This window comes from Oculina patagonica, chromosome 5 (genome assembly GCF_052425735.1).
Source record: "Oculina patagonica isolate OP01 chromosome 5, crgOcupat, whole genome shotgun sequence".
Classification (NCBI taxonomy): Eukaryota; Metazoa; Cnidaria; class Anthozoa; order Scleractinia; family Oculinidae; genus Oculina; species Oculina patagonica.
This window is the reverse complement of record NC_135762.1, coordinates 5,822,897-5,893,206: the sequence shown is the minus strand read 5'-3', so window position 1 is coordinate 5,893,206 and position 70,310 is coordinate 5,822,897. Positions and strand designations below refer to the sequence as shown.

The following is a 70,310-nucleotide window of genomic DNA, read 5'->3' as shown; positions in this document are numbered from 1 at the left end:
CGGTCGACGAATACACGTTGAACATCCGAGCCACCGATCAGGCGTTTACAGAATCCGAGCGTTTATCGAGTACCATAACAGTTTTCATCATTGTGGACGATGTCAATGACAATAAGCCAGCGTTTGTCTCGCCGAACTACACGTTTGTAATGGAGGATGAACCATTTGGTTACCCTGTCATCACCATCACCGCCATTGATCAGGACTTGGGCCGCAACGGTCGAGTTAAGTACAGGATCGTGCAAGGTGGCAGTAGAAATAGCTTCGGGAAGTTCTCTCTTGAGGCGGACACTGGTCTACTAAGGTTGCAGAGCGCGTTGGATTACGAGACCACACCCAAGTATGTTTTGAACATTTCTGCTACAGATGAAGGGTCCCCGCCTCAGTCCTCGTACCAGCTGTTGACTATATACCTGGTCGATGTGAACGACAACGCGCCGCAATTTCGCCCGAGTCTTTTCTTTGGCAACGTGAGCGAAAACGAACCCGTGGGTACCCCTGTGATGAAGATAAGCGCCAATGACAGCGACAGCGGGTCAAACGGAGCTCTGACTTACAGCATCCCGAGAGGAAAGGTGATTCCCAAATTTGCCATCAACAGTAGCAGTGGCGTGATCTACACGAATTCGACGCTTGACCGCGAGGAAAAAGACAAGTACCAGCTAACTGTATATGCCACGGACAACGCGTTCCCCTTTCGCGTGGGCACATGCGCGGTGACGATTAGAGTTCTGGACAAGAATGATCACGCGCCAATTTTCAAGTCTGCTCGCTTGAATTTGACTGTCTTTGAAGACCAAGCTCCCTCCGTGTTTCACACTTTAACAGCTCAAGATTCGGACATCGGTGAAAATGGCCGCGTGCGCTACGTTCTGAAGAGCGGCAACGAAGACAACAGGTTTTCAATCGGAGAGTTCTCGGGCGCGCTCTCGACCACGACCCGGCTCAACAGAGAAGAAAAAGCTCGCTATGATTTAGAAATAGAAGCAAGCGACGTCACATCTCCGTTTTATACTACCACTGCCTACGTGACTGTATTTGTTGGCGACGTAAATGACAATTCGCCGAAGTTCACGGAAGATCGTTACGAAGTAGACATCCGGGAACTCACAAAAATTGACTCTGTAATTCTCACCGTAACAGCAACTGACGACGACTCAGGGACGAACGGAGATGTCGTGTATTCCTTGAGCAATGACACGTTTGGCGTCTTCCGTATCGATTCTAAAACAGGAGCGATCTACACATTGCAGGGATTCAACTACCCGGTTCACAAAGTCTTCACCTTCCTGTGTCACGCAACCGACAGAGGCGTGTCCCCAAGGCGGGCATCTGTTGCAGTGCAAGTGTCAATCATCGACGAAAACAACCACGCCCCCGAGTTTGAGAAGATACCTTACTATAAACAGATCTCTTCTGTCACGCCAGATGCAGTGCTAGTAACAGTTAGCGCCACGGATGAGGATTCTTCATCGATAACTCAAATGACATACCGGTTTGTCAACGGAACCTCGCCGCAGTACTTTCACTTGGAAAGTAACACAGGGCAATTACGAGTCAAACAAGGCGTTACTAACATACCAAACGGAGCATACATTTTACACATTCTTGCTGATGATGGCGGTAACCTCACCGGAAGAGGAATCGTGGAGATTGTCGTTGGTTCCGTCACGGTCAATCCGCCACAGTTCGTGAACAGCACACCAGTGTTCGTTACCCTTCCCGAGAATAGCCCGAAGAATCACGAAGTGACCCGAGTGCTGGCAAGTGCTTCGCTGGCAAGTGCTTCGATAGTTTACAGCATAGTGGATGGCAACAGTGGTAACGCTTTCTATATCAATCCTCAAAGCGGTGTCGTGACAGTGTTGAACCAAGCGCAGCTCGATTATGAGAGATTGCGTTACTTCCGCATCCATATTATTGCGTCACTTCGAAGCGGCTCGTCACGAAATGATTACTTGACTTTGTACGTGAACTTGACTGATGTGAATGACAACAAACCAGTGTTTTATCCCGCGAATATTTCCGTTCAACTCACAGAAGACAATGCGTTGCTGTCCAGCAGTTTTTCACCAAGAACTGTCGCCACACTAACAACAACAGACAAAGATTCTCGAGATAACAACAAAATCACTTACGAGATCATTGCTGGAAACGTGAACAAAAAGTTCTCCATTAATCAACAGTCTGGTGTAATTACCACACAGGGCCTCATTGATCGTGAAAATCAGACATTTTACGATCTGGTTGTCAAGGCAACTGATGGTGGAAGCCCGCCGAAATCCAGTTTAAGTCACGTGTTTGTCAATATTATTGACGTCAATGACAACATCCCAGCATTCTCCGGGCCCTATTCCGTGGACGTTGATGAAGACCTGAAGGTTGGCTCTGTCGTGAAGCGTGTTACTGCCACTGACAATGACAAAAATCCAAATCTGGTGTACTCCTTCAGTAATGGCCAAAATAACCAAGACGTATTTCACATTGAGCGGTTGACTGGTGACGTTACCCTGGTGGTATCTCTTGACTACGAGCGGATAAAATCGTACGTACTAAACATAACTTGTAGCGACGGGACATATCAGTCAGAAACTACGCTATCCGTGAATGTTAAAGATGTCAACGATAATGCTCCTAAATTCTTGGAGAGCTCCTACCAGGCGACTTTGTCCGAAGCAACGGATGCTGGGACTTCAATCCTACGAGTCAGCGCCGAAGACGCGGACAGTGGCACTAACGGGCAACTCACTTACAAGTTCGTCACTTCCGTCGACGAATTCAGGATAAACGCCACTTCCGGTGTGATCTACACGGCGAAAAAGATCGAAACTGGAGTGCGAGAATCGCTTCTCTTCGTGGTCGTGTCGGCTACAGATCATGGCATTCCCCACTCAACACGCTTTTGTCACGGTGCAGATCAGAATCAACCGGAAACCACAGTTCAGTAAGCCTGCGTACTCGGCTAGCATTCCCGAAGACACAAAACCCGGTACGTCGGTGCTGACGGTTTCGGCCGTTGATGACTCCGGCATGAACGTGGCCAAGATTAGCTACGAGCTCAAATTTGGCGATCCCCAATCGCTCTTTCAGAATCGGGCGGCGCAGTGGTGTCATTGAAGTGAATAAGCGTGGCTTGGACTATGAAACGGAAAGTAATTATTTACTCGGGGTTGAAGCGCGCGATGACAGTACGAACAAGAGTGTTGTGGTTGAAGTGAACATCACCATTACTGACGTCAACGATAATCCACCGGTTTTCGATCCCACGATTTACATCGAAGAAGTCAACGAAGATGTACCGATTGGCACGACGCTTCTCCGAGTGAACGCTTCGGATAAAGACTCGGGAGCGAACGGACGCGTCGTGTTCTCAATCCTCACTGGGAACGATAAACAGTCTTTTGCGATCGGCAGTACGAGTGGTGAAATATGGACAGTCAAGAATTTGGACCACGAGAGCATAAAGGAACATAAACTGTCGGTACAAGCTAGGGATGAAGGTAAGAATCCTGTCGATTTTTATTTTAAAGTACCAATAATTTTATTGATCGGGTGAAAGAAGTCTTGCACACTCCGTACCACAGGACTTAATAGGCTTCTTTCAATATATTAAAATTCAGCTTGGTAGCGAAGCCTAGGGGACACAAATAAAAGAGATTTACAAGCATGTTTATTCATTTTTTTTTGGTTGTGTCCTCTAGGCCTCGCTACAAAGCTGAATTCTAATATATCAAAAGAAGCCTATTGATCAACTTAAACCGTGTTCATTTAATTCATTTTCCACACATTTGTTTTCCAAGTCCACAAGTAATTGTGGACACAAACATAGAGAAAACTGAAAGCAACTCCGAGAAACAGAGACTCCAGAAACAAATAACCGGTTTGTTGATGGGTGATGGAGGGAAGGGGAGGGGGAGGGCGTGTACATCGAACCTTGGCATCCATTGGAATTGTGCAAGACAAAATTGTGCGATATATAATCAGATTACATTCCAAAATCCTCTCATCTCCCTATCCCCACCCCTAACCAAATTAGCCTGCAAACGCAGACGGATTATTTCGCAGTAAACCGCCCCGCCCCCTTCCCACAGTTAATAAATAATCTTAAGAAAAGAAAGTGCGGGCAGTCACGTAACCATAGAGCAATTAGGTTAGGTGACTTTGTTTAGCAACCATGTAGTTACGAAAAACGGCGATTTCGTTCATTTCTCACACACGGGATTTCGCTTAAATTAGTACTTTTTTTGCCCGACTATCTCCTGCTGGCTTTTTAGGTGCTAGAATTTTTTTGTGCGACCATTTTAAATTGTCGACAAACAGTTTGAGGAAAGAAGCTTTTGTTTTGCAACAAAGTATATAGTGCGTCGCACTACAGAATGAAAGCAATCTGCTTGGAGTAAGACAAGTTAAAATCTGTTTATGTTACTTTTTTCAGGTCTCAAACCAAAGACTAGTCTTGCATCTGTGAGAATCAAAGTAGGCGACGTGAATGACAACATACCAGAATTCCACATCCCTCATCCCGAAGACGTGGCAGTGGAAGAAAACTCTCCCGTGGGAACATCTTTCTACGAGGTAACCGCCATAGACCGTGACTCTGGGAACAATGGAGCGGTCAAGTACAGCATCACCGGGGGGAGTGGCTGGGGCCTCTTTGTCATCAATAGTTTCAGCGGAATGCTCAGTACCAATGCTACATTTGACTACGAAGCTCGCTCGCGTTACTTGCTGGAAATCAAAGCTGAAGATGCGGGAAGCCCGCGTTTGGAAAACAAGATAAACCTGACAGTTTACATCAAGAGCGTGGACGAAAGTCAGCCCAAGTTTGAGAAGGATAGTTACAAGTTTGACATCCCTGGTAACGCGGAAATCGGTTACGTTGTCGGCCAGGTCGTTGCTACGGACGAAGATGGCGGCGAAGATGGAGTCGTGCGTTACTCATTTGAGTTCAGCAGTTCGGATGTGTTTGCAATCAATGCAACGTCCGGGATCATTTTCGTGAACAAGTCGCTAGAGGAAGTCAACAGCGCCGCGCGCAGACGAAGAAGTATTGAGTTAACCGAAGAAGAATCGATTAGGACACGGAGAGTTAGAAGAGAAGTAACCACTGTTACGCTACGTATACGAGCCGATAGCGGTAAAGCAAAGTCAAACGTTGGGCTGGCCTGGGTAGAAGTAGGAATAGATTTTGCCTGCGCTGGATGTTCGGACCACCGGAAGTAGAGATGACAGCGAGTGATGAAGGAATATCCGGAAGTACTTTGTCTATAATAATTGGCTTGGCAGTCCTGGCTGGGGTGATTTTAATCGCTTTTGTCATCGTTATGGCCGCCATTTATGTGCGAAAGAAGAAGAAAAGGAATCGACAACATCCACGCTTGCGTTACGATGGCTCATTTGATGAGATCACTGTACACCCACATGCTCCGAATGGAAATATCAACCATGTGGATTCATCTCTTGAAAACGTCTCCACTCCGCGCGGCTATTCTCAGGAGTGCTCCCCCCTGAATGGTCCGAGTGACTCGCCTGCCCGTGGAACCGAGTCTTCGGATACGCCGAACAGCGCGTCGAGTGGCCGAGGATCTTCCGAAGGCGTTGATTTCGACGATGCACATGCGCCGGTTATCGTTAATGGCGACATCGGAAGTCTGCATTCGGAGAATTACGTTAAAACTGTGGTGGGACCCGACTCGGGAATTCAACAGGATTCTGATCAAGTCTCCCAGCTTACTATCAGCGACGGAAGTAGCATGATGCAAGGAGAAGGCCTCGCGATCGATAAACATACGGACAAAATCGATAAGCTGCTCGCGCGGCTCGGAAGTCAAGAAAGTCTTCACGTGTTCGGCGAAGAAGGCGGCGGAGAAGCCGACGGCGGAGTTGACGTCAGTAATTTGTTATACGCGAAGCTTTCCGAAGTTGACGCCGACGAAGATGAATCGATTATTGACGGCATGAGACCGTATGTCGAAGAAGGACACGACCATCCTTCGTACGGCGGCTCGTTGAGTTCGATCGTGGGCAGTCGCGAGGAACTAACCGGAAGTTATAACTGGGATTATTTGCTGGACTGGGGCCCGCAGTTCCAGCCGCTAGCGGATGTGTTTTTAGAAATTGGTAAAATGAAAGACGACGCACCTCCGAAGAAAAATTTGAGCCTGAGCTTGCCTTCCAGTCGGGACTCCAGGAACGCGCCTGCGGGAATGGTAACAACAGACATGCTCTCCTCAGTCTCCTCACTTCCTCGCTCACCCATAAGTCCTCCGTCAACTCGCTACACTTCCCCGGCATTTTCACCGAACTTTACTCCGGCTATTACGCCGTTAGTGACTCGTTCTCCGTCGGTTTCTCCTTTAGACACGGGGGCATCATCCCCGGTATTTTCGCCCCCTACGGGGGCAACGCCCAAGTCGGGCTCGCGGCCGTCTTCAATGCATGTGATGCAGCTACGGAGGGACTCACATGACGGCTCGAACTCAGACTTGACTCATTCGCCGTCAATATCAGACAATGAATCCAATTTAGAAATCGATGTATAGCGAATTTTATCTTCTTAGATACCGTATTTTAATTGTATACCGTACGGAATTTTTTGCGCAGATATTGATCTTTATTTTCGCGGCGATAACAGATTACAAATATATCTTGGTTTTATTGGAGACTTTAAGAATTGAGCTTCACAATGATTTTAAAAGCTCTTTTAGAACGTTTTTTTTTTTTAAATACAAGAATATCGTTTTGTTTTAGCTTTCATGCAGTCGTGAATTTGAGTAGTTTTTTGTTGTGTGAAGGTTTTCTCTTAACAAAGCGATTCTTATTGTATTATATATATCACCCAGAGTATTTTCTATTTTTGTAAATAAGCGACAAAATCTTACGGCTCAGTTTTACAGTTTTCAGAATGTATATAATTAATGAACGAGTCAGAGTATTGGCCTTAACGCGAGAAATGTACTGATTCGTGCTTCAGAAATGATATTTTATCATGAGCTTGTATAATAACAAGGTTTTAACCTGAATAATAGAACAGTTTTGTATGAAAAGTTGTACAGTTTTAGTCCATTTCTTATTATGGGGAGATAGAAGTACAGTTGAATTTGCTATCTCGAACTCTCAAGGGAAATGAAAAATTGTTTGAGAAAGTGGGCAGTTCGAGGCAGCTGATAGTAAATGACTGAAAAAGCATATCTGAAGGAAATGGATTTGAGTTCGGGAGAGCGAAGAGTTTAAGATAAGCGAGGTTCAGCTGTATCGGTTGAAGACTAACTAGTAGTAGACTAGGTGGGTGGGTACGGGGCGGGGGGGGGGAGGGGTGCAGGGTAGGCAGGTAAAGATTAGCTCTTTGTTATTCAAACAAAGGTGGGTTTTCGACCGCGCCTTTCTAGTCCCATCTTTATTCTGGAAAAAGGGAGGAGGCTCGAGTCCCTCGGAACACTCTCGATTCTGGGTGGAGGGACTAAAACCCTTCAACCGCGCGTAAAACAACAGTTACCGAAGGGTGTACAATGATGTTGCTAAGGAGCGCGCGCATCCCTCTCGCGAGAAGTCCGCAAAAAGGATTTCTTTGATGGACACCGAATACTTACCCTACCACAGAGGTGGTTCTTGTCCAGTTCTGGTCCTCTCTCTGTCACGCAACGCTACGTTGTCACGCAACATAACGAAGCGTTGCGTGATACTAAGGTGATCCTCAAAGTTTTGTCGGAAAGATTTCCGCACAGCACCATACATTAATTATGCATGCAACTATTCCATACATAAACTATACACAAACAGCGATCATGAAAAGAACGAGTCAGTCAGAAAATTGTATGCGTGGGCTATGTATGAGGCTGTTCAGAAATCTTGCCGTTTTGTATGCATGAACTGTCGGAAGGAGGGGCAATCGGGTGCGATTGTTAGGGGGTTTGCTTTTTGTCTATCCATCTCATAATTGCGCTAAATGCTCCCTTCCTCCCCGTTCGCGTTTATTCTACACCCCCTTCTCTAACTCTCTCTGCTTCTCTCACACAGGCTAGTCACAATAAGACATTTCCGAGTTACCGTTTGCCTCTGTTTCAAAACAAATCTACTAAGTGCGACACCATTCAAATGAAAATGAGTTTCACCTTCAGGTCCATTTTCATGCAATTCAAACTCATTTTCATTTTGAGTGGTTTCACACGTATACTCGTTTTGAAACAGAGGCAAACATAACTCGGAAATGGCCGATTGCAGTGGAAACTCCCGTAAGCAGACACCCTTGAGACCTCAAGGAGTCCATTTAGCGGAAGTGTCCACTTATGGGAGGTTTAAAATGTAGTGTTTATATGTGGTTGGCCATGATTAAGGGATGAAGGTGTTCGCCTAAGAGAGGTGTCCCATAGCAGAGAAAAAAAACCTGGACCGGTTGATTCGAATTCACCCTAACGGAAATTTTCCGGAAAAAAGGAAATGCGTTCTGGGGTATTACCTTTTGTCACTTTTACCGGAACGACAGGGATTTCCTGTAACATTTGTTCTCATTGCGAAATAAACACAGCATTACTACAGTACAACAGTATTAACGACAGCCGGAAATACGTCTGCTTTCGGAGGCTATGTCCCTAAAGGCTACCGTGCCCTTTATACTATTGTTCTCGCGACCAATCATGTGACACACCGAGGCGCGAGGTGCTGTTGGACCCCATGCCCAGGTAAACGTGCAAGGTTTCACCCAACCCTCCTGACATTCGGTAAAATTATCAAAAGGTACAGCTCATTCATGTTCTGTTCTGTCCTGTAGCATAATACAGCATTTGCCGGAAAATCATAATCGGAAACAAGCCATCCCGTACTGTCCCGTGCCTTATCCCATATCCCGCGCCCGGGAACCGAGAGTCGCGCGCGCACGCGACTGTTTAGCCTGGTTACCAAGCTACCTGTTTTTGCCGCCATATTTGATTTGTGCAGAGAAGGTTAGAATGTTCTTTTCCATCAAAATGGGCTTTCTTTAGCATGGTTAATAGTGATCTTCGAGTTCCTTTGATTCTCGTGTTCCTCATGTACCGAGGTAAGAAGGTAATTTAGCCGTCAGTCTCTTAAAAATCTTTGTAGCTTCGAACTGTTCTGTAACTCGCGTACTCGAGGGTTTATAATAGTCTTCAACTAGCCTGGGTGCTAGAGGGTTTTTGTCTGATTTTATTGCGGCGAAGTCACTTAAGTGCGATGTCGAAAGAAAAATTGAACCTCTGGCGCCCAGGGCAGCCCTCAACTCCGTTATATATCGATTCAATACTAAAAAGTGTAAAGTTATTGTTTATCAACAAGAATTTGGAAAGATTTACCAGTAGTACTTTGTGTCAATTTTTGAAACAGAGAACTGTATAAAGTTTTTGTTGTATACAATGCATTTAACAAATCGACCACATTTTTTCATGGTCTACACTCTTATAGACCATAGAAATGACGTCAGAAAATGTTCAAAACTCAAGTGTGGTTTCACTGCAAAGTTTTGGACATTTTATGGCGTCATTTCTATGGTCTATAAGAGTTTATATAATAACCTGAATTCTACGCGCATTTTGATTGGTTCTTACTTATGATCTATTAGAGTACAGACACATAGATGACGTCACGCGGTAGTGTGACTCGCGCGGGTGATCAGAGTTCATAGTCCAAATCAGAGTTGTCGGCAAAGTTTTTCAAACTTGCGGGGCCACAACAAGCAAAAGTTCAGCTTAATTACAATCTTCGGGGAAACAATACGCCAAGCATTAAGGGCGAAACAGGCGAAGAAGACAGTGAATTATCGGAAATTGTCCGAAATCTGTACGATTGATCGTGTTGTACAGTTGGACGACGCAACGGAAACAAACGAATTGCGGTTGAACGCTTCGGTTAATGCTTACAGATTGAACAACTTTCCAAATCGGAATGAGGTTAGTTTTTTCATTGACTTTCAATTGACCATTTTTCTGTTTATTCGTGTTAACGAAAGCTTAATAGTGAAATCAAAACAACTTAGCTCATCGGTACGGCGGCATTGCTCACACTGAAGTGTGCTGAAGTCTTGTGTTATTATATAAAACAAATAGATTTCATTTTGCCGTGGGTCTGTTCAGTTATAGATCACAGAAGACGTCAAAATGTGGTATGAACATCAGTGACCCACTCGCCTTCGGCTCGTGGGCCACTTCTTTTGTTCATACCACATTTTGACGTCATCTGTGATCTATAACTGAACAGACGCACGTCAAAATGGAATCTATTTGTTAAGTAGACCATGGAAAAATGTAGTCGATTTGTTTTATACCATAGCAAACTCGAACAAGTATTTATCAAAAGCCATGCCTGATCGCGAAGAAACTTTGCCAGTGGGACGTAAAGATTCTGGTCCGACAAGTTAAAACGACAATGATACAAAAGAAGATGAATAACCATAACAATTTCAATTACCTTTTCCTCTCTTGTTGAGTGTATTCCTATGGCTTGAAGCTAGCAAGATTATTTTTCTTTCTGAAGATCTTGTTAGCGCTCGTTCACTGAGCATCGACAGTCCGCTGCTAGTTCGCTAGCACCGTTCTTCTCACTTAGGCCAAAAATTCAAAAGCCTGATCAGTTTTTTTCTACAGATCACCTAAGTAGAAGTCCAATCCTCAATTCCGAAAACAAATGTGTACTTGATTCAAACAAAACGTGATGAAATTCGCTTTCATTCATGGAGACCAAACTTACACATCTTTAAGCCTGCGCATGTGCGTGGAAGGCGAGATCTGGTCAAATCCGATTTGTACTCCAATCGACTATAACTTTGAACCAATCCGCGTGCGAGAATTATCCTGGTTATGGTATAAAGTACAATGTAAGCGTGGATATCAGTATAATAAAAGGTTCCATGAAAAAAATCCATAAACCGTACAATATCACTTCTGGGGGATTACTAATACTATGATATCACTTCCCTAGTTGGTTGTATAAAGTTGACATTTTATTGAAGAAAGAATATGCAGAAAGAAAAGCTTTATTGTGTTGGTAATTTTTGGTTGGTGCTATAAATGAAAGAAGTTTTAACTATGCATGTGTTAATCTTTACATTTAGAATGGATGGCTTATTTCCTCGTGTAGCAGAAGAGAAAACCTATCCATCCCCCCCTGATCAAAATCTTTTCACTCCTCCACACTCTGGCAGAGATGCAGCCACTGAGATTTCTAGTTCTGAGAGGCGGCAATACAACAAGGCTTTGAAAGCCATGTACGAGATAGTTCGCATGGGTACCAAACGGCTAGAGCAGTCAGTAGCCGAGGATGATGATGTTATTCCTGAGACTCTCACTGAAACATCTGAAACTGAAGGCGAAATTGATGGTTTGTATTCAGTAAAAAGTAATGAACCCATTTAGATGGCTGACATATTGGAAGAAAATGTCCAAGGCTGAAAGATTGTACCAAGAAAAGGAACATTTGGCAGAGAAGTGAAGCTTTGAGGGTAAAAGTGAAATTTTGGGGATCTTTCAGGGGTCTGTCCATTTCATGAGTTCGAGTTCGAGTTAGAATTTCGAGTTAAAATATTGAGTTCAAGTTGCTTGCTGTAAGTTCCACTCCTATTTGCTTGCAGTTAGTTCCACTCCTATTTGCTTGCGGTTAGCTTTCATGGTGATAAGGGCGACACTATGCGTGACCAACTGGGAAAATGTTCCCCATCTCGAACTCAAAATTTCTAACTCGAACTCGAATCTCTCTCGCTCGTCTCTCTCGAACTCATAATTCGATACACTCATCTTTCAGCTAAGGGCATTATCCTCCCATATCAGTACCTGCAAGCCAGAGGTGATACAAGCTGTATAAGCTACTCTGCAAAATCCGAGGGTAGACAAAGTGATGATGATGATAAAAATAAAATTAATAAGTAACTCACTGTCTTTTCAAACATTGCTCAAACATTGCGAAACATGCGTGGTCATTGACCATCGCATAGACTTTGAAAACTCTAGTGTTGTTGACAAAGGCTCTTTTCGTAATAGAAAAACTTTGGAAGCTTGGCACACCTCTGCTACTAAGCATGCTGACAATAACTCTAAGCCAATCCAAGCCAATATTGTATTCTTTTTAAAAATAGCCTCTTACGGTAATTAGCACATTTTTACCTCGCTTTTGTTTTTTATCATTTTCTTTTTATCACACCTTTCTTGTATATATTTTATTCATTTTGTATTCAATTTTTTATCCGTCGAAGGCTGTAGAGCGACAGCCGAAAGCTCATTGTTTTTAATATTTTTAGCCAGTGAACGTTGTTTTTATTTGTCTGTCCTGGCTGCGCTTCAATCTTTAATCACTGTCTTTCCTTTTAAACCAACAGATAATGAAGATCACACTTCTCGTCACATGATGCCTTCAAGTTCTCATTCACGACAAAGAATAACTTCAAAATCATATGAACAAGAGGTGAGTTTTACAGTTACATGTTTAGGCAAGCAGCTTTTTTTTGGCAGGAGATTATCAGGGCTTTTTCCTCGTAAATGATGTGTTCACTGCATGGCCAAATCTTTGGCTGTGTCTATTCAAAAGCGTGGCTTGTGTGCTTTCCTGCATTCATCGTCATACTTAAACAAGTTTTAACTTGGCAATAAAAGGACAATGTAATTAAAAATATCATTATATAATTTTGGGCTGAGATTTTCTAGTAAGTAAATTAGAAGATAAATTCCATTTCACTAAGGTTCCATTTGCCTTAATTGGGCTTGTCATATTGGAATGATTTTAAAATATTTTTATACAATGATTAATTTGTACAACTTCTTTGCATTTTGACCCACCCTGATGGCTTGTCAAACAACTGGACACAACTGGAGGTATAATTTCCATCAATATCATACACTTAATATTATTGTATAATAAGATACATGTATGACTGTGCTGTATATTTATGCTCCACTCACCTCAATTATCATGGTACAATGTAGCTACAGTCAAAGCTCTCTTATCGGACACTCTCGTAAGCAGACAGCTCTACTTACGGCCACCTTGTTTGAAACCCCGTTTTAACTCCCATACAAACTCTGTATTTTTACATTCTCGTAAGCGGACATTCCCGTAAGCGGCCGCGGACACTTTCAGAGATTACGACTTAGACTTTTTCTTTGTTCTTAAGCTTCCGTAAGCGGACACTCCAAAGAAAATCCTATTAACAACCTCTGCATCTTGTGTTTATCAATTAACTTCACATCGCCGTTCGACACAGTGATTTTAAAGTAATTACAGTGCCATATTTCAGTGCTTGTTTTGTCGTCATCCACGTCCGTCCGGTTATTGTTAGCATGGCAAGCTCCCTTAAGCGGCCATTTATCCCCTACAACTCTAGTGGCCGCTTACGAGAACCATTCTCATAAGCGGCCAGCTCCAGTTACGGACACTTTTTTCGTGTCCTGAGGGTGTCCGCTTACGAGAGTTTCGACTGTATTGTATTTACTCAAATAAGCGCCGCCCCCGAATAAGCGCCTCCCTCGAATAAGTGCCGCATTTAAGACCAAAAAGTTAATAAGCGCCGCAGTCCCAATGCGGTGCTTATTCAAAGAATTCTGTTTAACTAACAACAGCACTACAAAGCAACTCATATATAATAAACAAACTTGGACATTTTTTTCCATCAAAAGCGATGTTTTGCAGTTCAAAGTGATTGTTTTACTGCTAGCTCTTATTCGAGTAAATACAATATACATAAAGGTGGAGCAAATTTTTGTAAAAGTAAATTGTATACAAAGTACCAGATAATAGATCCATACCCACCCCATGAAAGGTCATTGAAAATTCGAGGGGGAGGGGAATCTCAAAAGCCAAAATAATATTCTAAAAGAAAGTATGAAGCTAAAATGGGATCTCCAGAGGGGTGTGGGAGAGGGGGTTAAAACCAAAACACCTTTCATGGTGAGGGTATGGGTATTTTCTGAAATGTTCAACACATTTCAATAGGGAGACCCATGTAAATTCTGTTAAGGGCTCGAGACTAACTATTTTGCTAACTAGCCAAGTGGCTAGTTCAGCTTTGATTTTACTAGCCAAAACTTATTTTCTACTAGCCACAATTTTTAAGCATAGTTCTTCTTTTAGGGGGGGGGGGGGGGGTGAAAAAAGTGCGATAATGTTTAAACCTTGAGCCGTAAGATGTTCCTTAAATCTTCATGTTTTTTTTCTTATAAAATTGGGCTTTGTTCTTCACTATAAAAATTGTACATGTACATGAATTTTTTTCAACTAGATTGTTGAAAGCTTCACATTCTATAATGTCAACAGTTTACTTGTTAGTTATATTCTCTGAGAGGCGATTTTAATAAATGTGGTTTCTTGCCACTAATGCCTGATTTTTTTCACTAGCCATTTTGGCTAGTGAAAGGCCAAAACCTACTAGCCAGTTGGCTACCGTTAGTCTCGAGCCCTGTCTGTTGCAGCAAAAATATTGATGACTGTATAAATTATGTTTTTAAGGTGCAGCATCACTTAGAAGCCGATAATGTGAAAAGAGTTCACAGAGAATTGAACAAAATAAGTATCATGCTGCAGGTTAGTAGTAACAAGTACTGGTACATGTGTACTTTTAAAAGCATGATTTTGTATTATGGCCAGATCAAACCAGAAGGAAAGTCAACATAAGTTGACAAGATAAAATTGTTGTTGTTGTTGACAAAATAAAATGGTTATGGTGCCGGTTGTTGTTACAAGAGTTCAATCCCTCACATAGGTGTACGGGCACCTTCGGACCTGGGGGGGCGGAGACCTTATTGCCCGAAAAAAAAATGGCATGGATTCAAAGCCGAATAAACAGGCATATGAAATGGACAGCAAAATGTGTGTTGAAATAGTTGTGTACAAACCTTGCCTGCTTGTTTCTTAAAGTTAATCTTGTGGTGTTGCCGGAAGGTGTCAATGCACTGCATCCTTTTTCTTTGGAAATATTTTTTTTATTCTCTTTAGTTTAGCAAAAATAAAAGTATTTTTGGGGGGCAATTTACATTGTTTTCCCCCACTTGCAAGTTATATAAAAACGTGTGAAACATTCACGGATGAATTGGTTGAAACATTTTGTTGAAAGTTTTGAGCTGGCCCTTGTAATCGTATTGCAGCTTTGTTTCAAGGTCTTAAACTGGTTCGACTGCGGGCAAACGTTCAACCTACAGAAAGGCTAGAACTGAGTCAGACTCGGGGGTCAGGAAGAATTTGCGAGAAAAATCGAATATTATTATTTTTTAATAGTAATTTGCGAGAGGAAGCGAAAGCAGATAAATGACAAATTTGGACTTTCGAACCACAAAGTTTGGTATATTTCCAATACTTTGTCTGTTAACATGCATAATTTGTTTTAATTGTAATGTTGAGATTTTTCTGCTTATCTTTTATTTTTTCTCTGGCTTGTTGCTCGAATTCTTAGCATTTTCCCGAGAAATTTTGGCACTGGGGAGGCTGCAGCCCCCCTCGCCCCCCTGCCTTGTACGCCTATGATCCCTCACTCTTAATTGACAAGCATCCTGTCCCTGTCAGATGGGAGCCCTCTCCCTCAAGGCTCTTGTCGAACTCATAGAGTACATTAATGTGTTCTTCAACTCTTGTTGATTTTCATCTTGTGTAATCAGGTAATTACATGTACATGTAATCCTTAGAATACTAACAGAGTTGTGTCAGATATTTATTCATATATCTAAGGAGCTATGTTCTTAATTACTGAGAATGTTAGTTTTGCTTACCGGTAAATTGGTCTTTTATTTCTTTGTATAAAAGTTTTATCGTAAATGGTTTGAACCTGGGAGTATGAGTTGTTTTTATAGTGTGATTGTCTGGGTGACAGTAGTTCTGTGAAGAACTGTTGTTGGTGACTGATGTTTTGACAACCTGAGCAGAAGTCAGATGACTTCCACTTAGGTTGTCGAAATGTCAGTCACCAACAACAGTTCTTTGCAGAACTACTGTCACAGGCCAGACAATCACACTATACGAACTATAAGTTTTACTAGGCAAGCATTTGGATGGAACACCATTTTGTGATTTTTTTTTTTAGAAAGAAAGTGAAGCTCTCCATATGCGTGAAGTTCAGCTACGTGAGAGGGAGAGGGCTTTACGAGATGCAGAGAAACTCAGCCATACAACAGACATCATCATAGACAAGGTGGTAACACAAGAAGTAGAGAATCGCTGCCAAGCTGTTGTTGAGGTGAAATCCCTTGACTGTGCTTTAAAAGTATCAAATATTTGACTATTATATGCCTATGCCTATGTTTGCTCTCAGTATTTTGTGCCTTGATTCTTTTCAGAGCATACATACATGTATGCTATCAATAAAACACCTCAGTCTATGAACTGACACTGATTTTTGGCCAGCCCAGGGAGCAATAATCCAAGTAAAGCCTATCACTGTTCATTTCCTGTTCCACCAAGTATTCCTCCAGGTCACTATTCCCTAAGTCTTGTGCCTCATGGATTTATCTGCAAGCCTTGTCTTATTTAGTGTGTTCCTTGCTTTTCACCCCTTTACCAGCATATCTGTTGGCACTTGATAAGCTCCCTTCTGCAGCTGGTCTTTGTTCCTCTCTCTACTCTGTGTCCCACCAGCGTACTACATTTTATTTTTCGGAGACAATCTTTCATTCTTAGAACAACCCTCCAAGTTTATTTCCTTGCTTATTTATTTATTTATTTATTTATTTATTTATTTATTTGGCCACTAATTGCTCAAGTTTGGTCGCCAGTGAAAAATTTTAGTTGCTAAATTAAGCTCATGCTTTCTGTCCTTCTTCTCAATTTTAGTCACCAGGCTGGCGACTTCGGTTCCAATTTAGTCGCCAGCTCCAAAATTTTTGACACCATGGCAACTAAAATGGTCTTAACTTGGAGGGTTGTTAGAACGGTGATATTATTGCCTTTGAAAAATTGTTTCATTTTGTTGAATCTGATTTGGTGTTTCACAGTGAAATATGATCCTTTAATCCGACTAATAATAAATTTCTATCATGATCATTTAATATATTTAATTGCCTCAAATAAGTGCCCATTCCCAGTCAAAGACTGTCCTTCTTGATTATAAAACACTAGTGCCCTTCATGACCATTACTTCTAAATCCACTGGTAGGGGAAGGAGCTCTGCATGACGAGTGGTGACAGTCATTCCAACTTCTTTATTATTTTAACAACCTCTAGGAATATGAACACAAAATTACAGAACTCGAAGAAATCATCCACAAGAAAACGAAAGAGCTCAGAAGGATGAGAGAATCATTTGATACAATAAAAGCTGCAAATGATTCACTGAAGAAACAGGTAACTAATATAATATTCTTGATCTCTATCTTACCAGAGTGGTTAATTTATTACTTATTGCTTATTGGAGTGGAAGACCAATACAGCAGCATCTTGATTTCTTGAACCTCTGGATAAATGAAAATTGCTTCAAAGAAGCTGAGGCTGATAACACTTACCTTGACCTCGATTATTCCGGATATCACAAAAACCGAAACTAATAATTGTTTTATTATACATTGCCTTTTTTGGTAAAGAAAATAATTCCAAACGATTTCAACCTGTTTCAACACTTGTGCTAATTCCTACTTGTCGTCCTGCTTTTTCCTAAAAGTATTTTGTGGAATAGTTCCTTCCCAATTTTTGTCAATTATTTTGTGTTTTCCGAGACTTTATGGTTCAATAATTTTTCAACTTAGGTCTTGAAAATTATTGCTCGGTTGAAAAGGCCACTCAACGAACTATGAATTTCCTTCGTCGCCAGATGCCTGCCCATTGCGTTGGAAATCATGCATTGCACGCGCAACCTACAGATTAGTAAATAATCTGCTAGCAGATTATTCACTAATCTGTAGGTTGCGCAGATTTCCAGAATTAGCGGTAGGCTCTAAGCCAATAAGAAGACAGCTAACGACTACAATGTATAATAATACAGAGAAGTACTGTCCAAGGGAAAAAAACTGGTTCGAGAAATTGGGAGTTTTGAGAAACCAAGGGTTCAAGCAATCAGGATTCTCCTGTATTCTGTATTCAAGAAAAGAACCAAACTCTATTGATTTTGTTTTAATTCTTCTCTCACGATCATAGATCAGTGACCTAGAGCAGCAAAACAGAAAGCTGGAGACGCAAGCTCTGAGTGTACAACACAGACTTGCTAATCTACAGGTTGGTAACAGTCAGGCCCTAGCATGGAAATGATTTTTTTTATAAGAGAAATAACATGACAAAAGTTGGGAGCCCGTTGTTCTCTAGCCTGCGAATACAGCCGCCTCTCGTTGTTCTCGCAACTACGTTTCGCATGTAGTAACAGGAGCGATGAGAGGCAGCTGTATTCGCAGGCTAGAGAACAACGGAAGATGTGAGAATACCTTGAATTGAGGTAATTCAAAGCATGCTAGAACGTTTTTGTTTTTAATTCATACCAACCAGAGAAAGAATGAGTTTTTGCAGAGGGGTTCCAAGCCAGAAGATAAACAGATTGAAATGCAAAGAAACAACAAGCTCACTTCACATGGCAAAGAAGGTGATTGCATGCATTCAGCTTGTGTTAACAAATGTTTGGTGATTGAAATTACCCACCTGCCCTTTTTACATGGTCCTCTTTTAAAACTGCATCCTTCCTTTTGAATTCCCCCATCTCCCATCCCCAAGTCAATATCACTTTATAATTGTGCCACTTTGCATTAAATTTTGCACGTATTCACACCTGGAGTCCAAAGGCAAAATGTCTTACAGGCCCACAATAATTTATTAGTAGTAGATAAAATATGAGCGGGAGATCTGTATGGGCGTTTACAATGGCGAGCCGATAGGCGAGCCATTGTAAACGCCCATACAGATCGGACGCGAACATTTTATTCTACTTGTGAAATGAAAACAATAAATTGAATGCGAAGTATTGTTATGCAAATCAGTAGACATCTGTATCAAAAGTTAATGAATACTAATTAGCTGAGCAGGAGTTTGTATCAAAAGTTAATGCTATTGTTTGATTTGTATTGGGGTTTACAGTTGTGTACATGTGGTCTGAATAGTGTGCTGGGATTGGTTTGCACCCTCATGAATAATTAATGAATTTTACAATCACTTATACTCTTCAGTCTGTTACAGGGTTGCTACAGTAAAAAGTCAGGGAAAAACAAAAAATTTTCATGGTCAGGGAAAAGTCAGGGAAAATTTTAGTTCTTGTCAAAGTCAGTGAAAAGTCAGGGAATTTTGGCTGAAACAAGAAAACCAAAGGGATTTGTTGGTGAATTTAAATGCCATGCGTTCAAAATCCCATGAAAAACGTAAAGAGATCGAAAATGAAGAGAAGACTATCAATGGTCAGCAAAAGAAGCTAAAGCAAATGCAAAAAAACGTTGGGCTTATTTGTTAATTCACCTAATTCAAGGCCAGTGAGAATTGCTTTAAGGTCAGTGAAAAGTCAGGGAACTGATTTGGGTTCTAAATAGAGTGGCAACCCTGGTATAAGTTGTTTCTTTGTCTTTACTTTACAAACACCCTTTAACTCCATTATAATTTATTATGTTATTTCGCTTTATTCAGAAGTGGCGACCAAGTCTGTCTCCTTTTCTCAAAACAAGGTACACTTAAACTGTTTAAAGTCCAGGGCCCGGTTGTTCAAAGCACGATAAGCTAATCCAGGATTAGCGCGAAATTTAATTTCAATTTTATTACAATTTGTTGAGGTTTTCTGTTAATATTTCTGCCCCCAGTTTTGACGTGGACCAATCTCAAACTTAACAAAACATTAGCTATGGAAAACGCTTAAAACAAGAGAAATTAAAGTATTGATCATCTTTTAATCCTGGGTTAGCGTTAATCGTCTTTTGAACAACCCGGCTCAGGTCGGTACATCTTAGGAAGGTCCCCCTGACTGTTTAGTAGTCACGGCTTTGTTGTTATGTGTGTCTTTCATCTTCATGGTGAAGTCTGTGTTCAAGCCTAGTGGCCCATCAGGCTGGAGCTTATCCCAATTTTTGTAGCATGAAGCGATTAGGAGTAGTTATACTCCTCCCTGGATGGGGTGCTAGTCCTCACAAGGTTACCCCCAGCATTAAATTTGCCAGTACCCATTTATACACCTGGGGGGAGAGAGGCACTATGAGGGTAAAGTGTTTTGCCCAAGTACACAACACAGTGACCCCGGCCAAGCCTCTAACCCAGACTGCTCAATCCGGAGTCCCGCACACCTGACATTAAGCCACTGCACCCCCAAATTTTGTCTTTTTTCATACATTAAAGGTTTTTTTTCTTCCACCAAAACCAACACTTCTACCTTATTGTTACTTATTTTCGCGGGAACATAATTTCCCGAAAATGAAACTTAATTTTTGCACTTTGGCCAAAAATAAGTTCAAAACAAAGTACAATAAAGAACAGTAAAAATAAATTTTGCGGGTCTTTAAATTCGCGATGCTTTGAAAATGGCGAAAATCGCGAAAATAAGTAACAATAAGGTAGATTCAATTTTGATTTGTGGTACAGGGACTCTAAGTATTCAAGTTCAAAGATGAGTAGGTTACCCTGTTTAATGAATTTCTATTTATTTTGTCAGGTGAATTTTTCCGCCATGTTTGAAGTGTTAGCTGTGTTGCTGGAGTGGACATCCGAAGCTCATCTTCAAAAGATGCCAACGTTTCAGGATTCACCACAAGGAAGGCTTCAAGAACAGCAGTTAGACTTCCCTTCCGCTCTAGTGCACGAAAAATGTTTGAAAGTAAGTGGAGTTGTATGTATAAGGGATAATCCACCAAGTGGGGGTCTTGCAAATTGATGTTAATAATCACAGACAGTATGTCAATCAATCAATCAATCAATCAATCAATCAATCAATCAATCAATCAATCAATCAATCAATCAATCAATTCATTGATTGGTTATTTACCTACGTGAAGTCTTGCTCGTCAGACCACAATTAATCCCATAATGGCTTGCAAGTGATCCGACAGAAGCACAAGGAATTACATGGAATTTTCGCACGAAAAAGTGAACAAAATTAAAAGTATCAACAATGCATTTAAACATTGGCTTTAATTTTACAGATCTAAATGTAGCAAGAGTACTGTCGAAAAACGAGTGTCGGATGGTTTAACAACAACAAACAAGGGTTTTTTCAACAGTTGCTTAATATACTTGTTTGTTTAGCTGAGAAAAAAAAAGGGAGAGCCGGAATAGAAACGAACCTGGATCAAAATCTCAGTAAAACATTGTATAACGTCATTTATCCGAGAAATTATTTATCAAGGACTTTTATTTACATTTATCTTAGACAGGATTCAGAATTTTGGGTCGACGTAGTAGAAAAGAGATGAACTATTCATAAAACTCTTCATAAAATTAACACAACTTATTAAATTACCGCATGAAATAGTTGTAAAACACCTTGATTGAACCACAAACGCATGTAGAATGATGCTGGTTTCGTAATCATCACATTTTTTTTCTGTTATGCAGATTTTACCGGGCATGTCTGACATATTAGGTAGTCTACCAAGCGTTAATCCTCGGGTTCAACAGCCGTGCTTACAGTTTACTTACTGGAGTGTCGTGTTTATGGAACAAACCGTGCATGGATCACAGGTACTTGGAAATAGCAGCTCCTACACGTACGTAAAATGCGTGTACTACACGCAATTTCACGCGTGCTTTCCGCGCGAGTGAATTTTACCCGCGCGTCATCGTGCGCGTGAAGCTCGATTAGATTTTACACTTCCTGTCTTTCTTTTACTTGTTATTGACTCGTGTCTGAATTTTGTCGCAGTGAAAAATTAGTTTGCGACAAAAAACTACTCTCTTTGTCCCTGTTTTTTCCTCTTTACACACTTATTTTGATTTGACTCCAATCTGCTTCATAATCTGGTTGACCTACACTTCACGTCGTTACGGCGTCCGTTTAAAATTGTTCCTTTTTTTTTGTTTTTACACAGAGAACGGCTCTGGCGTCCACGTTACGTCATATTGGTGAAGAACTCTACAAACCTCAGGTGATATGCCTTTTTTATGTCCTGATATTATCCCTCGGACGTACAAGGGGGGGGGGAGGGGGGTGGATGCCACCCCCCCATAAGGTTTTTTCCAAATTGCGAAAAGAGGATTTACTCTACAGTGCTGAAACTTTCAGTATCTGTTCATTCATCCTTTGCGGAAATTTTGATTTGTCAATCATGTGTCCATGATATTTGATGTTGCCATGGCAACGTCATAAATACAAGCAGGTCTTGCTAAAAATCGTCATTTTTAACATTTATCTTTATTTTTTCCAGTTTTTGGAAACAGAAGTGCAAGACTTGTTTATTTTTACATTCCATAAGCATTCTGGCTTGATTTTGGATCAATTTTCGTTATTTTTTGACTTTCTAAGAAAATGTTAAAATCCAAGATGGCGGATCCAAGATGGCGGCTCTAATGACGTCACATGACGTCGTCATATGACGTCACAGCCAATTAAAATGATGTCATCTTGTAGAGTTTGCTAAGGGCTTTCTTCTCAGTGCAAAATAATTTCGCTACGCCTTAATATAACGAAAACTCCGGGGAGGGGTTCCATCCCCCACCCCCTTGTACGATGGTGGGGGTATGAGTTTGCTTGAACGTCCGAGGGTTATATTCAAATGCAGATTTTACCAGATTCAGGTTTCCTCTTTGCTGGTCGTGCATTTCTTTTAACGCTAGAGAAGAAAAAAGTTTTAAATCGCTGTTAAGGCATGCTTCTCGATGTTTTATCGAACGGTAAGCAGTACGTGGGGTTTCAGTATTGAATACTTGCTTTTGTTAGTAAACGTAACGGTGATCTGTATGTCTGACACACAAGTTGGAGCTATGCTAAGCCGAATCATGCAACAGGCAAACAATTCTGAAGCTTATGCGGGCGATATCGTATTTTAGCGAAAAGGCATCAAAATAAAAAACGCCCCTAAGAACCTGAAAGGCGAATGAAGCATAAAAGATCTGCCTCATCTCCAGTCGCTCGCGCAGTTGAACGAAAAGAGAGAGAGGGGACACAATGAAAAATGTCGCCGTTCCATCAGCCTTTGCTCGCACTACGTGCCTTTCTCGGCGCTTCTCGATTTTTGAATTGGCGCTCATTTTATTTTTCGGGTTTGTGGGTACGGATTCTGTTTACTTCAAAGATTTTCGAGCAAATATCGGTGCCCGTCTAAATCAGTATATTCAAAGGAGTATAAAAGGCTGGCTTGTGATAAACAAATATATGAGTGCTAATAGAAAACTGTGTTTTTTAGGTAACAAAAGTGTCAGAGGAAGGGATGACTCCGAAAAGCGAGAAGCAGAAGCTTGATATTTATTTCCACAGCCCTAATGTTGCCGTCAGAATTCTCTCGTCACTTATCATACTCAAAACTCTCTCCAGAGGTAAGGTCTGCGAATCTTATAACTTGATTTTTGACTTATGCAATAGTAAATAACTTAAAAAATACTTGAATTTGGTAAAATCGGTCTTGTTGCTAAAGCGTTCTACATTATGGAGTTCAGTGCTTTAAACACAACACACAATAACATCTTGCTTTGCGTTTCTCTGTCGGTTTTTTTGCATCCATCGACTCATCGGTCGTGCTTGTAAATAGGCAACTGGTCTGCCTTCTGGTAGTTGGAATTTGTAAGCTTGATACGTTTATTTAAAATATTTGTTTCGTTACTGTTTGAGTGGCATACCTAAGAACTAGTTTGGTGCAGCTAGATACACTGACCACTGTAAACAACATTTACATTTTCCATTTACAAGGGTGTGTCTTTTTTGCCATGTGAGGATGTTCTAAACATTACGTGTAACATTCAGCTTAACGCTTATGTGACTAAACGAGTTAAATAATTCAGATAATTTATACCATAGTAAAAACAAGAGATTATCAATTGGTAATAAAGAAAAAAATCCCTCAATTTTTAGTCTCTAAGTGGTGTGTGAAACGCTTCTTGGTTTTCCTTTCCTTCAGTTGATTACCTGGCTCATGTATTTGATGTTTTAAAAACCGACTTGAAAGATGATGTGGTGAGTAGGCCGTGATGCGAGAAATATAAACAGTAATGTAGACTAACAAATAAAACAAAAACTAAAGGGCGTAATGGACCAAGCAAAAGAGGTTGTGACCATAAAAAAGGGAAAACATGCAAGCATCTCGCAGGGTAAATAACTTTTGTATCAAATTCAAGCCCTCATTGCGGGCCAATCAGGTAAAATATTCACCCCTTTAAGAAGATTAAGGTACAAATATTATTTTTCCTTAAAAGTCTTTAAAATTTTGCGGTCCATCAAGACCACGTTCTTCATCAGACGCACTCTCGTCCCTGTTTTACGAGTTTCTTTCCTCATCTGCTAACTACTTACTAGTGTTATTATGTTTGACCATTTGTTTTGTTACTAATGTACCATCTCTTCATATTTCTTTTAATCAGGGCAAGCAAATTTTTCTGACCTACGAGGGAGTAAACGTTGTGTTGTCTTACATGAAAGTTGTTCAAAAGGTGCGTATTTACGTAGAAGAATTCAGTACTTTGTTACGATTTAAGAGTTTTTGCCTGAAATCTTATATAGCTGCATTTAGCACACATTATTTTTTTCTCATCCTGTATCTTATAACCGTACAAACTATTATGTGGTGTATAAATAAAGAATTGGATGTATCCAGAAGTAAGTGGGGGAGTCAAATTTTATAGTTGCCCATTTAAGACGATTAAGGGTATCAAGCACGCGTGAGCAGTCTCTTTTCGTCAAAAGAGACGATCATTTTTCTACAGCGCGACAGAAATCCAACGAAAGGGTCGAGCAGCGAAGTGCGAACGTTGGAATCAGTTCTCGTTATTGCCCTTGATTTTAAATTTCAGCTTGTCCGTGGGATTTTGGAAAAGAATGCGACGGCCTATAGTCCACACGAGGCGTGGACTTTTCACGACACTGTCATTTTGTGCAAGAGTGAATTGCGCGATTAAATCAAGCAATCAGTTTTAAAGCGCATGTTTTTCTCCTCGTCAGGCTCTCCTCGGTAGTGCTGTCGATGTGATGCTTTTGATGTCTGTTGATTCACGTAAGTTGGTTTGAGCCTGCGAGACATATCAGCGGGTTTTATGCCTGCAGCACACGCGTATTTGCACCTCTTAAATTTGTATTGACTTATAAATAGAGTGATCTTTTTCTTTTTTTTTCCCAGCATTCACCGCGGCGTTTTTGGACAGCTGTTCAAACGAGCTCTGGTTTAGGACGGCCGTGAATTTGCTGCAGCACAAGGGACTGGATCCTAAAATCCTTGAGAAGCTGAGCATTGTTCTTCAGCGACTTTCGAAAATGAAGTAAGTGAAATACATTTCAGAGTACAGTTGTAAGTTAAGTAATTGGCTGATGATTTGCTATGCTGTTGATGGCAGAGTCCGTGTTGGTATGTATGTTAGTCATTCTCGTCCCCATAGCCCTTTTGTTTCTCTTAGCACGCGGGGCCTTGGCACGAGAAACGAAAGGCTCTGGAGACACAGGATTTCCAGTCCTAGATTCTAGGACTTCTGGCCTTTAAGTATGCAGTCATGAAATTTCAAAATAATGTATGAGAGAGTTGTTGCGTTTTTGCCTTCTGTTTAAGAATTCTTTGTTCCAAACAGCCAATCAAAAAAATTCGAGTAATTAAAAAATCCTATGTCCCCAGAGCCCTTCGTTTCTCGTGCCAAGGCTCCGCCGGCTAAGAGAAGCTATCAGGGCCATGGGAACGAGAATGGTATGTTACTATAAAAGTCGTCTCGGTAGAACAACTACCTTCCTTGGGCAGAGTACCATATCGGTTTCAGTAGCATGCCGGGTTTGCGAGTATTTCTACTCTGGGACTCCCCCCTGGGTGGGTGCTAGTCCATCACAGGGCTACCCCCCCTCCCCAGCATTAAATTCGACGATACCCATTTTCACTATGTGGAGAGACGCACTATGAGAGTAAAGTGTTTTCCCCAAGAATACAACACAGTGACCCCAGCCAGGGCTCTAACCCGGACCGCTCGATTCAGAGTCAAGCGCACAAACCCTTAGGCCACCGCGTCTCTCACTGATTTGTAAACTTATTCACCAACTGACTTACGTTATCATTATGCAGGTCCAATCGCCGATACTTTGAAGCTTTCCAGATATCTGCCATCATACAAGAAATGTTACGGACGTGTGATCCACAAAACGCCTTTCTGGCTCTAAACCTGCGCTCCGTCATCTTCAACCTTGGCAAAGGAAAAGAATGAATCGAAAAAAGCTGCAATGCTATTGGACAAACATGCTAGTATCCTCCAATCAGGATAAGAGTGCTCGTGGGAGCCAATAAGAAGCTTCATTTTTGGCGGGAATAACGAGCAATACGCGTAGTACGCTCACAAGGCGTTGGTCGAGAAAATTGAGCCCGCGTGTTGTTTTCCTTTCTGGTTAAACAAGAATGCGCGAAAACAGATGCCAGTGTTACAGTTGAAAGAAAAATCTCTGTAAGGGAAAGAATCGATGTTTTGGAATGCTGGTAGAAACATTGTAATGTTTTAGAAACGAAACAGAAGGATTAGAAAACAGTTTATTTTTATTTGAACATTCTATTTGGATATTTTAGCGGATATATTAGAAATCTAAGATGTTTAAAAGTAAAGTTCTATTTATAATAAAAGGACAACGAGGATATTTCTCATGTTAAACATTCCCTTTTTCTTTAGCGCCTGTTTTTGACAACGACATCGGAAAAAGGAATTTTCAATTTCTTGGCGAACATGTTTCGTTTTATACGTAAAGGATCATCGTTGATAGAGCGGTTTTCACTTGAGTGTCGAAAGTAATTCGCGTTTGCATTGGTTTTGCATAACTACGCTCAATCATTGGTTTAAAACTCTCGCGCCACTTTCTCAGCCAATCAGAAGAAAACCAAAACCAATCGTGACTCGCTTGCGCACGCGATTCGTGCCGGCTTCATGTATTTCCTTCGAGTTTTGATTGGTTTACTGGATTGTCTGTGTTCTTTGTGATTGGCAAGAGTGATTACTTTTTGTAAGTAACGTTAGTAAATAACGTTAGTATTGTAGCGGTTGTAGGTAAAATTGTAAGTAATGTCAGTATTGCAATAATAATAAAAAATAATAATAATAATAAAAGAGTGATTACTTTCGTTTTGGTTTTACGACACTCAATTGAAAACTGCTCTAAGATAAATTTTAGGTCTAAAACGGGTTTTTACCAGAATCAAACTGCACATGCCTTTTATTTAAGCGCGCGCTCAGGTGTTCAGGTGGTGAAGCCATGTGCAGCGTGCGATGAAACAAGACAAAATTGCTAATTTTTCTGTTCTTGTTTTAAACAAGCGGTTCTAAGTTTGTTTACGTGATTCAAGTGCTGAAACTGTTCGAACACATGTGCCATACCAGTGCAATGTTCTACCAACTGAGCTATCAAGCCGACTGGTAGCTGGTCACTCTGAGTTCATAATATACCAGTAGAAGATGAAAAACTAGAGGTGGATATATAAAATATCATACAATTTGAACTTCGGGTGAAAGTGTTTATACGTGAAAGATCATGCGGCGCTAATGCCCCGGGGGGGGGGGGGGTACTTGGGTAAATTTTTGTTGGGTATGTGCCGCTGGCCTCTCAGAACCCCTACCCCATTATAGTCTTATTCTATTAGTCAGGTGCCCAGGAGTCCAAAATGTGACACCCACGGGCATTTTTGTCTGATTTTTGGCAACATAGCCATTTGTACTAAATCGAGTACGCTGATTTCGAAAATCAATGTTGCCAAGCTTAATTCTTGCGTTAAGATGATGTTTTGATGCATTTAATTATGACGTCATGGTCCAAATAAGGAATTTTCTTTCCTTTAGCTATTTTAAGCATAATTCATCCAGAAGTTCGCTCAAAACATTATTAGTATACTGTAAAATGATTTTAAGAATTTTCTGATAGTTTTTATACCGTTTCTATGAATATCAAGCCGTCTTGTGGGAATTGACCACGCCCTCTCATAAAAAATCACTTTATCACGGGTATAGTGTTAACATTTTGTTTAAAAATGAATGTGATTCTTGTACAGTCGAAGCTCTCGTAAGCGGACACCCTCGGGACGCGAAAAAAGTGTCCGTAACTGGAGCTGGCCGCTTACGAGAGTGGTTCTCGTACGCGGCCACTAGAGGTGTACGGGATAGATGGCCGCTTACGGGAGCTTGCCCAGCTAACAAAAACCGGACGGACGTGGACAACGACAAAACAAACACTGAAATATGGTACGGTAATTACTGTAAAATCATTGTGACGAACGGCGATGTGAAGTTGATTGATAAAAACAAGTTACAAAGGTTGTTAAAAGGACTTTCTTTGGGATGTCCGCTTACGGGAGCTTAAAAACAAGGGAAAAGTCTAAGTCGTTATCTCAGAAAGTGTCCGCGGCCGCTTACGGGAATGTCCGCTTACGAGAATGTAAAAATACAGAGTTTGTATGGGAGCGTAAAACGGGATTTCAAACAAGGCGGCCGTAAGTAGAGCTGTCCGCTTACGAGAGTGTCCGTTAAGAGAGCTTCGACTGTATTAATAAAAAGTAGTAATTGAAATGCTCCACAAACATCAGCGATGTTTGACATACACCATAACGACTGCTTTTATCCACAAAGAGAGTGGCAAGGAGAGACAGAAGCAAGATAATGAAGCTGAGAATTCTGTACATTCCACACAACAAAATCCGGGTTGTTCTTGTCACGGACAAATGAGACATTGCAAAAAATTGTCAAGAAAGATCTCGTGACTCTAGAAATAAAACAAGATCTTTCGATTGGACAGACTCAGCTTGAACGATTCGTGGAATGGAGGCTACTATCTTCAGACAGAGAGGAAGAACGGGAACGGGAAGAAGGGATGGAAGACAAACTTTCGTGACCCTGTTCGCAAGAATAATCCACCTCTATTTGCCAGCCTTTATGAAGTTAAAAGTGCTGCAACTAGCCGCAAAAAGAGAAAGACTTTAAATTTGCATGGAAACCAGAGTATTCTATGTTGTCTAGTCACGGTGTATGAAGGCAGGCGCGAGATAAACATGCAAGCCATATTGTAGCATCTGAGGTATAATGCCGGTGCCACTGTTTCTCGCAGAAATGAACCCCACAAGTGTGAAACAAGTCAATTTTAGAAGACGTTCTCAGAAGAAAAGGTCAAGTGCCTAGAGTCAGTTTGTTCTTCGATGGCTTCGCCCTGGTGGCAGCATACTAATTATGGTGGCAGCTATTGGCAAACCAAAAAATGCAAATGCTTTCGGTGGGTTTGCGAAATGTTACGGAAACACTGTTTTACGGAAAGGTCCTGGATACCAGAGGATTGATGTGTTACTCGATGGGAGGCACTCCATAAAAGCAACGACAAGAAGTCGACGCTCCGAGAACACGGCGCGGCCTGTGAGCAGAGTCATTGAAGTACGTAAGAGAGGTTCAGTTGCGGCCGATGAAGTGGCGAGCATTTTTGGCACTAGGAGACAACAAAGCGGACTTTGCACGGATTCTCTCAGATGAACTTATCTCGCAGGCACTGACTCTGCAATCGTAGTATATCTGTTGGTTTTTCATACGAAGTGGATTCTGCTCAGATTCTGGCCTAGATGTAGCCTTTTTGATATCCAACCAAGAGGAAGCCGATAAGAAGTTTGTTCGTTATGCAGTCAGTCATAGCGGGCATGTCGACAACATTATAGTTTCCACTCGAGGCACAGACTTGCTGTTACTTCTCCTGGCACATCGATCGCGCTAAGCTCTCGTCAACAGTGTGGATATGGGCAGGAACTTCAGAGAATCTAACGTAAATAACTTTAGAGGATGTCTCAGCAAATCTTCCTAATAACTCGTCAAGTTCATTGTTACCATCTCACACCATCACCGGCTGTAACAGCACCTCTTTCATCTGTGGAGAGTTATCACAGAAAAATTTGTTCTTCTCTTCTCGGTCGGCGAAGATGTCCTCAAAGCTGGCACCACTACCTCCGCAGAAAACGTTTATTTGTTGAATGTATGAAATCCGATCTGACCACTGGCTATATATGTGCCTCTTCGCTATGAATTTGTTGCCGTTGTTGTTGTTGTTGTTGTTGCTGCAACAGCCAAGCTGTTGCCGTTGTTGTTGTTGTTGTTGTTGTTTTAAGCAGCAACAGCCAAGCTGTTGCCGTTGTTGTTGCCGTTGTCGCGGCTTTGCCGCTTGCTGTTGGGCACTTAAAAACCCAACAATAACGCCAGCTACGCAGGCTAACAGCCATTGAGCCCGTTGAATCTTTAACCAGTTCAGTGCAGACATCAGTTTTGCAATATCTTCAGAAGAACCTCGATTTAACGAACCTCTATATAACGACGTCCTCGGTTTAACGAACAATTTTCTTCAGCCCTTCCAAAGTTACAGTAAAATGTATGGAACAGGACCTCGATATAACGAAATCCTTGTTATAACGAACACAATCCAGAGACCCAAATGTAAAATGTACCTCGATATAACGAAAAAATGTCAACACGCGACAAAAGATGAATGCGAACAGACCAACAAAGATGAAAGTCCTTTAATCCTGTAACAAGAGAACAAGTTCAAGTACAGTATGCTCTTACTATGTGCATATATTAGACATAATAAATGTTATTTTCAGAAATCGTCAATATCCGGAAATGCTGGGTTCGTAGTGCAACTAAAATTGTTAAAAATTGCTTAACTATACCTCGATATAACGAACATTTTGGTTGTTTTTCCGCGAATTCGTTATATTGAGGTTTTCGATATAACGAACCCTCGATATAACGAACTGAATTTCCCCAGTCCCTTGGCACTTCGTTAAATCGAGGTTCCACTGTAATATATTGAAAACCCCAGAAAAACTCATTGTACAGCATAATGATCCTTCATTTGAATGACCGCACACTAGGGTTTTGATTTTCAGACATACCTGAAAGTCAGAACCACCTCATACAGCGCTTAACAGTATCAAAGGAGAGCGACAATGACAATGACAAAACTTTATTTAACCACGCTTAAAACATCAGAAAAAAATGTTAAAATATCTATAATACTGTTTTACGTGTTTGTCGTGTGGGTGCCCGTTGAGGAGTAAAAAGTCATTGACTCCCGTTCTTAAGGTCTCTATCTGAGTTGCAAGGGTTGATGGCTTCTCACGTAGTTTAGATGGCAGCCCTTCAGGCATTCCAAAGAACAGCTTCGAAATAACCAAAGCTGCGTTTAAAGTTATTAGTTCTTGGTTTAGGTACTAGCAGGATGTTCTCAGAATTACGGATACTGAAGATAAAATCACGAGAACAGATCTTGCATGAATGGGAGCGTTAGTTTGTTTAGTGTTTTGAACAAGATAACTGCCTTTTGTTTTGTTCGGCTAACTGAGAACAGTGAGAATCTGTCTCATCCAAGCATCTCAAGGAGAGGATCCGCATTAGCATCATAGATAGATTTCGTAGTTATCCTTGCAGCGCGGTTTTGTAGTTTTTGCAACTTATCACTTAAAGTACTACTCAATAGCCAATTCGATTTGAATAAAGTACTAAAGGAATTCATCATTCCAAAGAAATAAAATTATTTATTTACCACTTTCAAAGTAAAAGAAGTAACATTGAATAAGTTACATCACTCCGTGTTTCAGTTCTTCTTGAACTGCCTCAGCCACTTTTTCTACGGTTTAATTCTTCTCTAAAACTGCATTTCATCTGACTCAGAAATTAACAACTTTAATTAGTAGCGCTGATTTGACCCATCATTTCTATTCTTCCTCGCTCAATGTTACACGCAAGCCTCGCATTAACGCCATGAATAGAGTTAACTATGATAACACTGACCTTAGCACAGGTATTAAACCGAAGATCTTTACAAAACAGTTCGTGTACAATGATTGCGTATAGGAACCTGCAAAATGTACAAGCGTGGCTTTAAGGTTATACCACTTGTATTCCGGTTTGGCTTGACATTTTCTGACCTTAAAACTTACAATGCTTTCAAACGTTTATTTAGTTTCCCCTCCCTTAAGAAACTGTCAAACATCCCTGTCTATTTTAATCTCTTTTCCTTTTTCAGAAAAAACAATCACGAAATAGACAATATAAAAATTTGTTTACACAGCGAAATGTTTAAATGAGTAAGTTTGGTAGAAGTGAGCTAAAAATTGCAAAAAGTCGTGTTTTAATTTGTGCTATTTTGAACTCTATTGTTGACCCTTTATTTAGAGAATTTTTAAAGCTATAATCCCCCTTGTAGTTAAAGGGACTTGCAAAAAATGTAATAAACCTATTGTTGATTAGCAGCGTGGATTAAAACTATCACTCACATTTTAAAAGCCGGAAAGGGAGCTTAAGAAATATGCCGATTTCATGAACTCGCTTCCTATGGATCAAACACGCAAGCGCAAATTGCCGAAGGCTAACTTTTAATTCTAATTAGTGTACACTGAAAATAATGCCGTTTCCCGTTACCTCATGAACGAGTACAGGAGGTTGCATTTTATTTTGTATTTTGCGCACGGTTCATAGCACTGTGTTTCTGAACTATTAAACGGTTCGACCTCTGGTTTTGGGCCTTGCCTTTCCGTGACCCGTCAGAATGGCTTGCTTAGGCAACACTTTTAAGATTTAATAACACAGTACAGAGCTGGTTCACCTGAAGTTAAGGTTAAGGTTCTGTATGTTTTCCTGTCGGAATGCGCGCGGATTGTAAGCACAGTCTGAGAAATGTTGGTAGAACTGACCTATGTGGTATATACCTAAAAGATGGTACGGCAAAGACAAAGTAAGTAGTACTTCAGTATACTTCAGGTGATACTTTCTAACTTACGTCATTTTAACCCATATCCCACAGCTTCATTTCATCTCACAGTGATATTTTTTTCCGTGGCAACCCCCTCTTTAATAGCTATTAGCCATGGCATGCTGCGAGACTCGGGACGACTGTAACAGTTGTCCATTGCTCGAAACACTCGAAGGATTCCACTGCTTTTTATGACTTGCATTTTAATACGCCCTCTGAACTATTCCAGACGCACAGAGGCCAAAAAGTGTGGTTATCCTTTTGTCTATGCACACACTAATTTGTCACTTTCTGGAGTGGCGACAAAATGGTTGCAGTTTTTGTTAAAGCAGCTGTCCCTCACTGCATTACGAGAGAGACTCGTCTGTCTACTTGTGGAACGCCCTGTCGGGTGCAATTAGAGAGGCGGAATACATTTTCAGGCAGAAAAAAATACAATTTTATTAACTGATCAATTATATTGAGAAATGACTTAGTTAGACGTATACCAAGGGCATAGAGTAAGCTCAAGATTACCCCTCTTCCAGGACCCAGAACTGTTAAAAACTCGCCTCGTTTAGATTTCGTGATATTTCAGAATGTTTTAAAATGCTTGTCAAAAAAATTGTTCATTTATAGACACTGTTCATTTTCCTCGTGGTCGTTTTATTTTAGTGGTGTGTTCTTTTGTTTTCAAAGCTGTTTATATGCCATTAAAATGGTAATGATTCCAAAATGTCAGCTTGCGGTAAACCTAATCGTGAGAATCATGAAAATAGTTTTGTTTTCACAGACCGGCATTTTGGCTCCTCGGGAAAGGTCGTTAATGAAAGGCCCTTGAGAAAATATCATTTGTCACAACTAATTAAACTTTAAGAACTTTGTCAGTTCTTTTATTTGGCTTCTGTACCGACACATCAATCAAGTCCCTTATCGTTTCATAAACGCAAATTCCTGTTTGCAAGTTTACCAGATAAACATGTGTTCGCCAGAAACAAATGCTGGGATATCTCTCCTCTGCAACATCACTCAGTTTCCGTTAATGACAATCTTATTTTTTCTCAGTGTGCGAATAATTTCACCCGCTGACTCAAGTCAATCTCATTACATAACAATCCCTGGAATATCCAGCGAGACTGCTCTCTTAGAATAGAGTAGGCTTCAATTCTTATATTTAGTAATTGGCATATTTTGGGTTGCATAACCCAAGTCAATTTTATTCGTGTTTTTGTTTTTGCTGTATTTTTTAATGCACTATTTTGAAGGTCATAAATATACCTTTCTCTTTTCAATAGACATCTTTTTGGCTTATTTTGAACTAACAAGCCCACGCGCCCAGCAAAGTGAAATATGCTCCTTTAAATCGCAGCACATAAGATTTAGGATTGTGGAAATCATCCATGAGTATCTAAGTTGTTTTCTCGCATTGTTATTTCTCGGTTGAATGATGTTTTCTTTTCAGAAAACTAGGAAAAAAAATTGCGATTTCCGGAATGCAAGATCGAACACATTTCCGGAAACCAAATTATAATTATGATCAGTTCATCATCATCAAATCCCAGAATTTTTGCCAAGTACGATTCAACAGGGATACTAATCATTTACCACAGAAGTAAAATGCTCACGGGGTTTTTGGAGCAAAAAAGGAGCAATTAAGTGATATTAGCTTGACAACAAAGTTAATTACTTCAATATGCCAAGAAGCATACAAAGTGATATGTTTAAGTAAAGATCAGTGGGTTCATTAAAACTTCGGGTTTTTTGTTTGTTTTCACGAGGGTCGTTTGCCCGTGGGGTTTTCAGTGATCAATGTAGGCTTTGTTTCAATGGGCAAATAAGCCAAGCATTGAAATTAACGTGACAAAGGACGCCGGTCTTTCTGTTATCATGCTGAAAAATCATAGAATACAAAACAATAATAACTCCAGTGCTGAGTGAATATGTATTGTTAAAATATCACATTTCGACCAACAGGATTCGTAGAATTTAGTTAGCTAAATGTTTGAACAAAAAACAATTAATGCCGAGTAGAATTTGCCGCAGTGGCTTTCAGATGTAAATGGAGGCTTAGAAAATGTGCGTTTGGGAGGAATTTGAGGCAGTATATGTGCTCAGCGAGAAATTAGTGCTTTTACGTCTCATATTTTAATTTTAAAATGTTTCTGACTTATTGAAAACACCGACTAACTAATTTCGAACTAATTGAAATTCTGACACTTGAAGCTCTTTATTGTGTAATTTGGTTTTACAATGCTTGAAGTTTGGCAAGGGTGTATTTACGCAACGCTCTGCGCCTTCGCAAGGAAAATATCGTAGAATGCAAAAATTTTTTGGTGTTACTTGCAAATGAAACGATATTTGGGTTTTTGATAATGAAAGAATTGAAATTACATCGACTGTGATATGGAAAGAAACAGGAAAAATAGACATTAATTCTTGACATTGCTCTGTTTAATGTCCACGAATTCTGTTATCAACGGAATATCATCGCAGTGAGAAAGGAATTCACAAATAATTCACAGAATTGACTTAACAAATCATTTCGTAACGAAAACATTCTATTTTTAAACTTAAATCGATGATATTGATCAAATATCGTATTCATGTATTCTCAGACATAAAGAACCGCACATTGCAGTATTCGGGTCTAAATTGACTGTGCGAAAGTTTGGGAATACGTCAAAATCATTCATATTTCATGTCTCAAAGTTAGCTCAGATTATCATGAAAACAATACACTGTTACAGATCTTGGCGTTTCCGGGAGCAAGCTATTTACCAAATGACTCATTTTCCTGATGTGTAATTATGTAAGTCAATTCAATTTTGTCTCGGAATGTTAATAAAAATCTGCGAAACACACGAAAGCTTTTCCTTAGCCGTAAACGACTCAGAACAACCTCATGCAGCGCTGGTAAACATCAAATCTCAAAACCGATCTCGCCTTGAGATTGTTAGTGTAAGGAAAAGCATTTCTTCTTAGCAGAAGAAAACATCACAAATCTCATAATTTTGATTGATTGATGACAGTCTCGGTAATTTCCACCAATTGCGTGCCAGCCGCCGGCGATTTAAGGGCGTGGTTTCGGTGGTGCGCATGAGTACTCCGGGAGTTTAAAGTTTGCCCACGTGGTTACACAATGTCAAAATTTAACAACGTTGTTGATTCTTGCAGTTTGTTATCAGTACTTTTGCATGGCACTGAGCTACTAGCGTGCACGGTTGTAGCGAGTTACTCGGGCGCATTAAACCATGGAACCTCCGGTTTACTCTCCACCGGGACCCAACCATTACGAGCCGATCGAGGCCGAAACGCCTACACTGCCTTACGGAACTGATTACAAACTGAAAATGGTGAATTTAAACGGCGAAGAGATCGCCGCGTTCAACGTAGAGGGGGAAGACCTGCTTTGCTTCCCGCAGGTCTACGAGTATTTTCTGAAAGATCTCGTATCAGGCATGCACACTGTGTACACAAAACTCAAGCGTATGAACATCCAGGGACGAAATTGCAACGTGGAACAAGTTCGAATGATGCGGAGCGTTGGAGCAATAGGTCAAGTCGTAAACCGGTGCAAGTTGATCTCGCGGGAAGATTTCAACAGACTCTACGAAGATTGTTTGCTTTACAGGTAAGAGAGAAGCAGTAATTGTAATTGTTTCTAAACATCTCACTGCGTCTGTTTACAATTCGATGATATTTTTGGGAACGGTTCCCAAAGTCAATCTCGTAATTTTATGTTAAACATTAAGAGTTTGCTGTAATTAATCATTTCAGCAGAAATGCTGGCTTCCATTTGGAAACCCCCACAATGTGTAATTACACTTTTTGAATAAGCCATTGTTTAAAATTAAATGATTTCTTTTCTATTGTGCGTATTATAGAACAGCACATTTCGTGCAAATTAAAACCTCATTTGGCCTTCTGAAATCGGTCAAGATCCATTTTGGGTTTTTTCCAACAAGCATTTTTGGAAAAGAAGAGTTTTGGTCTGTCTGTTGATGCGAAGGATCTTTGTTTACATTTCGCAATGGAAAAACGTAAGTCATCAAAAACAAAGTATTTATGTTAATTGAGTCACGGTTTTTAATGGATCATTTACTGTTAAACAGATAGCTGTGAATTAACATTGTGTTTGTCGAGAATATTCATGAATTTGGTGCATTCTATTCTTTGCGCGGTGTGATTTTAATACCAAAAACTATTTGTTATTTTAAAACTCATGTAATCGTTTGTTGTCTAATAGTTTGGTAACCATTTAAACGCGCGAAATGTATTCTATTCGCAACGATGTGGCTCATGAATTCTTCTACAGTCAGATTGTCTCTTAAAATCATGCCTTTATATTACTCGGTTTCCCGTTTTGTGTGGGAGTTTGTTCTTGAACAAACAGTGATGTATAAACAAAATAGAGAACCCTCAGGAATTAAAGAAAACAATTAAATGCGTCAACTTGCTCAGCGTGTTTTATTAATTTGGTAGAAAGCGGGACCTTGCAATGTTTTACTTGCGAGCAACACCTTACTGCAATTTTGGCTGTTGCTAAGATAGAGTCGGGTAATTTTCATGTCAGAAAATCGTCGCGGGAAAAAATCATTAGCGAATGTATTGTCAACAATTGGCAAATCTAATGCAGCACTCCCTTTCTTAGTGCTAAATCAAAATTAAAATTGCGGTATACAAATACACAATGTAATCGGGATTCTTCGAAAATGACCAGGTAGATCACTAACTAACGGACTGAACTTTGATACAAATTGAAATAAACCAATTGTTTTCCCCTGTGAAGAAATCATTTTTACCGTGTCTTCTGTCATTCAACAGTGGAATTCCAATTTCTTTAAACTCTCGATAACTCAAACAAATAAGTTATTTCCCTCAGATTTGCTCACTCAATCGAACACTGAATTTTTACCCCCATTTTCTCGCACCAATTTTTGGCTTCCTTGGTGGTTCAAGAAATCGGGATTTTACCGGATTGTGTTTCCTTCAGGTGCAAGAAATTTCCGAACCAAGATTAGCATCCTTTCTTATTTCAGTGTGACATAAACCCTAGGCATAAACTGATCAACACAAAAAGACAAATAGTTCTAAAAGTTAAGAATTTTTTAATCTCCATGACAGAAAACAGCCGGGTTTTTAGCGCGTTTCAGGCCGTTGAGAAAATACATTCTTTTCGGTGTGAAACAAACCTTGAGATGGAGAAAGAAAAGCTCCAAAATGGATTTTTCCTCTAGTATCCTCCTTGTACAACGTTTCACTGTGCTATACAAGCAGTGATCTCTGTCGAACGTGAAATTTAACTCTGTAGCAACTGCATTCTGGACAGTGCCGATAGCCGGCGCGAGTATATGTAGCTGATCGCTAAGTTCTCGCAACTGATGTTATAAGAAATGTATAAAAGACAGTAAAGAGAATTTGTTTGTGCGTAATTTAGGGCTTCAAGTCTCGTTATAGCGAACATATTTTGCCAGTCCCTTGGCCCTTCGTTATATCGAGGTTCCACTGTATGACGGTTTTCTGGGAAACCTCGCTAATGTTACATGTACTAACTTTACTATAGGCATATAAACTTTATTTAACGTGGAAAAACTCGTTTAGCTAAGGTTTCAGTGCAACTTATATAGCTAATTTCAAGGCTTATCTAAAAATTGCTTTAATAAATAAAATAGCGTGATAAGGTGATATTGTGGTTTAACAAATGCGTGTTATTTGGGCAGATTAATACAACTTGAAGGGTTTTTGATTTTGGTAATTCTCCAAACAATGCAACTAGAACATTTTTTTTCAATCCATGCGGCCAATATTTCCAATCTTAGCTCGCATTCATTCGCTATTATCTTTTCGTGATAAATATTGTTTCTAAAAATATTCTAATCAATCGTAGATCAAAATTTAATTGCATCGCTTCATTATTTTAGGACCACGATGCTATCAAATTCAAATCTTTTGAGTAGTAAAACGATGAGTGCGCGCTCAGTAAAAATCTGTTCCAAAAATAGAATCACGCAAATGGGTTCTCGTGGCATACATGTGTTCTTGTGCTTATCTTGACGGGCAAAAGTGTCGCTATTTTGATTTGATTTACCGTGTTTCTTTTTCAAAGTTTCCTCTTTTTTTCGAGTTCTCTCGTGACATTTAGTTACAAATTGCGGATTAATTTAATTTCAATACGAGAGGCGGAAATGCTCGGGTTAAAATCCACTTTGAACTCACCCGCTGATCTTGTGCTCTATTTAAATCGAGAAGATTAATATTACATTCTGAAATTTCAAGATTGGGAACAAAAATTCAGAAACGTTGATTAGGATTGCAGATGGTCGCTTTCGCGACAATGGCGGCTTAGAAGTCTTGCATTTTCTAGCTAGAAGACTGCATTTACTCTTCATTTTAATCAATGTTAAGCTATATACAAGTGTGCAAGCTTTTTGGCCTTTTTCATCTTATCCGACGGTTTGCTTCGTTCCTATCTGTGTATTTTTTGTATTCTGGAGAACTTAATAATTTGATCTAAAAATGATTGCTCGTTTGCGAGGAGAGGTTTTTAAAGACGAAACAATTCTAGGTGAACAAGTGTTGAGAATGATATGTAGCCGGCAATTCAATTTGATGCTAATAAAATAACAAGAAGAAAGGTAAACCATGTGTATTTTCAATGCTTGCTATTTTACACTTATTCGCGTGCTATGAAAGAAAGAAAGAAACTGGAACCACTTCGTAGCAAATTAAATATCATTTGGTCTACTATCCACCGACTTTGCTAAGAATTTGACATTGGTAAATAACATTTAAGACTCATATCTCGAAAACATCTCTCTCCAAAAATAATTTGCCTGGAATTTTAGAAAGGAGCCGAAAATCAAATATCAGTTTTAAACATTTGGAATGCAATAAAAATATTGCAACTTGAAGCTGGAAAGTTATTTAACAAGTATTTTTTTCCTTTATTACTCTAAGTATGGCGTCTGCACTGGAGTTTTGTTTCTTGTTGCTGTTGCTTCAAAGTCTAGTCAATTTTAAAGCAATTTTTGTTTTTGAATTGGAGACAAAATGAAATGAGGAGGCGATAAAAATCATTAGTGAAACGTATTAAATTAGGTTGTGAAAAGACATCGTAAACAGATAACATGAAACATGAAATATTGCACAAGTGTACGTTAAATATTGCTTAAATTTCTGCCGGCATTAATCATTAAATTCTTTGGAACAAATATAGCTTATCTTAAGTTGAAAGTATGTAAAGGGATTAATTTACAGAATACGTGCAAAACATTGAATTACTTTTCTGGAGAAACGAAACTTAATTGATCTGCAGTTGAAAGCAAATTGAATTATTGGAAACAAATAAGTATGGAATGTATAATAGGTCAAATAAGACAACTTGGAAAAATGTTGAAGACATGGAGTTGTCTTCACGAATTTATTGGCGAAGGAATATTTCGTAAACAAGACAACTTTGTATGCGTCGGCTATGTTGGTTTTAAGCACGTCGATGAAAAGTCTTAAGCCTGGTTTTCACTAGCGACGCAAGCACAAGAACAAGCACAAACGCAAGCACGCGAACAGGAAAAAAATGACCCTTGTGCTTTGCTTGACACAAGTTCAAGCATAAGCATCAAAATTCAATGTGTTTGTGCTTTTGCTTGCGTTGAAGCCGTATTCACGGTGAAATTATAGCTGTTATCCTTACGCTTGTGCTTGCGCTTTTAGTGTGCTTGCGTCGCTAGTGAAAACCAGGCTTTTACGTAAGGGCGGTAAGGCAACCTTCAGTACTACATTTTAGGCTTGCAATCTAGATAAATGAACATTCCCCTGACTATTGCCAATTTTGTAAACAACATCAACATGCTGTTTACAGTTTACGCCGCATAGAATTATGGAGAAGACGGTTCAGATATTATAATTTCAGATGAAGTCAGATACACACCAAACCTATTCATTTTGTTTGGTGATCATGGAAACTTTCAAAATTAGCACCATCAACTCAGACACTGGGGAATACGTTTGTCTTGGAATTGATAAATATTTTTGTATCATTTTGTACTGAAGGGTAAAATTGAGGTAAACTTAATCTTAAGCCTAAGCCTACAATGGGCTGAACCGGCTGTGGAGAGTATTTTTGTACTGGAACAAATCTATCAATCTGAAAATAATCGGACATCGCGGCAGACATCACGTAGAATCCCTTACACACCTGTGTGTTTGAAAAATTGAAACCTTTGGTGGTCTTCCAGATTCTATTTTCAGCTAACACTGGCATAACACTTTTTTTTCAGTACGTTTCAGTCAATTATGCCTAGCATTCTAAAAAACGGAAAAACACGAAAAAATATTGTATTCAGTACACAGTGTGAGGTGGTCAAAGATTCGCTGAAGACATAAAATAAAACATCTATCAGGTATTTGCTTAGCCTTGCGACAAGCAGACCTAGAAGTGGAAGGCACGTAGCCCTCCAACGAAGCAGGCGAAGATATGAATAAACACAAATCTAACGGACATCACGTAGTCATCCCTTGCGCACCTGTGCGTTTTAATAACTGAAACATTTTGTGGTCTAACTCTTCCAGATTTTATTTTCAGCTAACATAACACTATTTTTCAGTCAAATTTGCCTAGGATTCTAATCGCAAAACACGAAAAAGTTATGTACGCAGTGCACATTATGAGGTGGTCAAAGATTTACTGAAGATATAAAAATCTTTAGTGTTTTGCTGAGCTTGCGACATGTAGACCTAGAAGCACGAAGACACGTCGCGTCAAGCGAAGCGAGCTAAGAGATGAAAAAAAATTCTAACGGACACAGTGGCAGACATCACGTAGTCATCCCTTGCACACCTGTGTGTTAAAATAACTGAAACCTTCAAATGGTTTTCCAGAGTGATTCTATTTTCAGCTTACATAACACTATTTTTCAGTCAAATAATGCCTAGGATTCTTATCGCAAAGACGCGAAAAATTATTGTATCCAATACACGGTATGAGATGGTTTAAGATTCGCTAAAGGGATTAAACATCTACCAGTTATTTGCTTAGCCTTGCCATAAGTAGGCCTAGAAGTACGAAGGCACGTCGCCCTCCAGTGAAGCTTAAAGGACTTTTGAGAAGTGTTTTGCCGTGGTGCATGCGTTTACAATTTTAATTCTTTTCTTGTTTCAGGGGCCCAGGAAGACGCAAAAAGAATCCCGACATTCCGCCCGAGCTACTCAACAATCCTTTTAAGCATTTTAAAGTAGACCATCATGCTGACAGATCTGTCAACTTGTCAAACGGAGAACCAATGAAGACGGACGATATCAGCAAGTCGCGTGATTCATCGCCTAACCCTGGGGTAACTGTGACGTTTGAAGGAGCACGTGATGCTAACAACAATGCAACTGGGGGTGAACGAAAAGACTTGCAGTTTAGGACGCCGATCCCCCGACCAATTGAGCGCGTTGTTAACATGACGTCACCGCAAGCGGCATTGAATCACACCTCGCCTCATCTTCACGTGAGCCCGCGATACTCTACCACGCACGTGATTCATTCGCCTACGAACACACCAACATCACGCATCATGAGCCCGCCCAGCGGTGTTGTTATGGCGCCAAATTCACAGTCATGCGCATTTAACTTCCCTCCCAGGTCCCAGGTGTCAATGAGTCCCCAAGGAAATGTATTGAGCCCGCCAACAAGTGGTGCACCACCCGCCAGCGGTGCATCGACTGTAGTTAGCCACAGTCCCGGCAGAGACGGAGATCCAGTGAATGTTGAGGCATCGGTACCACATGTCAGCAGCACTGGCACATCTGAGCATGCGGAGTTCAGGAACACAGCTACCAATGACACAGGCTCTGAAATGTCAGCCTCCTCGCCGCACGTGTTATCACGAGAGGTTTGTCATTGAGATTAAAGAATTGTCTTAATCATTAAATCCGTTTTCTTACTGTTTTAATTTATTTTGTTTTTTTCCTCAGCCTGAATACAGAGAACCAGGATCCACGGGTTAGTATCAGTGGTTACTAATATATTTTAAACTTGTCAATTTCTCGAAGAAACTAGCTAATTTTAGCTATAGCAAAATTCGAGTTTAAATAAAGTTTTATGTTATGTATGTTATGTGTTATGTTATTGTGTTACCATTACGAGTACACGTGTTACAGTATGCATAGAATGACGTGAACGAAGCTAACGATATGCCCCATTTACATGTCTTCACAGTGTAGAACACTTGATTTTTATTTCGATAACATGGTAACTCTGGTAAGAGACGTAACAAACATTTTCGGTTTAAAAAATACAGAAATCATAGAGTGCACGAGTAGAAAGAATACGATCCATTAGAATTCTCATCAATGAGCTATGCACAAAATAAACACCAGTTTTCTTGCTGATTAGTCTCTGCCCTGACGTTTTATTGTGAAACTTGAGAAGAAAATACATGCTGAGAACTTGAAGGACCGAAAGCATAAATTATTCCACATTTATCAATTCAGATGTTTCTGTTTTGCAGAAAGTCTGCTGTTGAACATACAGGGGCTTCTGAAAGTGGCAGCAGAAAATACGAGACAAAACGAGAGGCAGGCTGTGTATGAAAAGAGTGAGTAACAAAATACCTTTTACCCCCACTGACCAGGGCAATAACTTTGAGCCGGCAACAACAAACACCTCTGAACAACATCTCCGATTTCTGTACCAAAGCTGAAAACTCTTCTACAACACAACGACCCCCGTCCCGGCCAACGCAACCCCACCCACAACATGGGAGTGCTGTTGTTGTTCTAATTTATATTCGTTCGTTCGTTCGTTCGTCTGTTTGTTTGTTTGCTTGTTTAGACGACCTCCGCCGACATATTCACCGCGAGCGAGAAGCTCGAGAAAAAGCTGAAAGACAATGTGCGGCACTGCAGAGAGGAAAAGGTAGGAACATCCTCTTTACTGCATGTCATGTATTACTATAATCATTAGTGCAATGTTCCATAATTTTCGTTAGTTTCATCACCCCTTTCAGAAAAAAGCTAAGCTGGCTTATTAAAAATCCCAGCCGGCTCTTTTGGTCTTTTAATAAATCTTAAAAATTACCCCAAGTCTTTGTTTTCTAGTGAAATTTCAGCCGCGGTGATAAGCTCTTTTTCAGCCGGTGAAATTAGCCGTTAGCCGGCTGTTAGCTACATCCCAGTCTGCTTGGTAATGTGTTGACTGTTGTAATGGCGTATTACTCTTGGAAATTAATTAAAGGATTGTCGAAGTGTGCATTTCAAGTCTATTGCCGTGTTTTAGCAGGGAGGTTTGAGAAAAACAAAACAGAAAAAAAAAACAGCGATAGATGGTATAGCGACACCAATGATATAGCGACGTTTGAGAGTAACCTTGATTTGTTGCACTAAATTTTTATCTCTTGTTAATTTTTCTGTGACTTAAAAGTTCTGATTATGGTTAACATTTGTGTTGTTTTGTTTTCTTTTTTCGCAGCTTTTCTTCAAAAGAAGCTAAAGAAAGAAAAGAGAGCGAAGCGCAAGCTTGCTGAACAACTCCTTGGTATGCATCTTGTATCACAGTTTTGAATGCACATACTGATACAATTTTTTGATCGCAGTTCCCTTCAAAAAAGATATAAACGACAAAATAAGACAATAATTTATAATGTCATTTACATTTCTGATTATTTTCTATCCGATTTCACCAGAGGAGCAACAAAGATGTGAACTGCTTGAAGAACAGTTGCGAGAAACGACTCAAGATGCTCTTAAACAGCGGAATGGTAAGAAGTGCTCCTCATATTAGAAATGTAAAGAGATCACTAACAGAAAGAAACATTTTGTCATCAGCAACTGCATGGGTAGTTTTTCTTAGTTTAGGGGAAGAGGGGAAATTTTACAATGTAAAAATGTTAACGGGTTTAATGTTATATGCCGACCATCAAAAAAGCAGTCTATCAGTCGGGTAACAAGGATTGTTTTCGGTAATTCTTCGTAAAACATCCGACGGGTTTCCGTTAAGTATAACTGAAGTCAAGGCGATAACAGCTCGGGCGTACCGGAAATTGCTCGTCACCCTGTAGTCGTAAAAATTTCTTCAAGTCTTACCTCTGTTTTTTCTCTATCTTTCGGCCGGTTACAGTAGAAATAAAGTTGTTGTTGTTGTTGTCAACAAACATGTCCCGTTGCTAAACATCCATGCCTCAGTTCGTGCGTATTTCCCATGATTACTTAAAAACCGTGGATATTTCCTTGCCGCTTTTACATTTTGTTTGCCTTTGTTTTGTTGACTGTCAATGTTGATTCTTATGTAGATGAGTTAATCCAAGAACTGGAGAGAGAAAGGTGTGCAAAGATTGAAGCTGAGAGGAAGCTTAAAGGTATAAAACTTTGCTATTTACACTGTTGACTTCTGTTGAGATTGTCAAGGGATCTTAAAGAAACACTGTCACGAGCTTCACTTCAAAAATTTAAGAGCCTGAAGACGTATAGAAATCTACGAATAGTGGTCCAGTTTACTGAAGCTATAAACAAGTGATATTTATGTGATGCCATCAGGTACTTTTGATCTCAAAAAAGTCAGGCTGATTTTTCAAGTTCTGCTCTTGTGGCCTGGAAAATAACTAAAAAACTTACAACGGCTCCCATCTTCCTTCAACACAATTTTCTTTATATCTTCACCTTGATGATCTAGATGCATTTCGTGTACGAGCAAGAGAACTTTGCTAATTTTAGCACTTTTTACTGAAAGGCAGAAACATTCCCGTGACAGTGTCTCTTTAAAGACGAGTTTGTTTTGCGCTGGCCTGCTACAGTCTTAAATCCCCGAAAATTAACGCCGCCCCCCTCCCCCTCCAACACACTTTCAAAGAGAGGAACATAAGACCTTCCTCGATCTCAAACGAGGGAAGCCCTGCAATAAGACCCCTTCCCCAAATTTCTGGGCTTAAATTTACATTTAACTCTTATGTTTCCTTTGTGACAGAAGCTCGAGGTGAGATTCAGAACTTCGTGCACAACTTTCTTGAAAATCCGAGTCAGGAGGGGCATGGGCACCAGTCGGAGGAAGAACCAGAAGAGCTGAACGTCGTAGAAGTTGTCAAGGACGACCAGATTGTGGTGGTTACCACATAGGCATGCAATGCGTGCTTATTGACCGACTGACGATGTCTCTGTCCACTTGGGGAAAACACAGGCGCAAGACTTTCAGGCAAAAATCTTGTCTACAGCAAACGCGAAACTGGACAGAAAAGATTAGGACATTGTAGTTCGCGTTTTCTCGACGAAGGCGGTTTTGTTCAAGTTCTTCTCTTTCATAAAGTGAGCGTGATTGATAGCAAATGCAGTGAATTGATGGAAAAGTTTAAGTTCAGGTTCCCCTACATGCGCAACGCGAGTTAATCCTTCTTCCTTCTTCGACGAAAAACTTGGCGGTTACAAGCCGTTTCAAGATGTATTTTAGATATATATACTTCTGTTTCGATCTAAACAACGACTATCAATTCTGATGGCAAAATCCAGTCTGTTCTTTCGTACCTTTGACTACCAAACAAGTTGATATATTTTTGTAAATTTCAAAGCATTAAGTCGTTCGTGGCATTCGTGTGAGATTTTATGATTATTTATTTTATACACGACAAGCGCTCTTTTATATCCCTACTTAGTACAGTTATCTTTGTACATAAAATGTCTACAAATAAAAAGTCTAGTTTTTTAAAGTTCTCTGTTTCTTACTTCACTTTAGTTATGGTTTGCTATTTTGTTACATCTTAATTTAATAATATTGTAACCGTTGCTACAAATATCTGAAGCTATGAAACAACTTAAGCAAGCAGTTAGCATTTTTATCCATAGTTGACACGTTTTTTTTTTTTTCACACACATACAGTGACTTTGTCATCTTATAAACAGAACTTTCGATCTAGACATCGTAACCATCGTTTCACACTCAAAACTTGAGGGTTTGTTGAATCTCATGCATGGTGCGTGCGCAGCTCTGTAGTTTCTTAGCCTCGCTTTCATCCAATGTCTGTTTGATGACGTACATGACACCATAGGAACCAAGGACGCAGGGAAGGCTCAGAAACACGTCTTCTTCAATTCCGTGAAAACCCTGAAAACAAATTGCTATAAATCTAAGAAAAGAAAATTGCTTTGCCATGTCGTCAACTCTATCAGGAAATCAAAAGTTCAACTGAGTGTATGTTTTTTTCAGATACAATGTTACTAATCAAAAGTACAAATAAAGATTGTTTTTCCTCAGTGAGGAACGGCCTTGCTACCGTGAAGTACAGACCGTGTGCAGCGAGCTTTTCGTATGTGACCACACCACACCAGACCACTCGTTTCTTCGTTCGTTCTTTCGTTCGTTCGTTCGTTCGTTCGTTCGTTCGCTCGCTCAGTCAATACAGATCAAATTGTGCGGGGCTGTAAGGATTTCTGGAAGGAATAGGCGACATTCTTCACCCATTAAACTAATCCTCCGATTCCTCATTCATAACCCCTCTTTCTTTCCTTTCATTACCCGACCTACCAAAACACCACATTCTACATTCTCGTTCAGCATTAGTTAAACTTTACCTTCGCTAGGGTGGAAATAGCATGTACATTCTTCTGGTTTCTTAGCAACGCCTGGCTCATGATGGCGACACTCATACCGATGGCCCAGGATGTGTAGCCTTTGAGCTTAATCATCTCGTAGGCGCTGAAAGAAAAAGTAACAATACCATGAAGATCGAAACTGTATCTCCCTGATAAAATCAGTATGTATGTTTTTTTTACCCGCAGAGCATTGCTTTGTTGTATGTGGAGGCGTGGTGTCCTAATGGTTAGCGCGTGGGAGTGCAAATTTAGAGATCCGGGTTGGAGCCTGACTGTGCCCCCTCCCCACCCAGACAAGACATCCTGAAAGAATGCTGGGATTATGTGCGATCTAGGGAGTAAAGTGTCTTGACCAAAAACACAACGCAGTGCCCCGGCCAGGGCTCGAACCCGGACCGCTCAAACCAGAGTCCAGCGCACTGAACATTAGGCCACCATGCCTCCCCATGGGCCACTGTGCTCGTATGTAGACTTTCTCTCTTTTTTTATGTGCGATCTACTAGAGTTCCATCCAGGATAGGGAGATGGGGAATTTGGGTGCGAAATGGAAGCGCAATCGAGGAGGGGTTCGCGCTCACGACCAAACTCCCGGCCTCTGGCTAAATTTGCCACGCTTGTATTCCTGCCAGAGATCGGACCATTTCTCAAAACAAATTTTATCCTACCCCAAGAATGGGTGACCTTCCAGTCCTTAAACATCGGCTTTAGTGTGCATTAAACAATCGTAGTCTCGCAAATGAAGTGCACGGCTGTTGAAATGCACTCTTACCTGTTAACAACTTTCTTGTATAGTTCATTCCATTCTTCAGGATCTTTTTCAGAACCTATCTCCGGGTTAAGCTCCTTGAGATTCACTCCTGCTATGTTTACACCACTCCATATGGGCACTACAAAACAAGCGGAAAAACACGTCAAACAGGATGAAACTGGAATCCAGAAACTAATGGTTGGGATGCTCGTCCACGCAGGTTACAACCCGCACCCCAACTCTCCCCTCCGGCCTCCAAGGTTCGCCGGTGCCCATTTGCGACGCTGAATGGAAACAAGCACTGTGAGAGGTAAATGTCGTGCCCCCCTCCCCCCCCCCCCAAAAAAAAAAAGCACTATAACTCCGGGAAAACTTGGACATCCTCTCTAGCTGGATTCCGCTCTAACCGTAACAATTGATCTTGTGCCAACTGTATAATATGGAACTCTTAACTGTAAGGAGCTGAGAAAGTATTTTTTACAATAACTGAGTGAATTCTCGCGCGCTGATTGGTTAATTTTTATCATCAATAAGAGTACAGACACAAAATTTTAATTTATGCAAGGCATTGCCGTGATAAGCGCTTGCTGTCAAAGTGTCAGCTTTCAAGCCAACAAAATTCTATTGAATGTTGTCTGCAGCCAATGAGCAGGGGAAAAAGGTTATTGGCAATAGTTGTGCCATGATTGCGTCAGTTTGAATAAAATTCAGAAATTTTCAAGTTTACTTGCGTTTTCTCTTCATTTAAGCGTGCATTTGTCTTTTGTTAATGCAAAATAAAACAAACAAATTGACGTCAGTTTTTTTTATGCGTCTGCCCTTATTGATGATACATTGCGTCATAACATTGTTATGACGCAATTTATCATCAATAAGAGGACAGGCGCGTAAAAAAACTGACGTCAATTTTTTAAAATTAACCACGTACCACTAGCGTCGCCATGTTCGCCGATGATCCAGCCGTGGACATTTTTTGGTGCGATGTTAAGTTTCTCACTGATAAGAAAATGAAACCGAGCAGTGTCCAAGTTCGTTCCACTTCCGATCACGCGCTCATGGGGTAGACCGCTGATTTTCCAGGCAACGTACGTCAGAATGTCCACTAAAAATTAGAGAAACAAATAAACATCATAAAGATGAAGTATTCAACATGACACGAGCATGGGAAAAGACAAAGAAAAATCTGAGTCCCTGACCGGAATCGAACCCATGGCCTCCCAGATACCGCCCGGTTGGGCGCTCTAACCAACTGAGCTACGAGAGACTCGTTGTGAGCTGGGCCTTTTAGAAGGTTAATATCATCTTAACTATTTATTACAAACAAACATCAGATCTCACAACACTTTGTATTCCTATTCTTATGTATTTCCGCTTTGTTGAAAGACAAACTGTTCAACCGTTGTATAAACAGTTCGTTGTAACATCATTGTCTTTCTTTGATTCGTTGCTGTAAGATTGTCTTATTTTGAATAAAAAAAATCGTCACGATAAAGATATTGATACTTTTAAGCCATATACGAGAAATGCCTTTCACGGATTTGATTCCTTTTCTTCATTTGCCAAGCGTAAGACACAACCTTAAAAGTAGTAACGCCTAGTTTTCATGTATGACACATAGAAATTCACACTGTGTTGCTTCACGAAGATTTAAGAAGAATATCCACAGCTACGAGCAGGTGGAGTATTCGTGACATGTAGATTTTGCCACAGCGGCCACTGACAGGGGAAGGTGTTGCTGTTTCTTTTACTTTTTAGTGAATACTTTCATCCCTAATGGTGTGAACACCTTGTGCTCATGTCCAAACAACGTCGCTTTATCTTAAAATCTATGCAATAACAACGTCACAATAGCTGTGTTTTTTACCTGGGTTGGATACAATCATCAGAATGGTATCTGGACTGTGTTTCACTAGTTGTGGAATAATTCCTGTAAACACAATCATGAAATGCATAAGCATGCAACATCTTGACAAGTAGCTTCACCATTACTGAAGCAATAAACTACTGAGATGCCCTTGAGGAGACAGCGTGGCCGAGTGGTTTCGGGCGCTGGTGTTGTAATCCGGAGGTCCTGGGTTAAAATCATCCTGTTCAAATCTTCGACCACGCTTCTTAAATAGCCAACTGGTGTGCCTTCTGTCAGTTGGGATTTTTATCAATGTTATGTTCATTAAAAATGTTTATTATATGGCTACAATAGTACGCGCGCTCTGATTGGCTGCTGAGCGGGCATTATTTTCTTGTAATGACCGGGCATTATGAAAAATTTTCTCGGCTCAACGGTTTTTTGAGTAAAAGCTACTAGCGCAATTGCGAAAACGACAATAAATACCGACAAAATGTAACTATCTTTTCAATAACTGAAAGAAAAATACATCAAGGCCTCGGTCTGAGATTCCCCTGTAATGACCTCACTCTCGGTTAATAAGTAGTATTTATTTCTTCTGTTTCTGCTTAAGGTCTGGAAACTAGCTACATTACATTACGTTACGTTACGTCACATTACATTACATGCCCTAGAATCACTAGAACAAACTTACCTTTGAAAATGTGTACGTTTCTCTGTACCAGGTCCCTTCTACTTTCTCCCTCTTTCTGTCGTGAGCCGGCGGTCACAATGCACAAGTTGGAGTTTGCACTTACGGCGTAGTCTAGGTGTGAAGAAAAAAACTTGCTTAGCATTGTAAGATTTTAACGAAAAGAAAAGCGATGTCAAAGAAGAGCAGACAATTGCGATAGTCGTCTAATAGATTCAAAAACAATATTACTACGATTTCGGTTTTACAAAAGTCACAAGAGCTAAGAGAACTATTTCAAAGTAATTTGTCTTACGTTTTACCGAGATCATTATCACACAGGTCTAACAGAACTAAATCTTCCAGAGTCTTTGTAGAATATTGCGCAATGAAAAGGATCTCAATAGTTCAATCATAGCGGTGACAATGAATATTTCCAAGAAACACACGGAAGAAAAATACGGTAGATTTTTTTCTCAAGTGAACAATCTGCACCCCTGTCTTGCAATTTATTTTTCCCCTTGTTGACCTCAAAATATAAGGTTTAACTTAAATGAAAATTAATGTCCTTGGCAATGAACCTGGAGTAAACGCTACGTCAGTAATCTTACTTCAAACTTTCTTTCTGACTTCATTCCAGGAAAAGGGCGACGCCTAGTACGGTACGGTACAGAAATAACTTTAATCTAAGTTTCAACTCAGTTTTTTTCTTTAAAAAAATAGTTCGGTAGCGCATATAATTCATTATTTGATAACAAACAGTTAACACACAGAATTTTTACCAGTGCTCGCCAAGATACTGACGTGCTTGACAAATCGCTGGCAATGCTGTAAGTCCAGCATTTCTCCTTTTAACTTGTCCTCCATCATGTCAATCAATGCTATTTCACGGCAAATACCCTGTCAAATGATGCAATCACATCTCTTTCACGTTAAATGACTTAAAGTCAGTGTCAAAGTGAAAGAACGAAAGATTAAAGTGAAATGGATGGATGAATGACTGAATGAATGGATTAATGAATAAAAATGAAAGAAAGAATGAATGAATGAACTATAAATGAATAAAAAAAGAAAGATAAAATGAATGAAAGAATGAATGAACTAACGAAATGAAAAAATGACAGAATGAATGAATGAGAGAAAAATGAATGGAAAAAGAAAAGAAAGAAAACGAAAGAAAGAAAAAATGAAAGAAAGAAAGAAAAAGTGAAAGAAAGAAAAAATGAAAAATAAATAATAAGAAGGAAAGAAAGAAATAACGAAGGAAAACAAAGAAGGAAAAATGTGTACTGTGCTTTTTACCTGCTGCATAATGCTGTAAGCACATGCCATGCCTACTTGTCCAACACCAACAATTGTCACTTTACTCGGGGCTGGTTTTTCCTCATAATCATACACCTTCTGCATTAACTGTTCCTGTACAGATGCCATGGTGTCAAGGAACTGTGCAAAAATGAGTACAATATGGCTTAAAGTTAACTTAAACCCTCTCCCTCTCCCTGCACAAAGGCTGAAATAACTTTTCATACCCTAAGGGGCCGCTATCGTTTAGAAGGGGAAGCGCCCAGGGGGGGGGGGGGGGGGGCACTCAAAAAAGTTTTATACGGGGAGGCTCCGCCCCAAGCTCTTACCCCTTACCCTTTTATATACCATTTTCACAGAAATTGTACCCCTTTCGTATACCTTTTACTGAAAATAGGTACCCCTTTCATATACCTAAAAGACATGGCATAGACTTAGAAGAGGACGTTTTCTTGTCATTTTCATGTTGCGCTTAATAAATTAAAATAATACAGCCATAAAGTGCGTCTGTTCGAAATATTTTAATTCAAGGCCTTTTTAAAAACGTAAATGATGGATTAAGATACCCTTTCATATACCTAAACTTGTGAAATCCCTTCCCTTTTATATACCTGAAGCCTGAAAAAGGTACCCCTTTCGGGCAGAGCCTCCCCGTATAGGCCATTATATGGAGTACCCCCCCCCGGGGGGAAGCGCTGGTGCAAATGGAGGGAGGCTTAATGTTCAAATTCTCCTGACCCTCTCCTCTTGTGAAGCCTATTTTTTGCTGGCCCTTCCCTCTCTTACCTACTTACCCCCTTAAACCTCCCTAATTTTGTGCTCCCCCCCCCTTTTCCCTGCATAAAAATAATTGACCCTCCCCCTATTTGCACCAGCTCTCCCCACCCCCTAATTAATGAATGGTCCCTAATGACTAAAGTACACTCCCCCCTAACCATGGCTCCCATTTGCAAAAACTGAAACTATTTAAGGTATGATTGTTTATCTTTAGGTCTCTAAATTTTCCTGTACGAAAAACCAACAATGTCCCAAGTTCCAATTGACAAAAGCCCCGAAAACAAACTACGACAAAACAACCACACAAGAGTATTTTATTTGGCGTACGCATTCTCCCCTAAATCTGGGGACTTTTATTTGAAACTCTCGCTGTCAATATGTCAATTAGTCCACAAACATGCAACATAACGTCCAGTTAAGTAATTTTTTCTGGTTTGCTTTACAAAAAACTCTTTTATAAAAAAATAACGGTATGGGGAAAAGAAAATAATCCTAAACAATGACAGCAAAACATGACAGTGACAGAATGTGGAAATAACAATTACAACAGGCATTCAAGAAAACAAATAAAAAGTTCAAGTTCAAGTTCAAGTTCAAGTTCAAGAGAATGTTGCCCAGCTGATGCAAACAGTAACATGGCAAAACAGCCCACTGGATTACCGGAAACCAAAAATAAGATTGTTATTAATGAATGACTCTAAAGGTTTGACTTGACTTGACTTGACTTGCCATTTATAGCATCTTATTATATATTTATATCTTTTTTAATTTCATGTTGTAACGTTTCCTTATCCTTTCAAATTTCAAATTTTAACGTTTTTGTTTTTCTACCATTGTTATTTACGCGTTGTATCGTATTTCCCACATTTTATATCTGTAACGTTTAACCTTTAGAGTCATTCTCTGTAAGACCCTGAAGAAGGAAGGCTGTGCCTTCCAAAATATTGGAACCGGCCCAAACCATTGAACCGGCCTTGCAATTTTTTCTTTATTCGTTATCTAGTTATAGCTGATTATATCCTCTACAGTGAGAGGATCCAGTACTTCTATTATGTCATGGTGGTCCTTGCAAATTCACGTTAGTTTTCAAACACTTGGGCAGACTGATCAAGCAAAATTCAACAGCAACCCCCCAAAAATATATACTTCTTTTTTTTAAAATCATCTATTTGCTGTTGTAAAGTAGATTCCAATTTCATGTCACCTGTTATTTAAAAAATATGCCAAATTCATGCGCGAACCCCAGGTGCCTTCACCTCTGCGTCACGCTCCTTTTTGTCACGCTCCTTTTTGTCACGCTACATGGAAAGTGCAATTATTGATGTTACGCTCGGTTTTGCCATTTTGATAGTTTAGTCGAAGCACAACAATCGTACTGCTCAACGGGAGCACGGTTTAACACAAGAAGAATAATAATCAAGTAAATTTCTAGTCCTATTCTCTTATAAGTCATAAAGTACACACGCTTTGACAGATTGATCTGCGGATGCCAATTCCATTTGCAAGTAAAATACATGTACAATTTCGTTTCAATTATTTACTTGATGAGGCACATTATATTTATTTCTCTCAGCTTGAAACAAACAGAAATATGTGGTGAGCTACGATTTTCAACAAAAGAAAATCATTTAACAACTGTTAACTTAGCCTTTGTTCGTTTGTAAAGTAAAAGTCGACTTACAGAATCGATGACATCATGAGTAATTAGACACAAATATAGCTATCGCACCAAAACCTGTGAGCGAAAGTAATGTTTCTGTCTGGACACAATGAACCAAAATAAGCCGCTACACATTGGACTACGGCTTATGCGAATACTCAGTTTCCTAGAATCAAGAAAATGACTCGTATTTTTCACGAAAACCGGACATTATTGGCGTAAAGTAAATCGTAAACACACAAATGATTTCCATGGCAGTCTGAGATGAATGGGACAGAACAGTAAGGCAATTCATGTCTAACAAAGCAGCACATAGGTTAACATAAGACATACGACCAACCTGGAAAGTATACGTCTCAACTTCGGTTTTTCTTCTGGAGTATTTAAATTGATTATGCCTTTGCAAAATGCAAATCTTCGCTAACCTTGTCGGCTGTTCGCTTCAGCTGCGACCGAGCGCAAGTTAACCGACGTCACGTGGTGTTTGCAATGTCACGCAACTGCCGCTCTCGCAAACGTAAACATCCGGGAAAATGTACACTAAATGATCGCATACACGATGTACCAACTGATTTCGCGCGCTTGCCGCCATTTTCAGTCATTTCAAATTTTGTCCCTTGTGTATTAGCTTCTTTTCGTCACCGACTCACTGTATTCATGGATTCCCTTCTTGAACCAATCGAAGATGGCGAGGAGCATCCATTTTGTACTGAAATGATGAAACGCCTCAACATTCAGCGAAAGAACGAACATTTCTGTGATGTGATTCTACAAGTTGGTTCTGGTGACGATCAAGCTCGTTTGAAAGCTCACAGAGTCGTGTTATGTGCAGCAAGTCCGTTCTTTTTCAACGCTCTGAACAGTGACATGAAAGAGAAGAAAGAAGGAGTGATCCGATTGGAAGAGACGAGCAAAGCTGTAATGGAAGAAATCTTGGATTATCTGTACACAGGAAATGCCAAGATTAATATAGAGAATGCATACGACTTGTTTGCACAAGCAGATTATTTTCTGATTCCAAGTCTTAAAGATTTGTCGGGCAAAGTCATTTTGCGAACGCTGAATATATCCAATTGTATCATGGCTTATCAGTATTCCATTAAATATGATTGGGGAGAACTGTTATACGGCGCAAGAGAATTCATTCGTACCCACTTTGTTACTTTGGCTGGAACTGAAGACTTTCTGAATCTGAGCAGCAAAGAAATTGAGAAATGGATTTCAGATAACAGTATCATCGTGAAAGAAGAAGAAGAAGTTTTTCAAGTGATTGTAGAGTGGATGGAGAGGAATCAAAACAGCAAAGATGTTGAGTTCTTCCAGTTGCTACGTCATGTACGTTGTATGTATGTGTCACGCAGCTATGTGTTCAACATCATGTTACAGCATCCGTTGGTGAATGGCAGCGCAGCGTGTACAAAGTTTGTATTAGATGCCATGAGAGACGTATCTAATGGTACAGATGAGTGCTTTTTTTTCGCAGCGTCCAAGACATTGTCTAAAGACCCATGAAGATGCTATAGTTATTTGTGGAGGAAGGAGAACATTGTGTTATCTTCCTGATAAAGACAAAACATATGACCTGGGTGTCATGCAATCCACACGTGACCCTAACAGGTATACCATGAGTTCCCTTCACGGTAAATTGTTTGTGATTGGAGGGAGCTCTATTTTAAATAGCAGCACTGCAGAGTGCTATGATGCGTCACATAACCTATGGACTCCCGCAAAGCCACCGGAAATAGTGAGGCATTGCACAGGTGTTGCTACACTGCAAGGTTTCTTGTATGTTGTCGGCGGTGAAGACAAGAGGGAAGAGCAGCTTAGCACTGTGCAGAAGTACAATCCAGATACAAGTCAGTGGCAAGAAGTCTCGCCCCATGAGTAGCCCCAGGTCAAATGTATGTGCAGTGGCTGATGGCAGCCATTTGTATGCAATTGGCGGCATGAGTGATATGAGTGAACTGGCGACTTTTGAATTCCTGGACATTGTTGAAAGGTTTGACCCCAGGAAAAACAGTTGGGAGAAACTTCCTTCAACTCATTCAAAGAGAGTGACTGCTGGTGGTTTAGCCTTTAAACAAAAAGTGTTTGTGTTTGGAGGCCTTCCTCTGGCTTCAACAGCTGGTGATCCCTGTGAAATGTTTGATCCCGTAACCAACATGTGGAACAGCATTCCAAGTGATATTTCTCCAAAGCATTTTGCAAGTGCTGTGAGTTTCCAAGAGAAAATTTATGTTTTAGGCACATTCCAAAATGAGCAGGGTGGAGGACAAAATTTAATGTCACTACGTGAATATGACATTGAGAAAAAGAAATGGTACTGCCTTGTGCGTTTTAAAGTATGGGGAGGGGAAGTATACCACATTTCTGCTCTACGAATATCAAGAGATGTTTTGTCTAAATGCAAGGAAGCATCAAGATCTGATACACAGCTCAAATACATTTACTGTTAAAAATGTTTTATTTGGTACACTTTAAAATACTGGTTTCAAAGAGTATCTTTCACCCAAGCCATCCCTCGTTGTGATCCCAATTAACTGCTAATGAAAAAGTATTCTTATTTTCAACATTGTACCTCAAATAGAAATAGGCAAGGAATAAGTTAAGTTATTTAATCCAAGCAGCTTTGGCAAGTGAAGTGAGCTAGCAAGAAACAAGACAGTTTCTGCCACAGACATATCCTCACTCGCTTGCTTTGCTTGCCAACTTGCTCTTGCAGCTTCGCCGCTCACTAGTGAATTTCCAAACGTGAGCCTGCTTGCTGGCCAAATCTTACTGCGAACAACAAAAAATTTGAAAACTGATTCACTTTTTCAGAGTATCTCGCTATCCAAAATCTAGGACAAGATTGCCCTGGATACAAGCATGTATTATTAAATTATTATTAATATTATATTGGAAAACAATACCCTTTAGGAAATCTCCAGGTTTACACTGGTAAAATCCCTTGTAATCGTCAAGGTTTCCATTATCGTGTTCTCATTTTTAACTTTTTATTATGAAAGTCTGCAGATCTTTTAAGTTGGCAGGTCGTGCAGTGTTAATAAATATGCAATATTCAGTTTATTAAGTAGAAAAGTTACACAGTTACACACTATTAACAAAAAATTGAAGTTATTTAGATTTTACCCATAAAAATTGGTTTGATTTTGAAAATTTAGAGTGCTTATACTTGATGCCTGAAAACCATTGCATATGGCTTTCAGATTGAATAAATAATTATTGTAGAGTTTATGATTAATTTAAGGTTTTATTCTGTCTTGTATTTGATGAACCTCACTTATAATTTATGTAATTGTTTAATAACTTGGATTTTAGGGTAATGAATATTGCTGTACATACAAAATGCCAATTAGATGCAACTTTGTTTTTTGTTTACCGGTAGTTTAAAAATGTGAAGTCAAAGTCACTGCAAAGAATTTATCTCATGAAAAAAATAATAATTTCTTTCAGCATTTTTCAGAGCAGTATGGAAGCTTTGGTGGGAAACTATCAACATGGACATAATTTCAGAATAGGGAGGAGGGAGAATTGGCGAAAAAACATTAGGAAGGAGGGAAAATTTTGGCTAAAAAAATAGGGAGGAGGGAGAAATTTTAGCTCAAAAAGTAGGGAGGAGGGAGAAATTGGCGCAAAAAGTAGGGAGGAGGGAGATTTACCCTCCTGTCCCTCCCCCTCTCCGTTGTTCTCCTTGAGGGAGATGTGATTAGACGTGAAGGTTAGGGTATTGAACTCACGATTCCAGGGAAGGGGGTTGGGCATAGTCAAGTTTTAGCTAAATTTCAGCAGACTTTGCCAGTCAGAGCAATGTCATGGTATTTTTCTCGTAACTGTCACGTTTGTGGCAGCTGGCAGCAGCCCTGTGGCAGCTTGGCTGTCATCGGGGTTGACTAGGCACTCCACCTCGAGATTCTGGATTTCATGTGAAAACCAAGGATATTTCAATTTTTCTGGTGGGCGCAAGGCCCCCTAGAGGGCTCGCGCCTTTGTGCTAGAAAAGTACCCTGCCGCCTACTTTCCAAGTCAGGACGTCTACTTGAAAACGTATCTGCTTATTGACAGCCCTGATTTGTGAAAGCTTAAACGCTTCGTAGGGTGAAAGGCTAACGGAAGGGAAATTAAAATCTATGCTTCGTACAGTGGAACCTCGATTTAACGAACCTCTATATAATGAACGATATTCTTTGCCCCAGTAATAGTAAAATATATGGAAATAACAAACATATTCTGCCAGTCGCTTGGCCCTTAGTTATATCGAGGATCCACTGTAATTTCGCGTAACCTTTGACTTATATTGTTTTCTCATAAGAATAAAACTTAAACGGAAATACAATGGAACCTCGATATAACGAAGGGCCAAGGGAATGGCAAAATATGTTCGTTATAACGAGGTTTTGTTATATCGAGGTTCTTTTATATATAAAGCTTCACTTATCCCATATATCAATAAATAGAGGATACTACACTGTGGCGAGAAGATATGAATTTATGTTCGAGTAGCAGAAACGATATCTCACAAGTGTCGGCGTAGCGAACGAGTGACATATCGTTTCTGCCACGAGAACATAAAATTCATATCTTTGAGCCAACGTGTAATGTTCTTTTTATTTTATGGAGACCAGATGTAGTTAATGTTGCCGAGTTTTATTCATTGTTTTCGAAAAATCGAGCCAGGTTTACAGATCAACGTTCCGGTCTTCATAGAAAATACAAAGCACCCGTGCCCAGGATATAGAAACACTAACTGAATTCCAATCAAACAAAATACTTGTCAACTAAATAACACCGCGCAAGAACTGAAAACATTACTGAATTTGACTTGAATCCGATGCGGCAAAGTCTTGACGGCCAATAGTTTTCAACTGTTTTGTTTTCTTCTTTATAACATCTTACACTGGTAAAATCCCTTGTAATCGTCTCATTTTTACCTTTTTTTGGAAAACTCATTCTTTTCCGTTGCTTAGTTAAACAAATTAAACCTTCGTGTCGATGCTTGCGAACAGCAAACGACACGAAACCAAGTTTATTCAGCAAAGTAGAAAAGGCGCGAATCGTGACGTCAATGAGCGATATGTCACTCGCAAAAGTGTCATACGGAAAATACGCAACTCGGGTCCCGGATGGAGTGGCGTATGGAATCTATGAGTGGTTTAGTTCCCAGTAAAACACTCTCCTTCATGTATTGAGGTATTTTGTGAATTGTTGGGTCATTTTTGGGGGAAGTTTGGGAGGCGATAGTTTTTCTCAAAGGATTAGTAAAATTTAGACAAATAAGGAATATTGAAAGTTTAAAATGTGATTTTAAAATTAGAATTTGAAGTTGAAAATTGGTAGACGGACAACAAACAGTCCCCTGGCAACCTGAAGAGCTCTTCGATGATGTTTCCATTTTTCTTCGATCCCTTCTTTAAACCTCTTAAAATTTCATTCAAATCACAGTAATGGTCAATCAATGGTCAACAAGTTGTGATCATTTTCGTGACAATAGTAGTTGCCCGATTAAGTGTTGTAGTACTGTCTCATCAAAGTGTAATGGAAAATACCGAAAATCGTACGGCCTTCAGGTTAAACCCGCCTTATAGTATTGCGAATAGGCTGCACTTTGCTAAGTGTTAAAAATGTATATTTTCTAGTCGTCTAGTTCAATCGTTTATTTGAATTTTGTGAAATACATTTATAAATTGAGACCATTATGTCATTTAGTAATAATGCAGTCTTTACAACATTCTTGATACTGTAGATATCGCGAGATATTATGTTATGCACACTAATACAATGCAAACCGTGTGACTTATGCAAACCCAGTCGGACTGAGTGTTACTTAAGTAACTGCTTCGTGTTTTTTGCTGTACTGTACCCTGCCTTTTAAATCAAATCGGATAGTTATTTATTAACCATCCGATTTTAAGCTTCTCGAGCTTCTTGTTTATAACTATTCATTACGTATGGCGTGTGATAAGTTTCAAATCTCATTAAAGTAGCTATTCGGTGTAGCAAACAGGCAAGCCTCGTGAAAACCACAACGGATGTTATATTTCACTTTCTAGGGCTTTACTGGCGTAATAAAGCCACGCGGGATGCGGCTCGCGATTTACAGGCTTTTCTCGTGTTCTCCCAACTCCCAACATCCCAAGTGGCTTTATTACGCCAGTAAAGCCCTAGAAAGTGTGGTTTATTGCTTTTATGAAATAACTATAGAAAACGTTCTTCAAAGAAATAGGAATCTGTTTTATTTTTCGTGATCAAATGTTTTATTCTCAACAAGTTCATCGAATGACGCGGTAAACCAATCACAGCGGCCGAAAGAATAAATCACAGGTTCAGCTCCACACACAAAATCCACAAATCGACGCGACAAAAACGTTTAAAAGTTCTTTTAAAGCTATGAAAGTCATAAGAAAGGAAAGGAAAAAGGCAAACTGTCACGGTATAAAATGTATTCAACGATTTTAAAGTTCTTTGACGTGGAAATCTAGCAAATTGTGGCCGGAGTCATTCACCGCGAAAGTAAAAGCAGGTAAGGGACCATTCATTTTTTAGAAGGGGGGGAGGGCCGGAGGAATCTTGGGGGGGGGGGGGTCACTAATTTTTTACAGTGGCAAAAGGGGAGGGTCATCGTTATTTTCGTTTTTGAAAAGGGGGGGTCGCATAGAAAAATACTGCATTTTAACTGATCCAGATCCATTGTGTTTGCTAGCTCTGTGGCATATTTCGTTAGGTTTATCGGCTCATGTTTGTTGAAAGATTCTTAAAAGCCTTTAAAGGAATGTTGTAGTCTATATTGTGTACTATCGGATCAGTGGATTTCTAACTGTCAACTCGTATTCTGAAGTGGCGGTTAGTTCGTAGGATAACGTTTCGTTACCACAGTTGTGAGGGTCTATAAAGATCCGAGTCTTTTGAAGGCTACTGCAGTCTCTAAACATTGAGAGCGATGGTTTCTTTGAGTTCTTTTTAAGCTCCCCTTAGTTTGAGTGGTTGTGATTTGCGCTCTGGGAGCTATAAAAGACAAAACTTTACGTCCGTTATTGTTGATCTGTTTTGTTGCGTTACTTGCATCCACCAAATAAATTCTATGGCAGTTTGATTACTGCGTTTGAAGTCTCTAGTATGCCGCAACGATCTCTTCTGGCAAATGTTTTATCTAAAGCAAGACTTGAGTTTCGGTCCTTCAGTGGACCTCATCAGTTGCTCCTATGCCAAAGTCTCATCGAACGATTTGAAATCAATCGATTTGCCGTTTTTGTACTTGCAGGATCGAAAATTCTGGTTTTTAATTGGCTCACGTAAATGGACCAATTGTGTTAATGTAGTTTTGATCCGTGCTTAAGTGTGTTTGTTTAGAAGGCTATTTTTCGCATTTTTGACCGTTAAAGGTCACTTCTGATGCTAAAGAGTGGTTCTTTCTTAGCCGTGCGAGAGTAATGTTCCACATAATGAAGAAGGGCTTCAATTCGTGTATACCGTAATGCACGGTAGCATAGATTTTTTTTGCGATCAAAGATAATCTTGTGCAACACAGCGGAATGGAGCTCTGTCAAAAAAAGAGGTTTGATGTGAATTTTTTTTGAGGTGCATGTGTGTGTGTGAGGGGGGGGGGGGGGTCGCAAAATTTAATATTGCACTTTAGGGGAGGGCCTTCCTTTTTTTACTCTACTACAGGGGGAGGGCCAAAAAGTTTCAACTGAATACACACAGGGATTCCTCCGGCCCTCCCCCCTTCTAAAAAATGAATGGTCCCTAAAAGACTGCACGAAAACTTTGCAAGTTTACAAACTTCACAGACTGACGAAGGTATTGAGAGTAACGGTTAGTTCCACAAACACTGCTTTAGAAATTTGTTCTGAATTTATCTATTCCGTATTCTTTCGTTTTCGCCGAATAACAGACTTAAAACACGTAAAACTGAAGATATAATTTAAGCTTTAAAAGCGCGTACAAGAACTCAGTGTGAGGTTCTGCCATCAAAATAATTCTAGTTCATCGCCACAAATTTGATCAGTTTTAATTCCTTTCAAATAACATTTCCGAGTTAATGTTGAATGGAACCATATCCATATTTTTCCAGTTCAGTGAAAAGCAGACCTGTTCATTCTGTTTTTTCTCACTCAGTCCTTGTTTGACTCTGCGTTTTCCGGCGTTTCAGTTTTTCTCTAGTTCCTTTGCTCAACTGTGGTGTGCGGGAAAATTCAATTTTGTGATCCACCCTCAGTACATTTTCATAATGATCATTTACGATAATCATATATCCTCCGTTTTAACCATAATATAGACCAAAAAAATACATTAAACTAACGTTAATTCTTCGTCCTTATGCGTTATCGAGCGTAGTGCGGCCATGTCGGGACAGAAGCGGGACTTTACCGGTACAATAGTACATAGGTTTTTGACCAATCAGAGCGCGCGTAGTTTCTGAGTTATTTTATAAAACTAAATAGAACATAGCTCTTCAATTCTAAGGAAATGAAAATGTCAAATGGTAAATAATTGATCGCGCACTCAGTCTTTGTGGTGTTGAAGGAATATAACTGTCAGTATGGAATATATCTGAAGTTCGACGGAGGGCGTATGTTGAATAAAGATATTTCCGTGCATGAAAACTTGGAACACAACAGCTGGACTTAATTAACTATCTGTTTTAAAACTGACGTTGTTTGCTCATGCAAAACTACTACACTTGACTATTTTTTAAACAATTTCTAGGGCTTTCCACAAGTTGCTCGAAATTTTCAAAAAGTTGCTCGAAATTTCTGAAAGAGGTGCTCGAACGTTGCTCCAAAAATCCAAAAAAGTTGCTTTTGATTAAAAAAGTTGCTCGAAAGTTGCCCCAAAAATATAAAACGCTGCTTTTTATCAAGAAAATTTCTCCAACTTTATGCTAATTTCCCTTTGAAGGTAAGATTTCTAAGCAGTTTCATGCAATCTCGCTGCAACAGAAGTAACTAAAGAACACTTTTCAAAGGCAAAAAGTTATTGAATTACAAGGATTTCTTTCACTGAGGAAAATCGTGAAGATATCGATTACGTCATGTTGACTGACTAATTTTGTAATGCTTTAATGGGGAATCAGTCGGAAGTCGAAACGTCTTCGGATGTTCCGCGAAAATCGTCGGCAAACTTCGTTAATCTTCGGAAACGTTCGTATGACCTTCGGACAACACTCCGGCAATCTTCGGAGATCTTCGGACTAGAAATTGCTCAAAATACAACAAGTTGCTCGAGAGGAAAAAAGTTGCTCGAAATATGAAAAGTTGCCAAAAAGTTGCCAAGCAACTTGTGGAAAGCCCTAACAATTTCTCAGTGCCCTTCTCTATTCTAGCAATGAGCAAATACGGCTGGAGCAGGCTTGCCTCAATACAGAAAGGCCAGACAAGTGCATGCGATGAAAATGATGACGCTGACCACTGGTGGTGCAGCAGCATTGCACAAGTCGCCAGTGCACCAGGTTATTTCACACTTGATTCCAGGCACAGCAAAGTCTTCCGTCCTGCACTTCTCCTCTTTGAGCTGTTTGCATTTGTCGCTTGACGCACACCCCTTCATATACGTCCCTGCTTGCACGTGTCCTTTTTCTCCGTAATGTAAAAGTTGAAAGCACTGTTCTTCGTCTTCGGAGCAGTCGTATTCTTGTTGGATTTCCTTACATTTGTTCCAATCCTCGGTGGAGTAGCATCCATAGCACTTCAAGCCACCTCCTAAAGAAATGCATTTTGCGTTACTTCCCTTGGCTGGTCAAATCATGAAACAACAAAATATGCTACTTGTTTTGTCATTCAAAGTTTACCATCGAAGCTCTATCAGTTTAACTCCTCCCCCTCCCCGATTTCCAAGATGGTAAACCAAGGACAGTTCATGATCAACAGAAGACAATTGTTTTGCTTTTTAAGTTATCCATCAACCACATATATGTGGGCTTAGCACAAGGCTGGAACTCCCTTCCTTCAATATGGAATGGATGCATTGATCCTTCGCATTTATGGCCTGCAAACTGTGGAATGCGTTGCCTCCGAAAATAAGAGAATCACAGGACATTATATCATTTAAACGATCTCTTAAGCCTATATGGCTTAAATCTAAGTACTGTAATGATTCGATTTAGCGCCCGGGGCGCTTATTTACTTTTGGTACCTCAAGGGAGGGCGCTTATTTGAGACAGGGCGCTTATTGGGCGCTTAATTTTTTAAGAAACAACCGAATGTTCAAAGCAAAACTTAAATAAATATTAAAATAACTAACAATAACAGCAACTGTAACGTAACAAATTGTTGACAGTTAGGTTACTTTTAAAAGGATTGTTCATTTTAGCAGTTAATATTTACATGAACGGTACGGTAAATGTTCATTAGTTTATTAATTCGACGTTGATGACTTCAATTGGGGCAGTTATCCATGATGGGGGCGCTTATGAGAATAGGGGCGCTAAGAAGAATGGGGCGTTAATTAGAACGGGGGCGCTTATTGGAATAGGGGCGCTTATTAACAAAAACACATTCGAAGGGGGGCGCTTATTCGAAAAGGGGCGCTTATTGGAAGGAGGGCGCTAAATCGAATCATTACGGTACCTTTAGTACCTGTAATTTGCGACATTTAAATTATCATATATTTTAAATTTTTACTTTGAAATGAAATATTAATTGTAAATATCGATGATAATTTTTAACGTTTTAGAGAATTTTAAATATACTTTTTTATTTCGATTTAAATGGGTTGTTTACTTTACACACGTACACATTCTAACGAGAACTGAATGTACTCTTAAGTGTCACGTGTATAAATAAAACTTGATTTGATTTGATTTGATTATGTACATCATCTGGTAAGATTTGAAAAAAGCGGTAAACCATTTAGCCACAAAACGACACATTAATAAAAATTAACGCTTGGTGGAAATCAATTCAAGTCAAGAAGCAACCACTGCGTGAATCACAATAATTCGTGAAACAAGTGGCCGTAACTATTAAAATTGCAGTACGTGTTAATGTGAGTGAAGAAAGTCGAAGAAAAATGACTTCCTGGCGTATTTTGATAAATTAACGCCATCTTTGTCGAGAATCTTCCGTTCGATAACTCGGGATTTTGTCTATGTTGTGTTTCGCCGGAAAGAGTAGCATTATATTGTTGCTAGCGGTTTTCTTTCTAAGAGGGCAAGAAGTGCTTGTAAGCTTGGGGCGCGAGACCGAACAAAGAACAAAGGAGAAAACGAAAACTTGAGAAAGGGACGCCGAGGGGAACGGCAGGCTTCCTGTTTTGTGTTGGACGATACAGCGTTCCGAATGCTCTCTGTAGCTGCCAACACCAAGTGACCTCAATATTAATTCCGTAGGTTCACTTACTTGCATCTTAGTTGTTAAATAGTTTACAAATAAAGTGTAAATGTCGACGTACCCTTCTTCTTAGTTGATGTAACTGTTGAGGCCGTGCCGGGCACGGTAGACACTGGAAGGAAGCCAGTCGTATGGGAAGTCAAGGGCTCGATGGTACTTGTATTGATATTGGTACTGGTACTGGTATCTAGGGCCGAGAAAATTGGGGTCTATAAAACCTGGAACACTCTGAAACACCCCAGGAACGCCCCGGAAAAACCCTAAAGCAAGCCATAACACCTAAGTACCCCAAGGTTCCAAAAGCTCTTTCTTTTCAACTCAAGAAAAAAAATATTTTCTCACTTTTGCTTGAAAAGGTGTTTAAAAAACGAGTTTAATATTGGGAAGGTTTATTTGTCAATAAAAAAAAGTGTCAGACAGTTTTATGTTCATTCGTCTTTCGAAATTTAATTTGCGAAATCCGTATAACTCGCTCAAGTAACATAAAGCGAAAATTTTCCTTGAACAATACAAAAAATAAAACTGAGTATAGGCTTTTCATATGTTATAATTGATAGGGGTGATTATAACCTGAGATCATGCCCTCCCTCCCTACAAGAACGCCTGATCGCAGGTTAGGGTGATTATTGCACCATTCGCTCACCCCTACCGCCATATTCTCCTATCCTTTTACCTAACTATCAATGCTCAAACCGTTCGCCGCCACTCTAAAGACTAGCGGAATAAATTTAACATATATAGGACAATTTTAGAAACTACAGTACCGCTCAGAAATAAGCGTCCTAAAATATACGCGAAATATGCGTTTGCTTATGCGCATACGCGCCAATCTCGTTCCCAGAGTCCCCTTGACCAGCGGTCCGCTGGTCAAGGGGACTCTGGGAACGAGATTGCATACTGAACGATCTTCGTCCTAGAAATACGTACTTCAAGGCAAGACAAACAACTTCGACCCATTTGAAGAGGAAAAGTTTAAAAGATAACGCACTTAATGAATGCAAGCGACACGTATAGTACAAACTCCCGAGTATTCGGAAGGAATAATTGCCGGCGAAATAAAGCGTGACCATGTTCCACGAACCCTTTCTTTGAATCAAAACTTACTAACATGTTTGCTAGTTGTCCGAGAAATCATCGGTTTCACTGGCGACGATATCTTTTGGCAAAATATATATTTTTTTAAGTTAAGCGGATGATTTTTCTTTTGTTTTTCCCAACAATATATCACAAAGAAGACTTAGAAGTATAAATAACAATTCAAAAAACTACGTATATGCGTATGTGCTTATAAGGTACGTATGCGATGGACACTTATTTCTGAGCGGTATTAGTAGCTCCCGTGTGTCCTAAACAATTAAATACTTATCTGAATAAACAAAACGTATAAATGAGTAATGGAAACTGGGATAGGTGAATCTAAATGGCAGCAAGTTCGAAATATGCATTCCGGCTTCTTTTGAGAGACAAACAAACCTTTCATACTGTGTGAAAACAATTGAAAATATTTAGCGATTAAAATATCTTTGACTAGTCGTTCGAGATAACATCAAACTTAAGCACCCAGTTTAGCTTCCTATTGGTTTGTTCACTGGATTGAAAAAAAACACCTCGGGCGATTTGTCTTTCTCAGTGGACTGTTCTTTCGAAGGATTGCGATACATGACAATACTTTGAATTAAAGCTGTGCAACATGCAGTTTTCTAGGAACAAAACTTTGGGTTTGATTTAAGTTTTGCAATTTCAAATTACTTGAGCATTTATCAGCTACTCAAGGGGTGGAAATACTTGAATTATCTTTGACTGCATGGGTCGCTCGAAGAAAGATCTCTTTTGGTAGAAATTGGGACGCATTTCCTTAACTCTTTTCTACGAAAAGAGTTAACCTCGAGAGTCCGAGACAGAAAAGAAACATCGTGTCTCATTCCAAAGGCTTCATACTTCAGATCGGATCGAAAGCTTCAGAAACCCACAAATATCTAGGTAGCATTCGCCATCCAGGTGAGCCCCAAGTCCCCGGACCCACTAATAAAGCTTGGGTTCGCCGCTCTTAGTTAATTTTTGCCAAGCCTGATGAAACTCCGGCTTAGTACGGCCCTCTGACAAAACAGTTTCTTGGAAAAGAATAAACTCTGGCTCCGAAGATAATACATTCTCGATGACTAAATCATAAGATGCGGTAAAAGTGAACTTACAACAGAAAGGAAAGACAATCATAATCATGCATGGTTCCGTTGTTTTAGAGAATGTAGAAGCATACTAGTAAAACTTGAAAATTCGGCGCCGGGCATTTGCCCTGACACTACGTACTGCGAAAAAACGACAGCGACGTTTACATCCGTTGTTAGGCGACACGGATACCTCCCTTGAAGGGCTTCAGTTTGGCGATTTGGAAAAGCCTGTCGCTAATTTCTCGACTGAGGAGCAATTATTTTCTGTTTCTTTGAAACAGAGGTGGAATTATTATGTTTCATACGGCAAAATGAAAACTAGAACCTGACAACTGACTCGAGCAAACAGTTGAATTGAAAGTTACAAGTTGCTTCGATCACACATATATTACGCCGCAACATTGCAGAGTTCCCATCAAAAGAACATTCGATTTGACCGTAAGGAAGGACCTTATGATAAGCTCGTAATCTATTTCATTTCAAGGAAACAACAATTTCGATCAACTCCGCTTTCTGTGAACTAGACGAGTTCGACAACAAGCAAATTGTGCATCAACGCCACACACATAAAGCAACTGAGAAGATTTGCACTTTAGATAATTAAAATTAAAGAATGCTGCGTAATTTTACTCAGGTTTGACTGTAAGGAAGGACAGTTCGGAGAGAAAGCAACACTTCTACGATGGGCACCTAAACTTTTTAATTTCTTGGAAACAACAATCTCGATCAACTATACTTTCTATGAACTAGACGAGTTCGATAAGCTCAGACAAGCTTATTACACTAAACAAGTGAGAAGATTCGCACTTTAGATAAATAAAAGTAAAGAATGATGTTTAAGTTTACCCAGAATAAACAGTTAAAAACTGATTCAGCTCACAACAAGCTCAACTACCAAGCCCTGAGGTATCACCGGCTTAAATCCCGTTGTTAAAGTTAACGGCACTAAATGCAATCAAGACTCAATAAATGTGCAAGAAAAGGAACTTACCTACATGGATGCAAAGAAGAAACGTCAAAACAAAGAAGGACTTCATCGTTTCAAGCAGGTTTTCTCCTTGGCAATCTGTTCTGTACCTTCGACGGAATGGTCTCGAAGTTATGTATGCATTGTCTCATTTGTGTGATGACTTTGTTTAAAAAAGAACCAATGAAATCAGCGTATTAAATTAACTCTAAAAATTTCCACCAATCAGGTTCTTTAGAATGGCATCTTATTTTTGCGTTGTTTGTAAACCTTCTTTCCCGGGAAATTCAAGCTGATTCTTAAAATTTTGTGTACATAAATATCAACATTGAGGAAAAGTTTTACACTAGGCCACACTAGCTAGCGTAGCCTAAAGATAAGAAATTGCTGCGGTTATTTTCGTCTATTTTGCATTTTAGAATAACGGTTGTAAATTATATGCGACAAATATAAAAAGAGTAGATCTAGCGAGGTTTATAGCGGCATTTAAAGTAGTTCACTGAACCATCTAACTAGGTTAGAAATTTTTGGTGAACATTGACAATCAAATTCGGCATTCACTGAGCAAGAATTAAAAAACTTACATCGTAAAATTTTGCATACAACGACCTTATGACTACCACCACCAACTTTCGAAGAGCTTTAGAGAATTTGGCGATTTTACTGAAGGTCAATGGCGCTTCCTTCTCAGTGTATGTATGAGACATACATTATGAAAGCCTGTTCAGATGTAGTAGAGAGAAAGTATTTTACACATAGAAAAGCGGTTGCTATTTTGTTGTCCAGCGCCGCAAATACGTCCAAGAGATTTAAGGTTGGTTCCCAATTGCTTTAACTAAGTTTATTTAACCTATCAGGCGCTAACATCCCCCTCCCCAAGAAAAGCCATTATGCCCTGTCCTGCTTTTTCCCGTGCGCGCTGTTTTTCCGGTCACTTCCCCTAGAAAGGCCTTTTTCTGAGTATCCCTAGTCTGTCTTTCCCGTCCCCTCAGAGAAGCCTGTATGTTCTCTCACCCTCTAATTTTTCACCCCGTCCCCCTAGAAAAGCCTGATACTTAGGCTAATTAGGCGCAAATCAGGGATTGGTGATCACAGTAAATTAATGGTGTCTTTAAAGATGGTACTGAAATTGAAAGATAGTCTGAATTGGCATGCAACTTGGATAATGCTTGCTTAGTAACAGATATGTCCAGGATTGAACGCTAATGAGATGCACGTTCCTCATGACAGGTATCACAAAGTGTCCTTATTAATAAAAGTTCTTCAAAACACACCAAAATCTGTCAAATATGAAGTAATATGGAAATGTCAAATAATACAGTCAAACATGAAGTACTCATTAAATAATACTTGGATTCAATCCTGGACATAAATGTCAATTATAGGATATACAGGCAAATCAGGGGCTTAATTGCGAGAGGCAGTTACAGAATATTCAGGTAAAATGTTGCCATTTCAGCTTTAGCACTTTCGTGTTTAATGTTTCAAGTCTATTCTCAGATTATGCGTTAGATGTTTTATCAGTATAAGATCTCGCAATTCATAATTTGGTTATTTTCTCTTACCAAACTAC

At 39.8% G+C, this 70,310-nt stretch overlaps 5 protein-coding genes and 1 pseudogene across 7 annotated transcripts in view; 4 read left to right on the top strand and 2 right to left on the bottom strand.

Annotated features, from left to right (window-relative positions):
• LOC144654948 (protein dachsous-like) overlaps positions 1 to 5,242 on the top strand; it is a 10,268-nt gene extending 5,026 nt beyond the window's left edge. Inside the window, exons 1-3 of the mRNA XM_078515180.1 lie at positions 1 to 2,945; positions 3,035 to 3,500; positions 4,436 to 5,242. The exon at positions 1 to 2,945 is cut by the window's left edge and continues 5,026 nt beyond it. Of these exons, the coding sequence (XP_078371306.1) occupies positions 1 to 2,945; positions 3,035 to 3,500; positions 4,436 to 5,223 (4,199 nt within the window). The 3' untranslated portion in view covers positions 5,224 to 5,242. The remainder of the gene's footprint in view (positions 2,946 to 3,034; positions 3,501 to 4,435) is intronic.
• Positions 5,243 to 8,904: 3,662 nt separating this feature from the next.
• On the top strand, positions 8,905 to 26,608 carry LOC144653849 (coiled-coil domain-containing protein 138-like). Its single transcript, XM_078513956.1, has 18 exons — positions 8,905 to 9,034; positions 11,063 to 11,328; positions 12,320 to 12,405; positions 14,443 to 14,517; positions 16,007 to 16,159; positions 17,143 to 17,262; positions 18,049 to 18,126; positions 18,391 to 18,484; positions 19,510 to 19,547; positions 20,522 to 20,683; positions 21,421 to 21,546; positions 21,894 to 21,950; positions 23,208 to 23,337; positions 23,916 to 23,971; positions 24,376 to 24,444; positions 24,953 to 25,004; positions 25,128 to 25,266; positions 26,049 to 26,608. The coding sequence occupies exons 2-18, from the start codon at positions 11,064 to 11,066 to the stop codon at positions 26,185 to 26,187; spliced, it is 1,839 nt and encodes a 612-aa protein (XP_078370082.1). The 5' UTR covers positions 8,905 to 9,034; position 11,063; the 3' UTR covers positions 26,188 to 26,608.
• A 9,251-nt stretch (positions 26,609 to 35,859) lies between these two features.
• LOC144655183 (uncharacterized) lies at positions 35,860 to 46,389 on the top strand. Of its 2 annotated transcripts, none has more exons than XM_078515398.1 (9): positions 35,860 to 36,344; positions 41,871 to 42,588; positions 42,671 to 42,698; positions 43,207 to 43,293; positions 43,530 to 43,613; positions 44,166 to 44,231; positions 44,380 to 44,454; positions 44,986 to 45,051; positions 45,660 to 46,389. In XM_078515398.1, exons 1-9 carry the CDS (start codon positions 35,965 to 35,967, stop codon positions 45,803 to 45,805), a joined length of 1,650 nt encoding a protein of 549 aa, XP_078371524.1. In that variant the 5' UTR covers positions 35,860 to 35,964; the 3' UTR covers positions 45,806 to 46,389. The 2 variants fall into 2 exon arrangements, with proteins under 2 accessions (XP_078371524.1, XP_078371523.1); XM_078515397.1 differs by having other exon boundaries at positions 35,862 to 36,344; positions 45,657 to 46,389.
• On the bottom strand, positions 46,277 to 54,748 carry LOC144655184 (L-lactate dehydrogenase-like). The gene is made up of 9 exons (XM_078515399.1): positions 54,616 to 54,748; positions 51,839 to 51,979; positions 51,319 to 51,436; positions 50,561 to 50,671; positions 49,885 to 49,947; positions 48,949 to 49,122; positions 48,042 to 48,159; positions 47,252 to 47,375; positions 46,277 to 46,784 (listed from the first exon to the last, which is right to left on the bottom strand). Exons 2-9 carry the CDS (start codon positions 51,965 to 51,967, stop codon positions 46,620 to 46,622), a joined length of 1,002 nt encoding a protein of 333 aa, XP_078371525.1. The 5' UTR covers positions 51,968 to 51,979; positions 54,616 to 54,748; the 3' UTR covers positions 46,277 to 46,619.
• A 118-nt stretch (positions 54,749 to 54,866) lies between these two features.
• Positions 54,867 to 57,570, top strand: LOC144654028 (kelch-like protein 11; annotated as a pseudogene).
• A 2,350-nt stretch (positions 57,571 to 59,920) lies between these two features.
• Positions 59,921 to 68,846, bottom strand: LOC144653920 (uncharacterized). 2 transcript variants are annotated; one of them, XR_013570836.1, is made up of 4 exons: positions 68,762 to 68,846; positions 65,664 to 65,789; positions 62,710 to 63,973; positions 59,921 to 60,317 (listed from the first exon to the last, which is right to left on the bottom strand). XR_013570836.1 is itself a non-coding variant. In XM_078514063.1 (3 exons), the coding sequence occupies exons 1-3, from the start codon at positions 68,805 to 68,807 to the stop codon at positions 63,630 to 63,632; spliced, it is 516 nt and encodes a 171-aa protein (XP_078370189.1). In that variant the 5' UTR covers positions 68,808 to 68,846; the 3' UTR covers positions 62,081 to 63,629. The 2 variants fall into 2 exon arrangements, 1 of the variants encoding a protein (XP_078370189.1); XM_078514063.1 differs by lacking the exon at positions 59,921 to 60,317 and having other exon boundaries at positions 62,081 to 63,973.
• Between the last annotated feature and the right edge of the window lie 1,464 nt (positions 68,847 to 70,310).

Excerpts from the sequence above, each read along its gene's own strand:
- LOC144653849 (XM_078513956.1), top strand. The coding sequence starts at position 11,064 with ATGGATGGCTTATTTCCTCGTGTAGCAGAAGAGAAAACCTATCCATCC. Across the intron at positions 17,263-18,048 it reads ATGATTCACTGAAGAAACAG|ATCAGTGACCTAGAGCAGCA; the intron begins GTAACTAATATA and ends TCACGATCATAG. Across the intron at positions 20,684-21,420 it reads TGCACGAAAAATGTTTGAAA|ATTTTACCGGGCATGTCTGA; the intron begins GTAAGTGGAGTT and ends TCTGTTATGCAG.
- LOC144655183 (XM_078515397.1), top strand. The coding sequence starts at position 35,965 with ATGGAACCTCCGGTTTACTCTCCACCGGGACCCAACCATTACGAGCCG. Across the intron at positions 36,345-41,870 it reads GAAGATTGTTTGCTTTACAG|GGGCCCAGGAAGACGCAAAA; the intron begins GTAAGAGAGAAG and ends TTCTTGTTTCAG. Across the intron at positions 43,614-44,165 it reads GGCACTGCAGAGAGGAAAAG|CTTTTCTTCAAAAGAAGCTA; the intron begins GTAGGAACATCC and ends CTTTTTTCGCAG.
- LOC144655184 (XM_078515399.1), bottom strand. The coding sequence starts at position 51,967 with ATGGCATCTGTACAGGAACAGTTAATGCAGAAGGTGTATGATTATGAG. Across the intron at positions 51,437-51,838 it reads CTTACAGCATTATGCAGCAG|GGTATTTGCCGTGAAATAGC; the intron begins GTAAAAAGCACA and ends ATCATTTGACAG. Across the intron at positions 47,376-48,041 it reads TACAAGAAAGTTGTTAACAG|CGCCTACGAGATGATTAAGC; the intron begins GTAAGAGTGCAT and ends TTTTTCTTTCAG.
- LOC144653920 (XM_078514063.1), bottom strand. The coding sequence starts at position 68,807 with ATGAAGTCCTTCTTTGTTTTGACGTTTCTTCTTTGCATCCATGTAG. Across the intron at positions 65,790-68,761 it reads TCTTCTTTGCATCCATGTAG|ATACCAGTACCAGTACCAAT; the intron begins GTAAGTTCCTTT and ends TCTCGGCCCTAG. Across the intron at positions 63,974-65,663 it reads TACATCAACTAAGAAGAAGG|GAGGTGGCTTGAAGTGCTAT; the intron begins GTACGTCGACAT and ends GCATTTCTTTAG.